Source organism: Haliotis asinina, chromosome 1 (genome assembly GCF_037392515.1).
Source record: "Haliotis asinina isolate JCU_RB_2024 chromosome 1, JCU_Hal_asi_v2, whole genome shotgun sequence".
NCBI classification, from domain to species: domain Eukaryota; kingdom Metazoa; phylum Mollusca; class Gastropoda; order Lepetellida; family Haliotidae; genus Haliotis; species Haliotis asinina.
In genome coordinates, this window is record NC_090280.1 from 92212092 (window position 1) to 92284180 (window position 72089).

Consider the following 72089-nt stretch of genomic DNA (forward strand, 5'->3'; position numbering starts at 1 on the left):
GAATCCTCCATTTGCATCCCTTGTGATGAAAGAAACACGGTCAAGCAAGTTCACCAACGTCACAAGGGATAACCGTTTCAGATCTATGAACTATGAAGGATCTATTTAATAATATAAGTTATCATTTAATAATTGGATTTTGAAAAGAATTAGGTTTGTTACATGAATAGACAACTGTACTATGTGTAGTTTAGGTTAGAACCCGAGATTGTTAGTGGTTGTACCCTCAAAGGGGGTGGAAGTATTGTAAACTTATTGTCCTTCTGAGGGGATACGTAAGTTCCGAAACATCTTAAAGTAAATTTAAACTTACCAGGATTTTTTTATGCTTGTGTCCTTGTAGGTAGCAAAAGTACTGTAAGTCTCGTATTATGTTCATCTACCTTCAGTTGTTGGCGAGCTATAGCCAGTTTTCATATTGTATTGTCCAAATAGTGATATTAGGTTTAACTATCCTCACAAGCTTTAGTTGTTTTACTCACCTTTGACGACAGTTTGTTTTAAATTTAAGACATGTGTCACTCCAATGTCAAATATGTTCTCGTCTCCATATGGCTGAAATATTGCCGATGCGACTTTAAATCTTAACTCACACACTCACTAAATTAAACCCAGAAACTTAATGATCTTTTCCGGATTCATTGTCCTGCCTTCAGACACTTCAAAATGTCAATCTAACATCCTCAATATTATACATCCTTTACAATGAAAAATTTGCTGTCCAATATGACATCATCCTTTAGCTTCAGCTAAACAGCCCTTTCCTAACAGTCAATCCCATATTGTCATTTCAAGTCCGCAATGAAACGTTCTACTCAGGACAATATGCAAAAACGTTGGGACACCCAGGCAGGAAGAAATAATTTCATGAACTTAAGCCAATAATCTGTTACACCTACTTCGGTTGTCAGTCAAGACATGATGAAGTATTATTAAGACAATGTTGTATTGACTATCTGCTCACAACGGCTGCACCTCCTAAATGTGTCTCTTGGTGCTCACCATCAACCATATTCTGCTTGGCTGCGCTGACTTTCCAAATGAAAAGAACGCACAGTATAAAGAAATAGATCTGAAAGATCTGTTTTACCGCAGGAACAGGCATATAATTGTAATTGAAGTCTCTATGTTAGATTGAAATGCGTATGACAGATTGCCTATTTAAGAGTTGGTGTTGCGAATTCTGTCTGTAAGTGATTACGTAATGACTAAGTATGCATTTTGAGAAACCCATTTGAACATTGTACTTTCAATCCAATCCAATCAATTATATTGTCTTTGTAGTGGATGCCATAGGTCCAAGATACATTTCAGGATGTCAGAGCGGTACAGATGCGCATAAGTAGGTCAAAAGACCATCAGGTAATTTACAAAATGTAGAAATGGAAATCAGATGTAAATGGCGTGGGGGTGAATCTCTAAGTTACACTACATAGTGTATATAAATAGCTAGCTGTTTTGTTCACAATATCTGTATTACCAATTGACATGAGTATATTAAACTAATGAATAGTGGGACTGAAAAGAATGTATATGGCAAATACAAACATCTCAGATTTTGATAACATTAACACACTAAAATATGAGTGAGTGAGTGAGTGCGTTAATATTTAACGTCACATCGGCAATATCTGAGCTATATCGTGACGAGAACACTTAAATGAACACTTAAATGAAATATATGCATATTGTAAAAACCTGTCAACGAAGGACAGTAAAACAACTAGAATATCACAATTTTAATTAAAACTAGCATGAAAAGTTAAAACTAATATCAGTATGTAGGCAATGCAATATAAAAACAGGCTATAGATCGCCAACAACAGAAGGTAGATCATCCTACTAGGGATCATGGGGACTCTAAAATAAAATGAAAATCGTTTTCAATGAAGTTATCCTTACATACAAAAGATAATCTATTCGATCTGTGTTGGTTTGTATAATTATCGACCGCTTTCAATTTGGGGATGTGGTGAAGAACATCTGAGTTTAGCAAAAGCCGATCGTATTTGGAAATTGATAAATCTCTTATGTTCAACATTAAATAAGATTTTTTAAACAATATTAAAGTGATAATTTAGGACTATTTACAAGCGACGAGTGCCGTTCTTGTTCATAACTTGCTCTTAGTCTAAAAGCAAATTCTGATATGAATTTATCAATATTACATACATTTTGCTGCTGTTCCCAAATATAGCCAAATACAAAAAGAGTAAAGAATATTCTGAATTTTTATGCACTCTTGATAATAAAAACTACACATAATTATAAATTTCATTTTAATGTCAAATATCTTCAAGTCACGATATTGCCGATGTGACGTTAAATATGAACCCACTCGTTTGACAGCACCATGCCATGGGGTTCATAAACAGCGATAAACGTCAAGGCGTGCAAGCTGATACATGCATAACTGAAATAAAATTACTGACATATGGGTGATCACGTGCTGATGGAAATATATATGTTTCGTGTACATAATTGTGCAGACAACAGAACGGCTTCTAAGGACAGTTTGAGAAGCCAATTGACATCTGGTATGTGACAATTTATTCTATAAACACGATAAATACTTTCCTACCATGGGAAATACAGCTACTGACACTCGGTTTAATATCACACATTCATAGCTCTGTCCATTGACGACAGGTCTTCAAATGGTCTTTATGTATTGATTATTAATGCATACATTGCTCTTCTCACGACATGGCTAACGCATTGCCTAGATGACGTGAAAGGAACTTAATGGCTCGACATTGGTCAGGCTTAACCTACTAGAGCAAATACGTTTACTAACAAATTGATTGAATCATAAATTGAAAGGGAAATGTCCCACCTGAAACATTACCCTTTTAGCAGGTGTTTATTCATGGCATGGACGCTTATTTGATAAAAGGGTATAAATGTGTTCGTACCAAATGTTTTGTTAAATGTTACATAGGCCCGTTAATAAAATATTTGTACCTAATGGTGTACAATTGTTCCTTCTCCGGAAGTAGTGTAACAACGAACGCATTGTTAGCCGATACTAACAGAGTCAGTCATTTGCTTCACGTCGTTTCGAGAACGGATGGCTTGTGTCCTCACTGTTTAAGCAACCTTAACAGAGCTCGACGTGCAAGCCATGATGTGGTTCCTATCAACGTTCACGCTGCTGATACTGCTTTCTCCACCAGTGATGCCTCACAAATATGGGATTGTTCGAGAGCTTCACGCGTCTCTTCTCCAACACTACAACCCATGGGTTCTACCACTCCAAAACCTCTCGGGCGCCACTTATGTAGATGTTACTTTCAAACTAATCAGTATAGAAAGACTCGATGTAGTGCAGGGAATTCTCACCAGCCATATTTGGTTGACATTCGAATGGGTTGATGAACTGATTCAGTGGAATCCAACGGAGTACTCGAATACTATACATCTGAGATTTCAGCGGAACAAGATCTGGACGCCGAATATTGTAATCCAGGACACACCTGTCCATGTTCCATATCTCGGCTCTGATGAACTACCTGTTATCGTAACTAACGATGGGACTGCGAGATTTGACATTGAACTAAAAGCAGTGACATTTTGCAAGATTATCATTACCGACTTCCCATTTGATCAGCATGAATGCAAACTTGTACTTGGCTCAGATAACTATTTGATAAATGAATTATATATATCACATTTCGTGGCAAATGAATCCTCCCTTGTTGAAAGTCCGGAATGGGAAGTGTTACAAATAAAGGGCCAACATGAAAGAGAGCTGACACGCCTGTATAATCTTCACTGGCACAGTGTCTCCATCAAGCTGAAGAGAGAGTCGCTTTATTATGTGGTGAACCTTGTACTGCCAATCTTGATCATCTCCACAATCAACCCGTTCGTGTTCCTCGTCAAGGCAGAAACAGGCGAGAAACTGTCCACCTCGATCACCCTTTTTTTGTCTTTTACAGTTTTTGTTACACTTATCAGTGGTATGCTTCCTCAAACATCCTCTAGCGCATCGCTTATCTCCCTTTACGTGTGTGCCCAGCTCTATCTGAGTGGCCTGTACGTCATCTGCTGCATATTCATCCAGCGCGTCAGCCATATGCAAGAACACAACAATGCGACTCGTTTTATGGCCAAAATTGGAAGAATGGTTCGTACCAAACGAATCCGACACATCACAGAAGAGGAATCGAAAGAACAAAACGACGAAACTGACAGCGATGAATGTGCGTATTTGAAATGTCTTAGCAACGACATGGACAGAATTTGTTTCTACATATCCTTGCTCATCTCTGTCATTTTGACAAGTAGTCTGATGGGCTTCATTATGGTTTAGGAAACTGAGTAGATGTCAGCAGGAATTTTGGTTGTATCCTGAAATGAAAACCTATTGAAAACGATTTTCTTCTCACAGTTTCTGACGGAGTGCTGCTATGTGGCGTGATGTGTTACTGCGTTTTGCATATGAAAATGGTGTGTCGTCACATGCTAGGCTTGTCTCCTGATCACATATTACTTGATTACTTGAACATCATGTTTTGCATAGTTATTAAATGGGATCATTGATAACGTTTTTGCTGAACATCAAGTTGTTTAAACTTGTTATTGCTGATCGTTTGTAGTCATTATTTAATGTTAAATCATGTTATGTGATTGACATGTGGTTTGGCATACCATTTTTTTTAAATTGTTCACCTTTTAGCATTTCGTATGATAAATGTGTTTTGTGGGTTCATATTTATTTAGGCTGCTATTTTAAGAAAAATTACCAACACTAATATCCCATTCAATATAGACTTGGAACGGTATAGTAAACATAGTAACAAAGAGTAAACAATATTTCGAAATCACATTAGTTTCATAATGCTGAGCTTTTCATTGCACCAACAGCTTACTTTTTTTCATATATGCCGTGTTGAATTTGCGAATTGTGGGGATTGCAAGTGTGCATAAACATGCTCAGCAGATGATTTGTCTTCTGAGCGTCAGTTTCTTGAATATCATAATTTTTTAAACAGGATCGATAATGTTTTCCAGCAACTTACCATTGCTTATTTGTTAAGGGATGAAGTTATTTAATTTTAAATACATGTATATATCAGTTATATCATTTCTTCAAATCGTTTCTATTCGCATTTCGTGTGATAAATCAAGGTATATAAACAATAGTGTTTTGCAATCGCTTCACGTGTATTTAGGATGATTATTTTTTCAACCAATATGGACTGTATGGAAACGAGGAGGAAATCCCATTCGAAATGACGTTTTTTTTCATAATGCTGAGCTTTCATTTTCCATTATCTTTTTCATATATCCTGTGTTAAATTCACAGCAACGAGAAAATAGCGTGGCATATACAAATGAACTTGAAACATCCGTTCTGAAGATCAATATGCTCTTGACGACCAGAGGTGCCATTGTTTAGGAAAACTACCCCCTTACATTCTTGAGTGGAAATGACAAGAACGGTAAAGCAATGTTACAAAGCCTTTTTCAAACATTATTTACAATAAATCATATTGGGTCGTCACCTCACATTTGATTTTGTACTAATATGAATGTCTTGAGATGACATTATGAAAGGATTGTCTGGACAACTCGGTAGGACTATGTCTGTGAAGTGTCGATTCTCACGCTGTTTCTTACAAACTTAGCTTGTAATGAGTCTAATCCTGCATTTAATTGTGTCTTTAATCCTCTTTATGAGGATTTGTATAACAAAACGTCTGTCCTTGTTCCGCCTCTAGGGCTCAGAATTCAGCCATTTCTTGCTGCCTCTAGCATTGAGCTGGAGAATACAGCTCCTTCCCGACCTGTTTCTTCTCCTCCTTGGCAACTGGTTCGGTCCCAATTGGACCTAACATTAACTACATTTATAAAATCAGAAACGAATTAATTAAAATATGAACAAGAATATAATCAATTAAACCTCAAATATATCAATTATAAATTCCTTATTTACAGATGGGTCCAAGGACGGTGGAGGAGTGACTTGTGCCACTGTCATTGGATCCAGAACAATATCTTCTAGATTACCAGATAACAGTTTTACTTTTACAGCTGAAGTTAACGCCATACTAACGGCTCTTAAATATCTTCAAAGACACTCTAAACATAATAATCTATTCCGACTCTATTTCTTGCCTTCAGGCTATTAAAACTATTTCTTGTAAACATCCACTTTTAACTGAAATTATTGAATTGTATAATAATCTTGCTACTGGCCAATACGACCTCGTCTTTTGTCGATTACACAGCCACGTTGGCATTTCCGGAAACACGATGACCGATCATGCTGCCAAGGCAGCACTCAACAAATCCGTGACACCACTTCTTATTCCTTACATTGACTATAAAGCTACCATAGGATCTTATATCCGTGATCTGATGCAGAAGAAGTGGGACACTCAAGTGGGCATAAATAAATTACATGCAACAAAAACGTATCTTTGTTATACCTACTTGGGTTCTCAGTCCAGATTTGAAGAGGTTATCATGCGGCGATGTCGTATTGGCCATACGAGATGTACTCATGAATACCTTTTAAAAGGTGAGGATCCTTTGTGATGAGAAAACCACGGTCAAGCATATCCTGCTTGACTGTGTTGAATTCTCCATCATAAGGGATAAATATTTCAATGTAAAAACACTTTCGGATATTTTTGACGCAGTTAATACTCATTTAATTCTTGGATTTTTAAAGGAAATTGGTTTCATAACTGAATTTTGATTATTATGTTATTATTACTGTAGATAGTTCCATTATAATTAATGGTAGTTCACATTAGTAACTTTAATTGTTGGTGGCTGTACCCTCAAAGGGGGTTGATGTGTTGTAAAATTATTGTCCTCCTGAGAGGGTACGTAAGTCCCAAAACATTTCATGTACGTTAAGACTTTCCACTGTTTTTAATCGTAGTGTATGTGTATTTCTAATTTGTGGCTAGATGTGACTAAATTGCTAACATCTGAAGGGATGGTGTAAATCCAACTAGGGTCCACGCAGGAAGCAAAGGTACTGTGAGTCCCCACGGTTCCTAGTATGGTGATCTTCCCTCAGTTGTTGGCAATCTATAGCTTGTTTTTATGGTGTATTGTCCGGATTGTGATGTTGCTTTTAACTTTCCACGCTAGTTTTAATCCCATTTGTGATATTCTAGTTGTTTTACTGTCCTTCGTTGACAGGTTTTTATAATGTACATATGATCTTTTTCGTTGTTGATTGTTCTCGTCACGATATGGCTGAGATATTGCCGATGTGACGTTAAATGTTAACTCACCCACTCACTAGATCTCATAGGACTTCTCCTGCAGACTTAAAATATATTAAAACACACCCTAACTATAAACAGCATATGATCTTTTTTGACTGTCTTTCACCCTCGAGCTATTAAAATGTTTCTTATAGATATCCACTTGTATCTGTGTTGAACTGTATCATGATCTTTCTGTTGGCCAACACGACATCGTTCTCTGTTGGTTACCCAGCCGCATTGGCATTTCTGGGAACACAATGTGGCTGCCAAGGCAGTACTCAACAAATCTCTGACACCACTTGTTTGATTTAAACATGTTTATTTCCAATGAAAGGAACCGGATTGGTAAAACGACATGAGCTTATATATACTCGTGATATAGTGGAAAGTGGAAAGTAAACATGCCATGATGAATGTATAGTGTGAATAATATACAATGTTGCGAGAAGTATTGTCAATCATTATTTAACAGTATACATGTATGTATGTCATACAGACAAGCTATTTTGGATTAAATATGTCTGTTAAATTTATAAACGAGAGCACTGAAATTAAAAGTTCTTTTTTCTATTGAGGAACAGTTTTAGTTTTCAAACAAAATTGAATTTAGGTCGACAGCTTTAGTACTAAAATACATAGTCTGACGTGTATCGTTCTATACAGTACATGAAAAGAAATAATGAGCAGCGTCTTCATAGTTATGGCCACAAGAGCAAGGTGAAGTTGGAGATATAAATGTTTCATATTTGTGCGGATTGAGGTCACTACATTCACGTCGGAGACGAGAATGTATAGTTTGACAGAATCTGCCTCCGAAATTTAAGTCACAATTACTGTAGACAGGTGAATCGTTCAAAACTTCATTTTTGAATGTCGATAGGCTGAGTGATTCGCTTTGGTCGGTTGGTATTGAATTCCACAATTTGACAGTAACCGGGAGAAAGAGCCTAGCGTAACTTGCAGATTTACAGTTTATACTCTGAAGATTTAAATCATCGCGAAGATTATAACCAACAACATCTGGTACTCTATGCGGAACAAGGTTGCTAAGATATCTTGGTGTTGTGTTGTTAACCATTTTGTAAAACATAGTCATTTTGCGGAAGTATCTTCTACGACATAACGGGTGACAGTTGGTTTCTTTGTCTCTCAAACCATTTTAATAAATTACCCTTTATGGCATATCTCTCTAATATAAATGATACCCTTGTGCCAAACTCTGTCGAATGCGTGATTACACGATGCCATTTAGAAAGTGGTCATATGCAACATATGTCATATTTGCGATTTCACTCAGTAAAGTACACATTCTAGTATTGTTTTCGTTGATTCCGAAACGGGATTCGAACCAGCACCCTCAGAGTCAGGCACCCAATCGCAAGCACACAAAGTCAGCCGCCTAGCCCGCTCAGGCACCTCGACTTCCACACTTGTGTCGAATGCTTTATTTACATCACAAAATTCTGCTGTAATTTCTTTTCCTTTATCCACAGCACCGGCAATGAAATCATATAAATACGTCAACTGATTAACAGTAGAATCTCCCGATTTGAACACGGATTGGAGATGAGAAACTATGTCATTATCTCGAAAATAAATAATTGAACACGTGTTTGAAAACACACTTTTCAAAGATTTTTTTTTTTTGCGAGACAGCTTGTGAGTTCAACGAGTCTATAAATGGAACAGTTATTAACACTACGTTTTCGTGAATAGGGACGAGGGAAGCTTCCTTCCAAACTTGGGGAAAGGTATATTCAGAAAGGGATTGGTTAAAGACATCTGACAGAGGCGCAGCTAGAAGTCGAGCGTTTATTTTTGGACGCTTATTGCTAATTCTGTTTGGGTCTAAAGCCTTTGTAGTATCTACTGAATAAAGAATATCATAGACTTCGTTTGGGTCCAGACAAACGTCACTGAAAGAATTATGAGTATACGAAACAACATCTTCAATATTCCTGTCTGGATAACTAACTTTTCTTTGATTTGTGAAATATTCATCCATTTGCAATTTCGGTGCTATCGTCCTGGAGTAGGCCATTATTATGTACTGGTGGAAAGGAACTTAATGAAGATTTGCCTTTTGTATAATCTTTAATCAGAGGCCACCAGACATTCGTTCCAAACTTGTCATTAATCAATCTATCAATTTTGTCTGTATGTATTTGTTTTGCCATTCTGACGGATGATATAACTTTATTTCTGTAAAATCTGAATTTTGTCCAATCGGAAGGCAAGTTGCGCCGTATAGCAATCTTGTGCAAGCGATTTCGTTTTCGGATCAAACGCCGGGTTTCATTGTTCATCCATGGCACGTCATTTGTTCTAATAGTGAGAATTTTGTTTGGCACGTGTTTGTGACATAAATAAGTAATGGTATTGTTTAGCTGACATGCTACGTGATTTACATCACTCGAAAAGGTAAAGTATTCCAATCAAAAGTGCTAAGTTATCAGTAAGGCCTTCGATGTCGGTTGACGTATAATCATAGATTCGTCTTTGATAAGTAACTGCTTTTTTCCTTCAAAGTAACATACACAGGACAGTGATCACCACATATAGGATCAAGTACACCGGATTCTAGTACAGCAGCAACATGTCAAACAAAGATTAGATCAATTGAAGTACGGGAGGTAGGGGTAATCCTTGTTCGATCAGTTATGACGTGAGATCATCCATTTGTGAATTGAATTTGATCAGTTATGTTCGAATTTGTGGTAAGAATATCTTCATTACAATCACCAGTCACAACAGTAGTCAAGTCATGTTGATAGGTGAAAGCAAAGTTTGTTAATAGGTTTCACAGTGAGTATAGTTGCAGTTGTAATATATATGAAATGTGAGGATGATTTTGATAGAGACAGAGCAAGAAACGAACATGTCCATATTAAATAGCACAAAGTGTAAATACCCATGTTGAGCCAACATAAAATCCGCTAATTTAAACATTAAAAACATAAAAATCCAATATCGCCATACACACTCATGTTAAATACACTCTGTATATGTCCAAATAGAATAAACAAAATATGTCCAAATGGAGTAAACAAAACTATAAACATGTCTAGGTTGAATTGACACAAAAACCCAAAAATCATCTGTCCCGTGGTGGCATGTTGTGGAGAGAGGAGAGCAGAGCAGAATAAACGCTGACAGGCAAACGTAAACTTTAATGGATTTATGGAGATACCATAGATTCAGTGTGTATGATTTGGTATAATTCGTTGTAGAGACAGATAATCAAGAAACGGAAATATATGTATGTCTGTTTGAACAGACACAAAGTGTATCCATGTTGGGTTAGCATAACGTGTGCTAATATAAACACTGAATACATGATACTTAGTGAGTGAGTGAGTGAGTTTAGTTTTGTGCCCAACTCAGTAATATTACAGCTATATGGCGGTGATCTGTAACCAATCGAGTCTGGACCAGACAATCCAGTGATCAACAACATCAGCATCGATCTGTGCAATTAGGAACCGATGACATGTGTCAACCAAGTCAGCGAGCCTGACCACTCGATCCCGTTAGTCGCCTTTTACGACAAGCATAGTCGCCTTTTGTGGCAAGCATGGGTTGCTGAAGACCTTTTCTACCCCGGGACCTTCACGGGTCACATGATACTTAGATATATTAATACACATGTCCATATTGAGTAAACACAAAATAGAGACACGTCCTTATTAAATAGACACAAACTGTAAAACATATCCACCCACAAAAGCTGCGTTTGTGATACATAGATATATTCATACACACCCCTTATTCCACACTCTGATTACGAAGCTGACATTAGAACTTACATCTGTGGTCTGATGCGGAAGAAGCGGGACACCTGGGTAGGTATAAGTGAATTACATGAAATAAAACCCTATGCTGGTTTCACCAACTAGGGTTATAAGTCCAGATTTGAAAAGTCATTATGCGACGATGTCGTGATGGCCATACAAGATATACTCATAAAAAGGTACTTGTTCAAAGGTCCTCCGTTTTGTATCCCTTGTGATGACAAAGTCACAGTCAAGAATTTCATGCTGGACTGTATTGAATTCTCCATCATAAGAATTCAAAAGTACTGTTAGTCCCCATGGACTCTAGTATGGTGATGTTCTTTCAGTTGTTGGAGATCTATAGCTTTTATATATTATGCCTAAATAATGATATTAGTATATCTTCACATGCTAGTTTTAAATTCGAACTGTGATAGTCTGGTTGATCTACTGCCCCCACAGTTTTTATGATACATACATATTGTTTATAAACGTCCAACGTTAAATGCTCACTCACTCAAAATATAAATTATACATTTCTTCATGCATGAAGATCTACATGTGCCAGTGCAAATCAGAATCTTCGCAGCAACACTTGCACGGTGTTTTCTGTTTTATTCCCATAAGGGGTTAAGGGGATAAGTCCACTGCCTACACAACTGTAGTCTGTTCAAGAAAGTGGAGTTCACTATCCACTCATCACCAAGCTCACTAACCGACCACACTGAGCACAATTCAAAGTTATCAGTTAACTCAGTCAGTAACAGTAATCATCTATGAGACGAGGGATGAGGTTCACAAAACAGCTAACTAGGAACGGGTACGTTTAGAGTCTGATATGGTATCATCTCAGCACTTGTTTACGGTCATGCTGTTTCTCATTTGGAGGGACCGTGAATGTTATTATGTCCTTGAAACAAATTATACAAGTGTATGTATTTATGTATAATGCACAGATCATAAAAACTTATATGTCTTGTGTGGCATTTAACGTTTATTTAGGAATATCATGATTTAATCATATTTGACAGATAATTCATATTCGTATACTTGTATCTGTGTATGCCTATGATATCAAATGCAATTTAGTAAAATAAAAAATGTCATCCACTTTTAAATGACGCATGCTCGTATATTTGCGGATGCTATATGACCAATAAAAAATGTGGTAAACATTACTCTTTACCTGCAGGTGCCAGCATACTTACTAGTACTTTCTACTACAGGCTGTAACTGTAATCCCCATTGTTGTAGGGATTTGTCCAGTAAATTGGATCCCAAAACAATACGTGCAGGAAAAAAGAAAACACCCCACTGGCACTGTGTTACAGTGACGCTCAAGTGATAATGACTGTGAACACATAATATGCTATTTGTGAATTCTTTGTTCGTATTAGCTCAATAATTACTCACGATATGGCTGCAATATTGCCGATGTGACGATAAATATTAATTACTCAATAATGACAAGTGAGTGTTTAATGAGCCTTGTGCTAGCACTCCCGTCAGCATCGACCATTAATCTGTATACAGTATTGAAAGGAATTTTAGTGAGATGAATCGCTGTGTCAACATCTTATCATCAGGAAATAGAACCGTTTCAGTTTGATTTGTTAAATACACAAAACGTGATGGGACTTTTAATGTCACTTTATCGGGAGGTTTCAGTTGTTAACGCAAGACGTGTTGAAAGGTTTCATACGAGCGAAGTGATTGATGCACACACAAACTGAAGCAATTAACATCGAATTGTTATCTTAAATGACGTTTCAATGGCAACCGAAATTTGTTGTGACGAAGACGACAAGAGAGTATATCTCAATAGCTAATGTTAATGTTGGTATTTTTCCTGTGCAATGATCTGAGAGATTCTCACAATAAAAAATGAACGACCATGTACCTATACGTAAACGTTTACCTAATGTGTGATAGAAATTCGACACAAAATCCTCATTGATTTCCAGCCATACTCTTTTCATCGACACTTTTCATTCTGTTTTTCCAGTGAAATGGAGCGACAAAATACTTTTATTTCTTTGTTTGACAGCACGATGCCCACGTTCGTGTTTTTACTGAAAAGGTTTAGACGTTTATGACCCGCATCAGTTTAACTGACCAATAAGTACATTATTTTACTCATACAACTCTATTATTATTGTTTCATAATGGCTGGTTGTGATTTTGATGTGATACTGTGTATACTTCTGTGAAACACCAGTGTCTAATTGCTTTTGATCGTCAAAACGTTTAGACTAACACCGTGTCCAATTATTACATATGTGTACGACTGAATTTTTGTAGAGCACACATAAGGAAACCTCACCAAATGTTTCTATATCTGTGCTAAATATACTACCGACAAGAAATAAAGGAACTAATGAAATAATAGCGAAATCAATTAAATCAATTTTAGGCGTCAAGTGCAATATGTTGGGCAACACATTCACGGCACCTTGATGGCATGCTGTTAATCAATTTCCGGATGGTTGCCCGTGGTATTGCCCGCCATTCCACTTGGAGAGCTGCACCAAGCTGGGCCAGGTTGGCGGGTCCTGGGTCCCTGGCGTACACCCTTCGACCAAGAACGTCCCAGAGATGTTCAATTGGGGACAGGTCTGGGGACTTAGAGGGCCAGTCCAATGTCTGGATACCTGCTTGTCGGAGATAAGCGGAGACAATTCGGGTCCGATGTGGTCTGGCATTATCATCTTGGAATACAAAATTTCGGCCGATACAGGACGCAATATTCGGTCAACGTATCGCTGACCAGTCATGGCTCCGTTAATGATGACCAAATCTGATTGTCTGTCATGTGTAATCCCACCCCACACCATGACAGTACCACCTTCATATCGATCATGGTCAAGAATTGCTGCTCTGGCATATCGCTCTCCGCTCCGACGCCAACAACGTTTTCTGCCATCTGTGAATCGTAGGCAAAACCTTGACTCATCAGAGAACATGGTGTAACGCCAGTGGCGCATAGCCCGTCCCTGATGCTGCCTAGCCCATGCCAATCTTTGGCGCTTATGGTGAGCTGAAAGGGTGACATCCTTAAAAGGCCGTCTTGCTTTCAGACGAGCTTGATAGAGTCGGTTTTGAAGGGTTGAGGTTGAAATGCGTCTTCCAGTGAGTGTGCGGAATTCTCTATTGATGGCAGGGGCCGATTTAAACCTATCGCGTAGAGCAATTAACGTAATGAGACGATCATGTCGTGGTGTCGTTGATTTTGGTCTACCACGCCCAGGTCTCGTTGCAACCCCACCCGTTTGAAGGTACTTATCCGACAGGCGTGAAATTACACTTTTTGATTTACCCATCTGCCGGGCAACTTCACATAATGATGTCCCCCCTCCCCCCTCTATCATCCCCACAATTCTCTATTTTGTTGCTTCACCGAGATACTGCCTCGGAGGCATTTCTGTCAGTAAGTGTCAATCTCTATTGCATTAGTGATTGCGACTTCTCCAGTACATTTACAGGAGTTAACTTCTGTATGCAAGTGTAGCACGTGCTGGGCATGCATTATGCGAAATTCCGTTGTCATTGGATGTCGCGTTTGGGAGATACGCCACGATAACGGACCCTGTCACAGTCAAAGTCATCTACATTCAATTTCTTGGTTCCCTTATTTTCTGTCGGTAGTATATACATACATACAAGTAGGATAGTGTGTTGATATCTTATCAATATTTGTAATCACTACACCTGTGCTCAATACACACATTGCTATCAATAATTACAGTTAGATAACTAGTTACCTCTTGGAATACATTTGTGATTTATTTCTAGTCTCTTTATTTAGGAAACATTTTCAACAAAAAGAGGAGATGAAGAAAGAAAACAGGACCAGCTTGCTGAATGTCATTGAAGATCTCTGATAAAATCTCTACTTATGCTTTGATAGGTATGCTGAGATAGGTATATTTGTGTGTAATATGTAGTTGTTACACGAAACAGCAAATTTTACCATGTCGCTCCTTTGTTTCAGGGGCGGTTGGGGTAGCCTAGTGGTTGAAGCGTTCGCGCTCAAGCCAAAGTCACATGCTCAAATCCCCTCTTGGATACAATTTTGCTGTCCCCCGCTCTAAACGTAGCTGGAATATTGCCAGAAACGCCATAAAACCTCACCTCATTTCGTAAGAAAGTGTAAATAAACTTTAAAAAAAAAACAACAAAAAAAAACAACCAAAAAAACCCCAAACCCCCAAAACAACAACAAAAACCCACAACCGGAGTCAATCTAGTCTAGTCTCTTACCATACGTGTAGATAGGGAATCAATGGAAATATTCCCTGTCACTCATTTCAGTGCTGTGCTTGAACATCAGGTTAATATAGGAGGAGGTTTAGTTTTACGCGGCTTTTAGCACAGCTCCCTCAATACCACCAGAAATGGGCTTCCCACGTTTTACCCACGTGGTGAATCGAAGTCGAGTCTTCGGGAGGATTCTTTAACCACCAAGCTACCCCTGTTATTAGAAAAAAATACACCCCTATTCTCCTAGTCTTAAATAAAGTCCACCTTACAGAAAGCCAAAAGTAAATCATGTAATGCGACTATTAGTCATAGATGTAAAAACATCCTAGAAGAATATATTGAGTCCCGCATCCCAAAGTCGTTGCCGCTAAAATGGTCACAATGAAGGGCCGAGGCAAGGTCACACATTCTTTTGGTGAGTTGTCGCCTCTCCTACAGGAGATTGCTTTAAGCCAGAATAAGATTGGTAGAAGTTGAAACGACTCCAGCAACCATTGCTGATAAGTCTACTACCATTAGTAGCCTTCATCAGCCTAATGAGTAATTATTGATATCAACTATCTTGACCAAACCACAAACATTTTCTTCTAAATCAGACAAAACCCGAATATTACACAATTTGCAAACAATTGTTTAAGTGTCTTACATAACCATCCCAAAATATGCAGAATGTTACTTTTCAAGAAATGCCAAAGATGTCCTCTTCCGTTTCCTATGCAAACACAATTTTATTAGGGTGGTGCAGTTATATTAGCGTGTTGCAGAACAACAGACCATTTTAGGACAATACAGGAAGCATGTGTCTTTGAATCAGTAGCAAATCGTAATGAAATCAGGACAGTGTGCGAAACAGACTCTGGCCCGCTAGCCCTAGGCTAGTAAAAGTCCAGTCGGGAAAGTAAAAATAACTGGCCCGACTGACAAGTGACCCTTCACGGGATGATGTTTAGCTATGTCACTCTCTCCGACTTGTTAAGTTATCATGCACTTTAAATAATACAAGATTATGACCTGATAAATTTCAAAGTTTTGCTCAGTTTCTACGCTCAAATTAGGGGCTACTGAATTACTTTATGGGCATGTAACTTTCAGGCAAAGCTGGTCCGACGACAAACTAGATTTGTGAACTATTTGAGACACTGAATCAGGCATTTGTGACAGGTGAGCTCATCTTGGTCCATCGGAAGCATTCATCACTCACACGTGCAAAAGCAGGTAAATGTGTGCTAAGAAACGCACCCCGAATCACTCCGAAATCACATCACAAATATGTATGCTTCAAATCTATTCAAGGACAGAGGTTCCAGAAAGTCCAGGAGTCAAGTTGCCAGGAGTCACCCGCCAAGGACTCTCCATGACCAACGGCACTTACCTTCAACTGGTCTGTGATCTTGGTTCTATACATACCTCATTACTGATATCATGTCTTCAGTAGGTGTCTTTCATCGTTTGGATTCAACAAAACGAAATGAGTCTACTCATATGTGCTCTGAGTGACACTGACAAATCTAGATGTGAGTTTTCGGAGCTTGATTTCTCCGGACACCGGGGTTATTAAAACGACAAATGGCTGTTGTATACCTGCAATGATCATATCATGGACGCCTTATTGGAATGTTTACGGTTTTCGTTGACCTGCAAGAGCCTTTGTAAGAACAGGTGTCATTTCCCACCTTGGCTACACCCCCTATAATGCGGTCAGTTGTGTATCTGATCTGGAGCGAAATGCTTCTGTACTTTTTACTTTTATCATGCGGTGTGTTCGCATGTGGAAGTTGTAAAACTTTACACATCTATGTCAGCCCAGCCGGGTCGGATTCCAATTCAGGGTTTGTACTGATGTGCCTGCGTGGTGGACTTGTGCATTTACCTTGGGTTATATTTGGCGTTTAATTCGTATGGTAGGAAGTACTGTCAGTCCTATCTGGACCTGAGTGTGGTTGGGAGACAGTTAAAGCGTTCGCTCGTGGCGTCGATACTCGGGTTCGATTCCACATATAGGCACATTGTGTGAAGCCGATTTATTGTTTTCCCCTACCCTGACAGTGCGGCAATCTTCCTTTGGTCATTGCTGATACCGGGTTACTTCTCTAATGCCTGATATCCATAGTGCGGTGATCTACCTTCACTTGTTGCAAATATATAGCCTGTTTTTACCTTGTGATACGTTAGTCCAAACGAATTTACAGAAAGGTTAAACTTGCCACTATTTTAATCGTAGAGTATGTGTGCTCTTAATTTGTCTTCTGTCACCAATGGTTGAAGGGATGGCGTAAATCCAGCCAGGGTCCATGCTAGTAGCCAAGGTACTCTAAGTCCCCACAGTCCTTTGTATGGTGATCTACCTTAAGTTGTTGTGGCCTATAGCCCGTGTTTTCTATTGTATTGTATGTATTGTGTGTTTTAGTATTATATGCTAGTTTTATGTTCGTATCTGTGATAGTGTAGTTTTTTTTAATGTCCTTCGATGACAGGTTTTAATTTCTCAATTTATTATTTTACTATGGATATATGTTAAATTTTTCTCGTCACGGTATAGCTGCAATAATGGCTGCAATGTTAACGCTTCTCTAAAAAATCCTTTCACTCGTTGTCGAAGGTGTCAAAAAGCGTTACAATATGCGACAACCCTATAATGTCCCTTCTAGGTTTTCATACTACTGACGTGACAATAGATTATTAGTCACTCATTTGCTGTTTTTGTCCACATATCTTCTTGACACTATAAGCTAGCATATTCTTGCTATCTCTACTGTAGGTTGCAGCTAAGACACCCTATTAAGACACTTGAAAAGGCAAAGGCAAAACTAGACGAGCCTGGGATAAGCGGAAACAGTAAGTAAGAACGCTAAGTGAATGAGTGAGTGAGTGAGTGAGTGAGTGAGTGAGTGAGTGAGTGAGTAAGTAAGTGATTGGGTTTAACGCCCCTTGACCAATATTTATCACGGGTCTGTGCAGATCCGCGTTAGATTCGGTCTTCAGCGACCCAAGCTTGTCGTAAGATGCGACTAAACGGATCGGGTGGTCAGGGCTTGCCGGCTTGGTCACCGCAAGTAAATGACATAATACACTGGCCCAAAAAAGAAACGCATAGGTGAAAATCCAATGTTATGGGAGATGATTTATTAACTTAAATTGCACCAAAAGTAATGGAACTTGAGCAATGATAATTCACACGGGTATTAACAAATGTGTGTCAAGACATATACAATCATTCACAGTGGTATTAAGCGTCTCTATTTTCCATGGCATAGTGAGAAAGTCAGTATCTGGTGTGACCACCACGGGCATCAATCACTGCTCTGCATCGCCTGGGCATTGACTGTATAAGACGTCGTATCCGCCTTTGTGGGATTCTTCTCCACTCATCTCGCAACGCATTCACCAACTGTAGACGTGTCTGTGGCTGCGGCTGTCGACGTCGTAACCGTTTACCCAATTGGTCCCATAAATGTTCAATTGGGTTCAAATCCGGCGATTTTGAGGGCCATGGAAGAACTGTAATGTTGTTGTTGGCAAGGAAATCCGTGGTAATGCGTGCTGTGTGCGGTCTTGCATTGTCGTGCTGGAAAATGTCCCTTCTAGCGTCAATTGTAGGAACAACATGACGGTTCAGAATTTCATCCCGGTAGCGTACAGCATTGAGATTCCCTTGCACATGCACCAACTGTGTCCTGCCGTTCATAGATATGGCTCCCCACATCATTACACCTCCACCACCGTGTCTGTTGACCTCACGAACGCACTGTCGAGCATATCTCTCATTTCGACGTCTGTAAACACGCATCCTTCCATCATGTCTGTACAGCAGAAAACGTGACTCATCGCTGAACCAGATCCTCCTCCAATTCAAGAGGTTCCATGCCCGAACGTTCCTGCACCACTGAAGACGTGCACGACGGTGATGGGGATGCAGAACAGGTCCTGCATGAGGTCGCATAGGTCGAATTCCATGCTCTCTTAGGCGATTCCTGATGGTTTGTGGAGAGACTCTACGCAGCCCAGGAACGTGATCAGCGGTATACGTAGCAGTGACGGCCCGATTACGCAGATGAAGCACCCGGATGTAGCGGTCTTGTGCTGGAGTTGTCACCCTTGGTCTCCCACTCCTTGGACGGTCTCTGGTCGAGTTGTGTTGCGTGTATCGTTGCCAGAGACGGGAAATCGTGCTCTGCCTCACATTCAGACGTCTGGCAACTGATGACTGACTTTCCCCAGCTTCCAGACGTCCAATGGCTCTATTTCTGTTTTCTTCATTTAACCTTGGCATTTTTCGCGTCGCATAGAAAGAAATTCGAAGAATGAATCGCAACAGGACCTGTCCCCTTTTATAGCCATCATAATCAAGATTGAGATCCTGCATTTGCACGTGCATAATGCTTTCAGATTTTCCCACGTGCAGATTATACAAAGCGTTTTCAAGGTGCTGTGGTGTGGCGAATAATCACCAGAGGTTGTGTTTGTTTGTCTGTTTTGGTTGTATTGACTATAAAAACACTTAATATTTACATTAATTGTCATTCCATTCCATATTTTCCGAAAAAATCTACTTTAAAAATGAGATTTCAGCTATGCGTTTCTTTTTTGGGTCAGTGTATCTTAATTAATTTTCAGCTATATACGTTGAACTGATGAAGGGATACTATGATCTGCCATCCAGTCTCCACTTCACACACAAATACACAGCACCGGTCACCTTCAGGGCCTACAAAGACCAGGAAGTGCATGTGGTGAGTCGGGGTTACGAGTCGTCCTTATTGGTATTTATATACCTTTGATACTGCTTATGTACTCTTTTGGAACATTCTGCGAGGTTACGTAAGCCCCAAATCAATGACAGTGCATTTCAAATCACCAGAATGTTTAAACGTAGCATTTGTGTGATTTCTAATTATAGCTTAACTTTCCTTCACTCTCCAGCGGATGAAAGGATGGTATAAATCCACCTAGGGTCCAGAAAGGATGGTATAAATCCACCTAGGGTCCAGAAAGGATGGTATAAATCCACCTAGGGTCCAGAAAGGATGGTATAAATCCACCTAGTGTCCAGAAAGGATGGTATACATCCACCTAGGGTCCAGAACGGATGGTATAAATCCACCTAGTGTCCAGAAAGGATGGTATAAATCCACCTAGTGTCCAGAAAGGATGGTAGAAAGCCACCTAGGGTCCAGAAAGGATGGTATAAATCCACCTAGGGTCCAGAAAGGATGGTATAAATCCACCTAGGGTCCAGAAAGGATGGTATAAATCCACCTAGGGTCCATGCAGGTAGCAATGGCACTGTAAGTGTCCATGGTCTCTAGTATCGCCCCTGCCTTTGTTGGTGGCGATCTGCAACTCTTTTTTCATGTTGTTTTGTCCTAATTTGAAATACTGTTTTAGAGATAGATAATAGTTTTATTTTGTAACTGTGATATTCTAGATAGTTTCCTGACTATTGTTGACATGTATTTAGGGATTTACATGTATTTATGATAACGTTATAAAATTGTTTAAGTCACGACATGGCTGAAATATTGCCGATGCAAATTTTAAATCTGCCACTCATTTGGAACATCATTGTAGATTTTAACTTAAAACATTTTAGATTAAAACATAAACTAAAGTGGCACCGTTTGCTATTTGTAGCTATTTATCATCTGAATGTTCATTATTTTCCGTGGAAACGATTTGGGCTTAGTGTCAAAAGTGAGGAGTGACCTTCGTTTCCGCGGCACAACTTGAAAAGTCCTTAATATCTTTCAGCAGATCTTGGTAGACACGTGAGACAGATTTTGAAGTGGTGCCTTTTGCTGTTGACAGATATATGGCATTTATATCTTTGCATGATTTCCACGGAAACTGTTCAAACTTCGTCTAAGAAAACATCATGTTACTGTCAGATGATATGTCCTTTCAAATATGTAAGTGCCAGAGAATACGTCATCTTCGGATGACTCTTGTTTGTGCAAAACTGTATATACAACATCTTCAGAAATCCGGGTTCGTGTACCTTCCTCTCCCCAACTACCTGCCATAATGGGTGACCAAAAGTGCCAGACAGTCAGTATCGCTGACTTACTGGATTCTGAAAATGCAACAATTGTACCTCAGGTATAGCGATCAGCCTGGTGATCACTAGACCAGTTTTACATTGTTCTGTTTTCTGTAGTGATATGCGGTTTTTTTATTTACAATCTAGTTTTACCTGTCTACTCTAGTAGTTTTACTGGGTATCGTCAACAGATTTTAATCTTCAAACTCTTTTCACCTTAAATTCATATATTGTTCTCGTCACGATATGGCTAACATATATATATAGCAAATGCAAAATCCTTCCAGATTGTACAGTGAGTGAGTGAGTAAGTGAGTGAGTGAGTGAGTTAATATTTCACGTCACATCGGCAATATCCCAGCCATTTCGTGACGAGAGCGATTAGTTACAAAACTACATATTCATTAATGGCACGTTCTAAAAATCTGTCAACGAAGGACAGTAAAACCAACTAGAATATCACAGAGAATATAAAACTAGTAATGATACTAAAACAGTTCAACTATAAAGGACAATACAGCATAAAAACAGACTATAGATCTCCAGCAGCTGAATTGTACTGTACAGAAATGAGTCGTTAATGCTTTCTAATAACAATTCTTTCATGTAGTTCATTGTTTTGTTCTGTTTTTTTGTAACCATAGTTACAATGATATCAATTATAATACATGAATAGCAATGATTTGAGTGTGCCCTTTGTATTTTATGCATGTTTTCCGTTGCCGTGTAGTCTCTACCCTAATCTTTCAGACAGGGGGCAAGCGGATCCCAGCGTCCATATTCCACAAGGTTACTGACAATGCCATGCTTCAGATGTTGCCACAGAATGCTCGAGGCAAGGTTCGGATAAATATTGATCTCATTTGTTGCCGGTGTATATGTTATGTACTGTCAAATACTGTTATTCGTTTTCATTTTATTCTCTAGCTTTATGCGATACAAATCGAAAAAAAAACAGTAGCAGAGGCCCTGTAAGTCCCCATGGTGCCTAGTATGGCGATGTACCTTCAGTTGTGGGCGATCTATAGCCTGTTTTTGTGTTGTAAATTTTGTAAGGTTCATTACTAGTATTATATTATCTGTATGTGTTACTGTCCTTCGTTAAGAGGTTTTATCATGTATTTTTAATTATTATGAATCTATAATTTGTTTTAGTCAGGAAATGGTTGATGTATTGACGATGTGACTTAAAACCTCAACTCGCTCACACACTACAAATAGAAAACGTACTATTAACAAATTCTTTAGCGGAAACTTATTTATGAGATAAGTCTCATATTCTGTAAAAAAGCAAAAACTATTTCCTGACAATGTGCATACATGCATATGTGTCATAATGGATTTTTACTGAATTAAATCTTGTCTTGTCACCAAGCGGACCACTGTCAGCATAAAATAGAGCCTATATAAGTATTATGAGCTGCTGCGGCCTGTACAGCGCTGATCCTTCCGCCGTGCGATATGCGAGACAGAACCCAGCTTACCTGCGGTACCAGATTTTGTGGCAAGCGTATTGAAGAACTAGTTTTGGTTCGAAATAACGCCACCGACAGATATGATTTTACTAGACCGGACAAAGTGTACAACCATGCTTTAGCTGTCACTCCTGTTGACAGTCGTAATAGTCGGCTAATTTGGGGATAGTTAGATCGGAAATTTGTAATCGGTTTCGTACTGTCAACTGACATCCATTAGGCCACCCTAAAAGGTTGTTTGTCACGGGAATTATTAAGGTCTCGCGAAGCCATCTCTAGACTGTAGACTTAAAGCTGCTATAATTATGTTAGTCCATGCTCCATATCGCCAGCCGCAGGTCATCCTCTGATTGAGCGCCCTGACTGAGGGCATTGGCACTCAACAATACACTATTAACATACACTGTGCGAAGAAGGCTTAGTATGTTGTGAAACTGACCCTCAGTTACAAATTGTTGGACTCACACCAGACTCAAACCTGTCTACCTGTTCTACACCACCCAACGTTAAAGAAAATGACCAAGACGATGTCATCCCCACCATGACTTATCAACTGTGTCCTTTCTGCTTCCTGGACAAATGACATTAAAACCAGAGCCGAATTAATATGAATTATCTCCAAGTGGTTCCTCCCGGATGTATTCTACACCACTACACTATTTCAGGTTCTTCAAGTTCATCTCCCGAATGCTGGGATATCTGACTATGGGAAAATCACACGTTTTGGTTTCTACACGACCAAGATTTCCTGGCTGGAGCTGTTTATCAACGGAAATCCTACACGCCTGGCAAGATACCCGAATGAGGTATTTCTACTTTCATACGTGGCCCAGGGGACAATGTTGTCTTATGGGAGCGTCTCCCGAGGTGATGGGATCAGATCTTAACAATGACGATTTGTGGTAATGCTAATGTTTGTCGATCTTATAGTGGATGACCGTACAGTTCCGAGCATAAGACAAAACCATTGAGCCTCCAATCCAGCTGATATTCCCTATCCTTTAGGTTTCGTTTTCTTGTAGCTGAGTAGTTGTTTATGTTTATCGCCGCCCTCAGGAATATTCCAGCTATATGGCTGATCCTGCAGCTACACAAATAGTTGATTTGCATGGTGGAATAATCTAGTGGTTAAAGCATTGGCGCGTCACTGCTATGATATGGGCACCGATCATAGCCTCTCGGATGCCCGGAATGGTACAATGTGTTAGCACAGCTATGTTCTTCGCGTGAAATGATTCGGAGTAAGTCCACTAACTTACGTGAACCATGTTGTTTCTGTCAAAGGTCTTCAGATCGCTCTCAACCACCGTAATTCGGCTTGACAAAGCATTGACAATGCATTTTCTTTCATACCGTATGTGTGACTCCTCAAGAGTGAGCGAATTACGATTTTAAGTAATACCGGCAGTATTCCAACGATTTTGTTACTTAAACAAGTTGTAGGCTCATTGTACATAACGTATTCACGAAAGAGAGTAAAATCAACTAGCACACCAAAGACTCCTCAAGAATACACACCGATTGTCCTCAAGAACGTGCAAGCTGTATACAGACTCTCCTCAACAACAGACAGGCACTTTAAAAACCACCCGACGTAGGATATAGACATTTTTTGAAGCGCCAGGCGAGCTTTGAGGTGCCGGATTCGAGCTCACTTTGACCTGGTGTGAAACACCTTGGCGTCAACCTTGTGTGCACACTTTCAGTGTTGTCACAACCCCTAGTGTGTAGTGCACAACCCCGTACACTTGAAAGAACCCACGAATCCGTTGATCGATGGCCAGATGGTGGTCACATGAATACGTGCAAACACCTAGTTGCGGTTACAGCGACGTGCAGTAAACACGGACACAGTACTGGGTAACACATAAGGAAGGGAAAGCCACATTAACTCGGTGGGCCTAGTAGACTGCAAGATGTGTATGATCCCAGGGAGCTGAGGTGGAAAATTCGATGTTCCGATGTAATGGACATCCAATGATTGGGAGAAAACAAAGCTCCTTTGAGCAGTTGAAGTAGCGAACTGGATATTGGCGCTACACAAATGTCTAGTATAAAGCATGATAATGAAAGACACTTCCCCACATTTGATACAGACACTATAGAGATTATTCTCCTGTACATTAACTTGTTGCTACTGTTCAGGGATACATCGATATCACAACTGTGGGATCGAAACACGGCACCACCTTTACATACAACTCCACTGAAGGTACTCACTGGACTCATGAGAAGGAACCCTGGGCCATCGGATACTGGTCAGTGTCAACTAGAGTAGTCAGATGCTGGATGTTGTGACATGTCGTTCAAAAGTTTACAGTGTGTGCAGTTACGAACAGGGTCAAGAGACTGATTGCTGTTTAACGCTGTTGTTTAGCGCTGCACCCGACAATATTTCAGCTGTATGACGGCGGTATGTGAATAACCGATTCTGCGCCAGACAATCCAGTGATCAACAGTATGAACGTCAATCTTCGCAACTGCAATACGATAACATTCCTCCCTGATCCCGTTAGTCGCTTCTTGTGAAAAACAATTCTAGCCCGAATCTATGTGGGTAGTCAAGAGAACAACCGAGTCTTGATTGTCAAAAAGATTCCATTGGGCGTAAAAGCCAAGATGGAAGTGAAAGCGATGTGAATGGGTCACTGAAAATCAGTGCTAAAACACAGCTGTATGGCACTCATGAGTAATATAATGTCTCGTCACAAGGAGCAGCTTATGAACGCCGGCCAACCAAGCACAAAGAAAAACAAAAAAAAAAAAAAAACGCACAGGGTAATGTTAATTGGATTAAAATATCATTACATAGTTGATTTTAATGTCATTTGGATTGAAATATCAATATATACTGTTTTTAATGACATTTTGATTAAAATATCATTCCAGGTTGGTTTTAATGCCATTTCGATTAAAATATCATAACAGGTTGGTTTTAGTATTATTTGGATTAGAATATCAAGGTCACAGGTTTTGTACATGTAAGCTTTTTCAGAAAAAAATATCTATGCAGGCACTCCACCCTCATATATATATACGTGTGTATTTCAAGACAGTGATTGTTACTGAGTATGTCTTCGCTGTCTGTTGTCAGGTATTTTAGCTGGGCTGACGATGCTGTCAAAATAGCTAACATAGACGTACAGAAACATCAGATCACCCTGGCAACGAAGACCCGATATGGACTGCGAGTTGGTGGGTCACTCATCAAATATTTAATGCACTGGAAATGACAAATGGCAAAGACCAAACTTAATGTTCTAATGACCAACCTGGGTACATCTTCAACGTATTCATTCGCAACGTACTGCTTCGTGGGAAGTAGAAACCAACTCACGTAGAACTTAATGCAAAGCAGGTTGACAGAGCGGATCACCAAAAAATACTCAACGTAACCTGTTCCAGGGCACTACAACGACACCAAACACGCCGGCATTTCCCAACAGGGCGGCTACTTCCGGGTGTTCAATGTACTTTCAGAGCTGGATCAGCCGGTGAGAATAGTACCTTACACATTTCCTCTGCCACAGATTCCATATTTCGCTCGAAATATAATACGAGGGCAGAATAAACAGTGCATTTATTTAGGGCTGACTATGAACATCAGTTAATATACTGTAATAGTGTTCAGGGTGACAACACTTAAGGTATGGCATTTATAGTGGTATTGGCAAGGCTTGATTAATTTATATGCCAACTTTCTCTGCAGTGTTTCACATAATGCACAGTCTTTCTAGTCATCCCAGTCCTACCTTTGAACTGGATGGGTAAATTACACTGCTAATAAATAAAAGTACTCAAAAGAAGTTAAGGGCTATCCGTCTCTTCCATATTATCGTAGATCATTTATGAAAAACTCTATATCTACTGCCATTTGATAGAATCGGAGAGTCCTTCAGAACTATGCAGTACAATGAACACGCGTATTGCAAAGTACGGTTATAGTGAACTATATTCGTTATAACCTCAGTTAATTGCACTTGTTCAAGGGTGAATACTACATCGACAGATCAACTGGCATACTGTATGTGTGGCCGAATACTCCCCACGGTACGCTCTCCAGCTCGGATATCATTTATGCCTCGATGGTGACAGACTGCATCAGGTAAGTTCATGCTGCCAGTCCTTTAGATTAATGATGTGTAGAACCAGGGCTATGTGAATTTTATGAAATGTTCATTGTCCTTTCATTTACTGTCTCTCTCTCTCTCTCTCTCTCTCTCTCTCTCTCCCTCTCTCTCTCTCTCTCTCTCTCTCTCCCTCGTGTAAAACGTGCATTACCATAAAACCATATTTGACTGTTCTGCATTAACTCCTGAACGCTTACTGGACATTTAATACAGATGCATGTATAACCATATTTGACTGTTCTGCATTAACTCCTGAACGCTTACAGGACATTTAATACAGATGCATGTATAACCATATTTGACTGTTCTGCATTAACTCCTGAACGCTTACTGGACATTTAATACAGATGCATGTATAACCATATTTGACTGTTCTGCATTAACTCCTGAACGCTTACTGGACATTTAATACAGATGCATGTATAACCATATTTGACTTGTTCTGCATTAACTCCTGAACACTTACTGGATATTTAATACAGATGCATGTATAACCATATTTGACTGTTCTGCATTAACTCCTGAACGCTTACTGGACATTTAATACAGATGCATGTATAACCATATTTGACTGTTCTGCATTAACTTCTGAACACTTACTGGATATTTAATACAGATGCATGTATAACCATATTTGACTGTTCTGCATTAACTTCTGAACGCTTACTGGACATTTAATAGGGATGTATGTATAACCATATTTGACTGTTCTGCATTAACTCCTGAACACTTACTGGACATTTAATACAAATGCATGTATAACCATATTTGACTGTTCTGCAGTAACTCCTGAACGCTTACTGGACATTTAATAGGGATGCATGTATAACCATATTTGACTGTTCTGCATTAACTCCTGAACACTTACTGGACATTTAATAGAGATGCATGTATAACCATATTTGACTGTTCTGCATTAACTCCTGAACATTTACTGGACATTTAATAGAGATGCATGTATAACCATACTTGACTGTACAGTACTGACTGCACTGCTAATCACTAGCTGTGTGTTGACAGTACAGAATCCCACGTCAGCTATCTCCACTTCGAAGGATTCTCGTTGGAAGCTTGTCGGCGCTATGGATTTGACCTCAAAGACGGATACAACATTGGGTTTAAAAATGTGGAGATTAAAAACACAGGTATTCACCTCACGAGTGCAGGATGCATAGGTTGTTGACCTCAATCTTCACAGAGAGCTTGTGTTACACAGTACAAGGAAAAGACAACGTCAAGTTATAGGCAGTTTTGCGGGTTATGTTCACTTGATCAGTTTTACTTATTGCCCTAGTTTGTTCGTGAAAGAAGAAAAGGATTGTAAATAAATCTTAATAAGTGTAATATTAACGATAGCGTCAAGTAACATTGATGGCCAGGCCGATTTAGGAAGTTACCATAGCGCTACGACTGTCATAAGTCTATGTTTAAGCAAGGGAGTTAAAATCACCATAGCGCTACGATCGCTTTGTGGGAGGAGTCTTGGGCCTAGATTTTCGAAGTTCTCTTAGCGCTATGATAGTCGTAAGTTAATGTAAATGAATGGCACTTGCGACAATCTTAGCGCTAAGAGAACTTCGAAAATATGGGCACAGACCTAGACTTTCGAAGCTGTCTTAGCGCTAAGATAGTAGAAAGTTAATGTTAATGTATGGTACTTACGACTATCTTAGAGCTAAGAGAGGTTCGAAAACCTAGGCCCAGGTCCTCGTTGTCCAAAGCTATCGTTGTTCTTCATCGGCATTAGCTCGTCGTAGCGGTATGTGCATGGTCTACGTCGCGTTCGTTGCTCTACTTTAAGGTGACCAAAACTCCCATGATTTAACATAGATTTGAGGAGTATCTGGATCCAAGACACATACTAACCATTGTGCTTAATTTTTCATATCTAATCGTCGTCCCAAAAGGTAATTCAAATACCAATTCAGATAATGAGTAATAGTACCATCGATTATCCGCTAAAACAGACAGAATCCATGGTTCTGGACTACAAAACGGCAGTGGAAAATGTATTACCAGATCTCTGAATATAAGTGCTGACATGGTGTTAGTGATAATACAGGTCCTAATGCATCGATACGTTATGGAATTTAGCAAGTGCCCCTCTGTTCTTGTTTTCTAACAACTATCTAGTAACTGCGACTGTTCGTGGTTGTACCCTCAAAGGGAGATGAAGTAGTGCACAATTATTGTCCTCCTGAAAGTGTACGTAAGTCCCGAAAACTTGCAAGGTCAATTTTGCTCGACCATACTGTTTTTATCAAGCGAGGGTCCATGCAGGTAGCAAAAATAATGTAAGTCCCCATGGTCCCTGGTACGGTTATCTGGCCTCAGTTACTGGCTATGTATAGCCCGTGTTTAATATTGTTTTGTCCTAATAGTGCTATTAGTTTAAACGTTCCACACTAGTTTTAAATATATTTGTGATTTTTCTAAGTGTTTCACTGTCCTTTGACGACGGGTGTTTATAACGTGCACATATTTCATTTCAATATCAAACATGTTCTCGTCACGATATGGCAGAAATGTTGTTTAGATATTAACTCACTCACTTTAACAACTCTCAGATATGGATGTATACGTTCAGTGATCATTCAGGTGGCTATGGAATTCATTGTACTGGTGACTGCCGTTATGTGACCGTGTCGTCGTGTGAGATACATCACACCTGTGGAGGAATCGCAATTACAGGTAACATATAACAGCAGGACTGCCTTTACAAATAATCATTTGACCAAATTCATAACACGTAAGACAACGTCCACTGATTCTGAAATATTATTGGGAAGATGAGAAGAAATATCTCCGGGGCAGGTGTAGGTTTTCGAAACGATCTTAATACACAGATAGGTAGAGCTGTGACGATATACCGTAGTATCGACAATCGTGATACTTTATCGAGCGATAAATATATCGATAATTTTTCCGTATCGTGATGCGTATCGTTGACCTGAAAATTGTTACTTGTCACCGGAAAATTAACGACTATGTCAATATTTAGAGTATAACTTGATATGAAAATATGTTTCTAAAGAAAATAACCGAAGATGCATATCGTGATGTGTATCGCATCGCATCGTATCGTGTCAAGAGATCGCGATACGTATAGTATCGAGAATTTTCTGTATCGTCAAATCTCTACAGATACGTTATCTTCGGTTTACCTTGAGAGACAGATTCAAGACGATCTTGCTTACGATTTATCCTACGAGTCATGGACTACAGATAAGGTTAGTTAAGTGTGCGTGAAACTGTATTCGTAAAACGATCTTAGCTAAGGTAATCCTACTAATTTTTGTTCAAAGAAAATATATCTGAAATATGTTTACAGTATTTACGAGAAGATACAAATAATCTTACCACGTTTAGTTTTAAGAAAAAAGTTTGATATAATCTACGGCTTCTTAACGATTTCCATAGAAAAATACTACATTGTATATCTTAAGTGACGGGGTATGTCTACCTTCAGTTGTTGGCAAGCTATAGTCCACTCTTATACTGAAGTTTGAAATCCAGTTTTAGATAAAGATGCTAGCTTTACTTCTAAAATAATGTTCGTTTTAGTGTCCTTCGCTGACAGAATTTTATACATTACACATGTTTTTTGTGTTTGAAGTATTCACTCATTACGCTCAAGGTCCGGGTTCGAGTTACCAGATGGATACTATTCGTGAAGCCTTTTCTGCTGTCACCCACCGTGACATTGTCGTAATACTGCTAAACATACTCATTTTCTCAATCGCTTACTCACTCAGAAGCATTGTAAATGTGGCATTTCATGTTAAAAACTAGGTCTTTTCCACCCTTACTTATGCAATGGCCACAAACAGGTGGCGACCGCAAGACTCTGACACCTTCCGGCAATCTGATAGAGGACAACCATATCTGGCAGTATGCACGTGTCGGGGGCGTCGGCTACAACGCCATCAGTCCCGGTGGGGTGGGGATATCCATGCGCTACAACCACATCCACGACGGCCAATATACAGGAATCAGATGGGGGGTAACACAAATACTGTTTCACTTATTTTTCAATGCGATTTCCGTTACAACAAATGCAGGAGAGCAACATTGTGCAATATAATACTCACGGGTTTTCTGATCAAATCAGTAATCTTATAATGATTAAATCATATACTGAAGTGTTCAAGTATTGTCAGTGCCACATTTACACCACGCCACATGCAGATCCGAGTTAGAAATGGTCTTCAGTAACTAGCAGGATTGGGCGGTCAGGCTCGCTGACTTCGTTGACCAATGTCTTCACATCCCAACTGTGGAGATATCTGCTCATGATGAAAAAAGGGAAGTGGGGTATCTTTGTGGGTAAAGCGTTTGCTCGTAACGGCGAAGGAACGGGTTCAATTCTCCACGTGGGTACAATGTGTGAAACACATTTCTGTCCCCCACTCGCTCTTGACGACCATGTCTGGCATATCTAATTAAGTATCGATTACTGACAGACCGCTGGCAACTACCTCGCAAACTATGTTGCATCAAAGAAACGGAATGGCAAAATATACAAATCTGGAATAATTCCGTCATGTGTGTACCCTTATCACGTGAACTGTAGGTTCACAATCAGGCAAGAGTTCCTTGGGTGGAGTGTATTTGGTCTCTACGATTATCTAACGGGTAGATTTGATGAACTATCCTCTTCTGAATGACTGGTTAGATCCTGGTTAGAACTGATCTTCAAATACCGCCAGTTACCCAAGCTTGTCGTAAGAGACCTGCTGGCTTGGCTGTCTCATATCAACGTATCCCAAATCGATGCACATGCTGTTGATCACTGGATTGTGTGGTCCAAACTCGATTACGTACAGAAATATTGCCAACTGCACTCACTCGCTTCTTCATTTCGTGTTTTTCCAGGGCAACGATCACGTGATGGAATATAACCACTTGCATCATCTTTGTGTCAACTCCAGTGACTGTGGAGCTCTTCACGCCGGGAGGGACTGGACTATGGTGTGTCTAATGACTCATACATTAGAGAATAAACACCACATACAAGAAATTACAACAAGCTGTGGCTGTACCCTCAAAGGGAGTTGAAGCATTGTAAAATTATTGTCCTCCTGAAAGAGTACGTAAGTCCCAAAACTCTTGATGTACCAGAGTTTTAATCGTAGTATTCATGTTATTTTAATTTTGGCAAACATTTCTTACACTCTCCTGCGGCTGAAGGGATGATGTAAATCCAACTAGTGTCCATGCAGGTAGCAAAGGTACTGTAACTTCCCATGGTCCCTAGTATGATGAGCTACCTTCGGTTGTTGGAGATCTATAGCCTGTTTTTTATATTGTTTTGTCCAGATAGTGATATTAATTTTAGCTTTCCACGCTAGTTTTAATGATAATTGTGATATTCTATTTCTTTTACTGTCCCTCGTCGACAGGTTTTTATAGTAGACATATACTTCTTTTCATTGTTAAATGTTCTCGTCAAGATATGGTTGAAACATTGCCGATGTGACGTTAAATATGAATTCACTCACTCAAGCCCGTACCAGACTGCCGGACTTTTCAAGCTGCCAAGCCTCGTTTTGAGACTTTCTACGATTTCTCCATTTCCGCTTGTCAGAGTACGCTGTAAACAGAGGATTAGAAGGAGTGCAGAGTTGCAATGAACATGAGTTTAGATATATTTAATATTACTTATTAATATCATAATATATCCAGCTAAATCCAGCAATCATCAAAGTTGCGCAATAGGTCGGAACCCAGTCAGCATGAAACGAAAGTGTTTAGTAGTAATCAATGTTTTAATTTGTAAGCGATGTACTGTAGAACATCCCTTACATTTCTCTCTTTTTGTAACAAAAACACATCATGAACAGCGAGGCAACGTCATCCGATACAACTATATCCACCATACACTGCGGAACGTCCCAGGAGCCCAGGTCCGAGGCATCATGCTGGACGATCAATACTCCAGTGTCACCATCGAGCACAACGTCTTCTACGACGTATGTTGATTACATTGAACATATTAATACATACAGTTTGTGGTGCTGGCGTTATTCATTTTTTTAGGCCCTTGACGGATTACATAAATTTATAGCAACGTTTGTTTCACATTCTGAAGTATTAGTTCCATTTCAATGTTATGTTCCCGTCACGATATGGCTGAAATATGTATGCCGATGTGACGTTAAATATTTACTCACTCACTCACTCACTGTAGTATTAGTACACAATTTGTTCCTTACTGCTCTGAGATTGTTTTGTACACATGTTCAGAACGAGGTTCATGCCAACATCGGCGGTGGTCGTGACAACATTATCCGCTACAACGTGCTCTACAACGCCACCGGAGACGGCATAGAGGTGGATGGCAGGGGCTTATATCATGCTCCTGGAGGCGACATAGTAAAACATCTGAAGGTAATCACCTACAGCTTGAAATGTAATTTAGTCCATTTTTGATAAGAGTGTGTGAGTTTAGTTTTACGCCGCACCCAGCAATATTCCAGCAATGGTCTGTACATAATCGAGTCAGAGTCAGACAAGTCCATGATCAAAAGTATGAGCATTGATCTACGTAACCGGGACACGTAGACAAAAACATACACATGCATATTATCATTCCTAAAAACCCGACTGCACAAAATTGTTTGACTGCAATAAAGATGATTTTAGTATATTGATACATTTTGCAGTAATTCCGTTTGTTCCTACTGGATTTGGTCGTTAACCGTTTGTATTTCAACCCTCACTCTAGGCAGTTCCGTACACCAACCCACTGTGGACGAGTAAATATCCCAAGCTTGCCAGTATGACAAACCCGAGCGAACCAGCAGGTAAGACGAAGATGTCAATTCTTTTCATCACGTGAGTTTGGTAAGATTGTTTCATCCCTACCCTGATTAGAACAACTTACAAATTCACGAAAAAGGGTTACATGTATGAAAAGTCTGTCGACGAATGACAGTAAACAATCTAGAATATCACAGAAAATATAATAAAATTAAGTTATATCTCTAAAATTTGTTTTCCATATGAACAATACAATATGAAACCGAGCTACAGATCACTAGCATCTGAAGGAAGATCACCATGGTGGGGTACGAAGACGTCTGAATGGTCAGCTATTTTGGACAGAAGTTTAAGATTCTGTCATTCACACAAACTCATTACCCAATTGAAGAAAAAAACCGTAACAAAGTGTGTTCAGATCTGATCCATAACATAGGGAGAGACTTTATAGACCTTGTGCACCTAACAATGCATAGGTGGCGTGTAGCTGTACACAAGTAACATAACTATGTAGTATAACATCCGGAACAGGTATGGGTATAGTGTCGGGCTAGACTCAGCTGTTTGGTGAACGGTGTGTACCTTCCAGAGCGTCAAGAAACCGTTGATCGTTGTTTAGATACTGAATAGTGAATACCACCGGTTATATGGCTTGGTTTGTCAAAACCATACTCATGTTTGCCAGTCTCACCGTAATAAGCTGTTCGTTCGTTCGTTCGTTCGTTCGTTCGTTCGTCATTCACTCACTCACTCACTCATTTATTTTATGTTTAACTGTGGAACCTATCTCGCCGGTTAATCGAGACTGTTTATTTTATGTTTTACTCTGTACTTACAAGCTGCAGGTCGTCTTGAAAGAGTACGTACGTCCAAAAACATTTGAAGTAAATTTAAACTTCCCAGGGTCTTTAGATGAAGTAATCCTGTTATTTTAATTTTGGCTAGCATTTCTTACACTCGCCAGCGGCTGAGGGGATGGTGTAAATCCAACTACGGTCCATGCAGGTAGTAATGGTACTGTAAGTGAGTGAGTTATAATTTAACGTTACATCGGGAATATTTCAGCCATATCGTGACGAGAACAATATGATTGTAAGGAATATGTATATATTGTAGAATCCGTCTTCAAAGTACGGTTAAACAACAAGAGATGTTTCGAATTCGAATTTAAAACTAGCACATGAAGTTAAAATTCGCAGCACAATTTGGACAAGACATGATATAAAAATGGGCTAAAGATCACCAAAAGCTGAAGGCAGATCACCATACTAGGGACCAAGGGGACTGACATTACTTTTGCTACCTGCATGGACCCCAATTGGATTTACACCATCCCCTCAGCTGCTGGTCATTGTAGGGAAATGTAGCCAAAATTAAAATGACAAAAATATTGCGTTAAAAAAATTGATAAGGTTACATTTGACCTTGAAGGTTTTGTGACTTACGTACCTTCTCAGGGGGACAATAAATTTCCGATACTTCAACCCCCTTTGAGGGTACAGCCACTAACAATCGCAGTTGCTAATTCATACTACCATCTTTAAAATACAAACTTTCTATTTACAGAACATATCATTCAAAATTTATGTAACAATTCTATTTCTTTTAAACATTCAATGATTAAATGATAATAAACATTAAAAAGATCCTTCATTGTTTTGACATTAAAATATTTATCCCTTGTGCTGGCAAAATCAATACAGCCAAGCAAGACGTGCTTGACCGTGATTCCTTCGTCACAAGTGATACAAAACGGAGGATCCTCAGCTTTAAGTAAATATTCATGAGTGTATCTAGTAGGACCAATGCGACATCGCCGCATAATGACCTCTTGAAATCTGGACTGACAATCCAAGTAGGTGTAACCAATATTGGGTGTTGTTGCATGTAATTTATTGATACCTACCTGGGTGTCCCACCTCTTCTGCATGGATATACATCCTAATGTGAGCTTTATAGTCTGAGTATAGAATAAGAAGTGGTGTCACAGATTTGTTGAGAGCTGCCTTGGCAGCAAGATCAGCCATCATGTTACCAGAAATGGCTACGTGGTTCGGTAACCAACAAAAGACGATGTCGTACTGGCCAGTAGCAAGATCATTACACAATTCAATGATTTCAATTAAAAAGTGGATGTTTACATGATAATTTTTTAATAGCCTGAAGGCAAGAAAGAGAGTCTGAATAGATTATATATTGTTTACGTTTAGGGTGTCTTTGAATATATTTAAGAGCTGTTAATATCGCGTTAGCTTCTACTGTAAACATAGAACTATTATCTGGTCCTTGGAGCCATCTGTAAATATGGATTTATGATTGCTATATTTATGTTTCAATTGATTATATTCTTGTTTATACTCTAATTTATTTGTTTCTGATTTTTTAAATGCAGTTAATGTTAGATCAACTTGTGCAGGACCCAAGTCTTAGACCTTGGTGATGGACAGAATCTAATAGTTTCAGGATGCTTTTGCAGGCTCTATCATATACGATGAAACCATAATCAAGGTTAGAGCGGACGAGTGATCTATATAGATGAAGGAGGGTAGTCTGATACCCTTCCTACTTTGAATTAGAAACAACCTTTAATAAATCGAGTGCCTTCAATCATTTGGCTTTCAGGGATTTAATATGGGGCAAAAAGGTCAAATGTGAATCAAAAATAAGGCCCAAGAACTTAGCCTCCTTGGCCACTTTGATAGGGGTGCCACTTAGAAATAGTTCTGGGTCTGTATGAGGTTTATATTTACGGCAGAAGTGTATACAATTGGTTTTTTATTTAGAGAATTCGAAGCCGTTTTCAAGACACCATTTATCTATTTTGTTTAAACACAGCTGCAGTTGCCTCTCAATAGTATACATATTTTTACCACGACGAGAAATATTAATATCATCCACAAATAACGATCCATCAATTGAATCGTTTAAAAATTTTGATGAACTGTTTATCTGTATACTAAAAAGTGTGACTGACAAAGTACTGCCTTGTGGAACACCCTGATCCTGATTGTAATGATCAGAAAAGGCAGAACCCACGCGGACTTGAAATTGTCTGTTATTTAAAAAGTTGGCTATTAATTCAGGCAAATGACCTCGCAAACCGAAAGCATGTGAATCTCATCAAAATGTCATATTTCCAGGTTGTGCCATATGCCTTCTCAAGAACAAAAAAGATAGACACAGCGTGTTGTTTTTTTCAGCGCGTTTTTCACAAATGATTTTACACGCACTGAGTGATCGACAGTACTACTGTTTTTACGGAAACCACATTGTATATCTGTTATAAGGTTATTTGTTTCCAAGTACCAAACAAGTCAATTATTTATCATGCGTTACATTTTCTTGCAAACACAGCTAGTTAATGAAAACGATAATTGGATGGATCCGTATGATCACGTCCAGGTTTAGGTATTGGTACCACTATGGCATCACTCCATGAAGTAGGAAATTTCCCGGAAGTCCAAATATCATCAAACATTGATAAGAGCGTCTCTAAACAAAAAGTTACCCAATGTCCAAATATCATCAAAAATATTGAGAAGAGTTTCTAGGCAGGATTCTGGTAAGTGCTTCAGGAGTTCATAATGTATGTTATCAGCTCCTGTAGCAGTGTCATGAGCTTGATCAAGAGCAGTATGGAGTTCCTGAATAGAAAACATTTCATTATGATCTTCCCCATTATCAGAATTGAAATTAATAGTTTTCGTTTCTTGTTGTTTTTGGTATTGCTGAAATTTAAGTATATAATTAGAAGAGGAAGAATGTTTAGCGAGAGTTTCGCCCAGTTTATTCGCAATATCTGATTTATCAGTAAGTAATTGATCTCCATGTTTCAGATGATGGACAGTAGATTTAGTACCTTTACCTTTCATTTTCTCAATCATGTTCCATACCTTGGACATGGGTGTCCGAGAATTTATTTTGGATGCATAATTTTGCCTAAATTGGCGTTTGTTCGACACACAAGTCCGCCGGGCTTTAGCATTCAAAATTTTGAATGTATTTAAATTATGCACCATAGGATGGCGACGGAAATAATGTTCTGCTTTTTTGCATTCATGGCTAAACCATGGTTTTCGAATATGTGGAACTGAAGAGGACTTCGGTAAACACTCACCACCTATAGAATTCAGTTCCTCAGAAAGAACATTTAATAGCATCAGGAGCGTCAATAAAACGTTCGGGTTTAAGTTTTTCAACACACAGTGTTTTATATAAAGCCCAGTGAGCCTTTTAAAAAATATTCCTTGATGATGAAGGAACATCAGATGGAGTTAATATAGTAGGAAAATGGTTCCTCCTAGACCAGCGGCTAGTCCCTCCAAACCCTCTACCGAGGTCCCCCTTCCCCGTACGGGAATCTTTCCATTCACCCCTGAGGGTGGTACTGATGTCTACCCCTTCGAACGAGGTGGATATATATATAACCCTCCGCTCATTCGCATCCTTCCGGAGGCTGAGGACGCTACCCCTCCACCGTCTCCTTTTGCCAGGGAAGCAGGCATGGAAGACGGCGCAGTGTCTCTATATGGTGCATTCGGATCTGTGGCTGGAGGCATAGCCCAAATCTGCTTGTCTGCCGAACGCATTTCGGCAGGCATCACTAATCTTCGACGTGAGGTATTCTTAGGAAGAACGAATCTCCCGGTGGCAATCAGAGATTCTCTCCGCCACGCCTCCCCCTCTGTGGGAACTCTCTTTGTGGGAGAGATTCCGGATGCCCTTCATTCGCGGCATGAGTATCAGCAACAGGAGTTGACTAACAGATTCCCCTCGACTGGAGGGAGAGGTCATTCGCAGCAACGGGAGTGGTCCAAGCGACCCCCATAAAAGACCCTACTAAAAAAATGGACAGGGTCCTTTTGGAAGGGGGTTGGGAAGGAAGCACGCAGGGTTCCACCCCTTCCTCCACATCCGGGAAGAAACTTGGTGGGGCCAAGAGCGGAGGCAAACCTCCCCGAATCCTGGAACACAACTGACTGGTGGGTCCCGCCAGTCATCCACCCTCCGATAGTAGATCCTTCCATAGGGAGTGTAGCAAAACTGGGTTCAGCTTGGACTGGACAAGTTCATATGTCAGATTCTGGAGTCGGGCTTCCACATTCCTGTCGCCTCCTCTCCACCTCTCACCTGCCATCCAGTCGAACGGCTTCCCGATCCGGACAGGTTCGAGTTGACATTGGAACAGGTAGAAACTCTCATTGCCAAGGAAGCAGTGTAGGAACTCCCGGCTATTGCTCTCCAGTATTTCTCAGGCCCCAAAAGAACTCGGGAAAATGGCGGCTGATTCACAATATGAAGGAGTTCAACTCCTCCTTCCTCATACAGCCGCCATATTTTTGACTCTTGACACTCGGATCAGTCATGCGCTCGCTGAAGCCCTCAGACTACATGATATCACTCGACCTCCAGGATGCGTACCTGCACATCTCGATCTATACACCCTCCGTCCCATGGCTGTTCACGTGAGTAACTCAACCCATTATCCACTTCCTTCACAATCCTGTTGGTGATGTATCTGGACGATGGGTTCGATCACGACCATTCTTCTGACGTCCGCACAAGACCTAACGATCAGGGGGCGACTCGTCCTGCGACCTCTTCAGGTCTTCCTGAACCATCAGGGAGGTGCACTGCACCCACCCCATCCGACTCCCCGAACATCTTCTCCACTTTCTGAAATGGTGGAACCCAAGACGAGAATGTGTTCGGAGGTGTCCCCCTCCGTCCTCCAACCCCGTCACTCCATCTCTTTGTGGACACCTCCACTCTAGGGTGGGGAACAAACGGAACAAACATCAGGGGTATGGAGTCCCTCCCTCCGGTTTCGACACATAAACCTCCCGGTATAGGATGCAGTAAGGCTAGCAATCCTCCACTGGAGGGAAGCTCTCAGGGTGCAAGTGGTACTGGTTCACACGGACAGCTCGGTGGCTGACTAGGCGATCGACCAGAGCGGATCCACTTCTCCAGTTGACACTACAACTGTTCGAGCTGTCAGATAGCTTGCAGTTGAACATTCGGGCGGTGCACATCCCAGGGACCCGAATCCTAAGTCAGACTTTTATGAGCGCCTAGAGGAAGACCCCATCCTCAGGCTGATGGTCAAGATGGCATTTCTGGTAGCTATGGCTTCAGCTGCTAGGATCAGCGAGATCCACGCACTTGAGGTTCGAACTGGCGGATGGTGGCTCAGCTATTCTAGGGCTCGGCCGCACTTTCCACATTCCCTCTTTGACTCCACTGGTGGACCGCAATGAGGATGGAGCACTTGCATTGTGTCTCTAGTCAGGGTGCTGTGGATATACACGTCCCGCACACACACTCTGAGAAGGGGCCGACACAGTCTTGTTTCTTCCTCATTCCCAAGTCTCAGCGGTGATAGAAGCCTACAAGGCTGCTGACCTCCCAGCACCCGCGAAAACCAACCCACATACAATCAGGGTGGCATCCGCTACCTTGGCATACCACAGCAATATTGCTGTGACAGACATCCTCGCCGGGTGTTTCTGGAGGTCAAGGTCAGTCTACTTGAAGGAACTATAGAATGAGGATTTGGCAGAGAACTTTGGGGTCACTGTTCGTCAGGAGACGAAACACACTAAGACCTATGTAGGTCTCCTAGGGGTACAGGACAATCTTCCGCGGTTTTCTGAGATACTTTGTTAATAAAACGTTCGAATCTTTCCTCATTCTCGGTTATCCTTCCGGTTGGTTTTTCAGTTCCCTCCTAAGTGGTTCTTCCCTATGCGGGCTCCTCACCACAGATGGGGTCACCTACAGGGGTGAAGGAAACGAGTCGTTCTTCCGTACCACCGTTCAGTCTCCCTCATCTGAACCCCTTACACTACTACAGGTTGAGAGACGATCTGGGTCTTAACCCCACTAGCCCTCCTCCTACTGTGGGATCCAGGGCTATTGTTTTACTATGATAAGTATGTAAAAGATTGGACATTTTTTATTAAATGTTACTTTTTATACTTACGTTGTTGAAGGCCAACAAGTCGTGATTTCCCTCCCTCCTCCCCTCCCATCGGAGTGACCTCTGTCGCCGCCAGGGAATGTCGTATCAAGGTGTCACGTGTCCTGTGGTGGTCGCTACCCAGCTAAGTACAGGGATGTCTCTCTTCCCTGTGGTATAAGTAGATAGATTCAGCGCATCAGAGAGCGCTGGGGGCAATTGTTGGCTTTCAACAAGGTAAGTATAGAAAATAACACTTAATCAAAAATGTCCAATATGCATTAAAATGACGAAGGTCAAATGTATCTGTTTTAAATATGTCTCTTGGAGACATATCGCTGAGGGTGTGAAATTTTGGACTAATAGCTGTAATTCATGTAAATTAGTCCTCAATCCTCTGCAGTTCCACTGTACAATATTATTGGAATAATAAAATATTGGGGGGATTTATTGGGGATCGACCCCGCACTCTTTTGGAGAGCGACAAGCTGTGTGCCCTAGAATGGACGTTTTCAGAAACGTCCATGTCCTCAAGAGACCCATATTTACTAAACAATTTAATTTCATTTTGCGACCATTTAGGAGCTCTGCCACTTTGTTGTTTTGAAGTTTCAGGCTCAGGCTTAGGTTTACTTTTACCAGGTTGTTGACTATCAGCTGTCGACTGAGACTTTGAGTGTGACTGAGATGATGGTGATTTGTGACCATAAGGAGATAAGATCAGATCTCTTTACCAGTTTTTTTGCCTCCGAAAATGAGATATTTTGAGTAAATTTCATTTTGTTTATCTCCATTTGCTCTTTCAAAATAGGACACTGTTTAGTAAATGAAGAATGGTCGCCTGAGCATTTGGTGCATGTTTTAAAATCATTGTCACAATCTTCTGTTCTCACCACAGTTAACTGTTCTCGTCACGATATAACTGTATATTGCCGAGGTAACTTTTAATATTATTTCACTCACTTTCTACAAGCTGCAGGATGGAACTTGCTAAAGGTGCGTTCTCACATGTAGAAGCGTTTTGTAGCATACGACTTGTAGTAACGAGAAGATGATAAGGACTTTGTCATTTGTGGACTTCTGAAGTCGCACATCTGAAGTCGGTATCATGGATTCGTCTCGTGAGGAAGAAACGCCATCATTATTGTCAGTCTACAATATCGCATGCGCCTCACATAGAAGAAGAGTACACGTTTTCCACGATCACTGGTTGCGCAGCTTATCCGTTCGGAATAGGCGATATGTTGTATTTTGATAACCATTCCTGTCACTAGTAAAAAACTTATAAATCGCCAGGTTTCTGCTCTTGTAAGGTCGAATTATTGTCAGTCGTGCCTCAGACCTGATGTTAGCATAAACATAAGGCCCGTCTAAACTATTTGATAATTCGAGAGCTTGCAACTTCTATTTGCAGCTTTTATTTAGACAAGTCCAATGCCTTGGCTGCGACTTGTTGGCAGTTTCAAATTGTAACGACTTGGTTGTTCTTACGTTGCAAATATGTTGCATACTACAAGCTGTTACAAGTCGCGCCTGTGAACGTGCCTTTACCATAAACTCTACTATCGAAACTCTGTTACCAGTCGATAGATATCTGTATGAAGACATATATTTTCTGCTATCAAACATCCATGTCTTTCCAGAACTCTGGAACATTCATCTCGTATCCATGAGGTTGAGTATTATGTAAACTGCTAGCTGACCGCACCGTATTTATTTCCAGGCAATCAGATCTACAACAACATATTTTATAGCCTTCCTGGCGTCCCCAGTATATACTACACCAGTGGCAGTATGGAGAGGCAGAAATACTTCAATGTATCAAACAATCACAAGGTAGCGAATTTGCTGATGCATGCATTGACACAAACAATGCGGCAATGTTTCACCAGTGGCTGCCTTGGACAAAACATATTATCTTTTCACACTTTGCAGATCAATGCCCAGTTATTCACCGACCGCCACCATATTGTTAGAATGTTGCGGAGTCCGGCGTAAAATTAACCCACTCTAAATGGCATTGTATGTGTGCTCGTAGCTTTTGAAGACTTGTCAACTTTCAGATATCAGATGGGAGCATAATATACGTGATGTGGACTACCAGGAGTCCGATTTCTGTGACATGGTGGCTAAGTGGGTTAGATCGCTGACTTTAGGTGCCTCACTCTAAGAGTGTCGATTAAAACTGAGGATGAGACTCAACCAACATACGTACTATAACTGTAAACAATAATCGCAAAACAACAACAAAGATAAATGTCACGCTAATTCCATATTTTTTTTCCATTTCCCTATGATTGGGACGATTCACTGATTATGTCTGTCAACACTCATTCCACAGTCTGTATCATCAACGGACTTCTGGTCACCCGAAAACGCTGACTTCCGGGTCAGATGTCAGGCGCAAGAGTGGGCCAACGCCATCAATTTCCCTCAACCAATCGATGTGAACCACGTAGGACCACGTCATCCTACTGGTCCTGTCTACATGCAGCAACGTGCGTCTAATTGTCTAATTAAGTTAATAATAGTAATAACTTTGGAAGTATATAGCGCTTATGATATCCAGTGATCAAATGCGCTTCTGTCTGGAGTCTATTCAAACACATCTTTCGTGAGCATATATATATATCTATATATCTATATATCTATCTCTCTCTCTCTCTCTCTCTCTCTCTCTCTCTCTATATATATATATATATATATATATATCTTGAGTCTATATATATCTTATATCTTGAGATGTTTCGGGAAAGGGACTTTAACCCAGATCTTCACGGGTTAAAGCAATAAAAACTGGCATGCACCAGAATATAAAGCTTTCAATACACATACCGTGCACGGATATGTTTGTGTACGTACAACGCTGGAGTACAGATTGAGCATCTTGTAACTGTAAATACTCCAACGCTCTGAAAGTCAGAACATGTATGGCATCAAGAAGATAATGATCTTTCCACAGCCATACACACTCGAAAGTCCCCACCTCAACCTGCTGCATGTGCCGGAACCGTTGCCCCAGCAACGAAGACACCACAAACACCATACTTCTCAGACGGCTCTGGGCCCAACACAATCTACCCAAACATCCCAAAACAAGGTACTTCTGAACACACTGCACCTTCCTGGATACAAATCTGCATCTCACTGATACTTGTCATTTATGATGTCAACATTATGAAACGATATTCGAACCAAATTTGATGCTTATGGTTATCTTAATCGTAATCCATTATTGACAAACCTTTAGGATATCAATGCTTTATTATGCGAGTGCGACGCTTCCATACAGATTCTTGTACAGCAGGCAAGCAGGAGGCAGGAACGTGACAACAAAAGCAACATGGTTAACATAATTGGCTAGGTAGTAAACTATAAAGCCAGTGAGCTGACAAAGGGAAGAAGTTAACTGTCCTTACTGTAGGAGGGCATCATAAGCGGGTAGAATACAACATCCCTGATCTCGGTAGAAGAAGGGCTTCTGAAACATTATCTGTTTCATCCCTGATGAAGGTTTCGGCTAATCATCACCGGATCTTCGCGGGTCTTTAGTTTCGGTTGGAGCCGATAGATAAAGATATCAAAAGAGCGTTGAATCTATTCAGGGTGCTGGCTGATCATCACCGGGTGTCCCCTCCACCCCATCAACGGCACACAGCGGGACGTGTGGGGGGAGCAACATGAACTGACTGGGGTAAAGGAGGAGAACTGTTTGAAGAGGGCAGCAAAAGAGTGGAGGTACTGTGGCTCACCTGCAAAGGAAACTGTGACGGCAGTCTTCGGTCCAACAGGTTTGCTTTACTGTTGAATATACTTTTGCTAGTTCGCAGAGCGCGAAGAGTCAGAGGAAGACGTGAGTGAATGGGTCTAGTTTTCGCTGATTTTAGCTCCCCAGACATGGGCTTCACACACTGTACTTATGTGGGGAATCTTCAGCGTGACGAGCGAGGGCTTTAACCTTTAGCTTGCTGAATAAATTTCAGCATAAGGCGTTCAAAAAAAAGTGGGTGATTTCAAACAGTTGGTGTGCCATTAAAAATGTGACAAGGGAACCAATACTTTGGACATTAATTATAGATAGAAAACTGAACATAACTATAAAAAAATTACAAATATTTTCAAACACACAGGGGTTACGGCCGACGCGAACTTAAAACTTGTAAATATTCGTAAAGTTCCCTGAATTACGTGATCGTAGGTGGAATACGTTTTGTATCAGGAATCTGTTTAAATCGTGAAATCAGCGCTTGTTGCTTCCATCCATCAATTCTCCAATATGTCAAATACAGCTGAGTTATAATTCATATTTTTTCATTGGATGGCACCGACACGAAGGCAAATTATGAACTGAAACAGGAATATATCGTACGAAAATTGTCAAAATACATTTGTATTTTCGAGGTCATCGTGCCATATGTTCAAATGACTATAATTAGTCTGATTTAACGTGTCATGACATAAAAACAAAGAACATAACAAACGACAATTAAGGACACTACAACTCAAGTTTCAGGGGGTTTGGTTCCATATATTCCATGTTCAAGCAGATTTACCCGTCTCGTACTGCAAGCAGACGTATCAAAATCGAACATGGCGCGCTTTGCTGTACACGACTTATAATGTTGTTATTTAATCCTCAGTAAAGCTGCTATTTCTATCGTTTATGTGTTATTGATCGAAAGCAGATGATCATCGATAGGTGTTAGATTTGATATAATCACTTTATTAGAACGATACATAAACGATCACAAACGATCATAAAAGATCACACATGTTCACGACACCGTTCAGGCAAAAGTTGCCGGATGTGATGTCACTCACGGGGAGACGTCAACCGATTCATTCCTTGATTACAGAAAATAAGTAAGTATGTTTGTATCACTGTAATTCGTTTGTATCTTTTAGAATACACAAAAAAATAAATCATAATGGATAACGATAAAATTCGCACATTTCTATACCAGTTTGACCTTCAATGCTTCCGTGACCCGGAAGCTGTAGTTCCGATTTGTATTTGTCAATACGAAAAGGAAGTTCGTCAGTATCATTTGTTTGAAGATGTATTAGACGAAATACCGCATATTAATGACTCTAAAGACGCCCATAGGAATATCATTGATTATAGATAATAGTGTTAAGGAGAAAATTGCACAATATTTTGAATTATATTCTGCCCCACACAAGTAACATTTTCATACCGAGCGGCATGACGACCCAAGGTGACCAGCTGTTGACAGGTGCGCGAAAGAAGCGAAATGTGTTTGAATGGATTTCTATACATGCTGGTGTAATATGATACAACATTTGAAAAAATAAATATTATGGACTGTTATGTTTCAAATAAATATATATGTATTATATACAACTGAATAATTACTAAAATAAATAATTACAGAATAAATACACCAACTGAGGGACTGTTCATAAGTTGTTGCTGTGGGGAGATAATGATTTACATGGAGGAGCATGAACAACGTGACTGCCCCGATCCTATGGTTTACATACCAAATAAGTGACACTCCTGCCCCAGTTCCCAATTTTTAAACATAACTTGAAGTACTAAATGTAAAAAGTTTGATTGCGTCTGTATCCCCAGTACATGTGCACAAAACTGATGACCTTTCTTCCTCCCCAGTACAAAACTAAACTGGTGACGCTCTCACGCATACACACGCGCACACACACGCACACACGCACACACACACGCATGTTATGAACAGTCCCTAAACATATGCACATTCTTTTTGCATGAAATTGTTTTTGGTATCTGCAACACAGCAACAACAACGACAAAAGTACTAACAGGTACTGGGCATTTTGACTGCTATTTTTAATCATGGAGACCTGGGAAGCACTGGATTTTATAATTTATTAAGGTATGGTACCTTTCAATGCTTGGTACATGGCACATGTGAACATGACAAATCTTGCAAATGAAAGTGGTCTGATGTCTTTTGGCACCTCTAAACGAACGAACCACACAGTCATTGCACGAGATCTTACCTTTAGGAGTTTTATCCTGGGTTTTACATATGAAATGTTAGTCTAGCAGGACGCTCCAGGTTGGTTGCAGGACGTCCAGATCGTGCTCTTCCCTGTCCCTCATAGCCCCCCAGGCACGTGGTTGCGATGACCTGTCTGAACTTTTCAGAACTTACTCTCTTACCTGGGTTTGTAGCTTTGAAGATTATCAGAGCATTACTAAATGAAACTTCCATCAGGTACAAAACACCTTCTTCCACCCCTTACAACACCTGTGGAGCACTATGCAGTATTGTAACTGCTTTTCTGCCTGGTCCACTCCTCCCAAGTGCTGACTGTATAGCTGAACTGCTTTGGGTTTTCTTACCTCTCTGAAGTTGTTTGGTGATGCCCTAGATCTTACTCTTTTCAAAAAACAAGAACCATTGTGAACGCTGGTCAGAAGGTTTACTTTTTTATATCAGTCCATGTAATATGTAAGAATTCATTATCCCTATATAAATCCGGATCATCACCAGCTTTTGGCCCTCAGTGTGCCACACGCACCAGTCTGGTTGTCACTTAAGTTCCTGGAATAGAGAAGGAGAAGTGAAAAAGTTGTCCATGTACACATGGTGACCCTTACCATACAGAGGCTGACACAATGACGTAACAACCTCTATGTCAAACCATGTGGTCTCCCTCCCTCCTGCCTCCCTGTGTATATTTGTCAGTTCCCCATGTACCTAGCCCTGCTGTCTGCCAGACGCCATGACGTGATACCCCACTTATGTGGTATATTTGGCACATACTGCAGCAAACCTGTTTGTCCCTTGAAAGAAATCATACTCTCGTCCACTGATACCTCCCTGCCTGGGTGGAAGTGCCTCTGGCATCCTGGAACAAGAATTTTCATGAGTGGTCTTTTGAAAAGTTTCTCATGTCTTGGGTCCTCTTTGGGGAAATCTTTGGCATTGTCATTTAACTGAAAAAACATAAGTATCTGAATAAATCTATCCCTTGCCATGATAGCTTTGAATCCTTTACATTCGCGTAGTGGGTACGATGGTTTCTTTGACAAACCCATCACTAAAAGTAGAGAAATGAAAGCCCTCCTTTCGGAGGTATCAACAGGTTTCCAATTCTTAGCACGTGAATGTACTTTCAACGTGTCCATGTTTTCAGCTATAAATCGTGCTGCATACCTGTTCGTTTCAGTGACAAGCAAGTCAAACACTTCATCACTGAAAAGAAGTAAGAAAGCATCATACTAACTCAAATGTATTTCATGACCCAGATCGATCGACAAAATCTTGTAGCCATGGCGTTTCACTCACTCCGACCGAGAGGTCCTCCAAAGATTTTTCCTCATCGTCCCCAAGGTCCAAATTTTCAACTTCTTCTAAATCCATGTCCTCGAACCCGAAAAAGTCTTCTTCACCTTCATTATCCGAGGGTCTGAAAAGTTCGCGGAAATCTTCGATCGCGGAAGCCATTATGCAAATCTAAGTTCTAGATCAATTGCGGGTCACAAAAATACAGAAAATATTAAGACTGAGGGAGATTTCTATGAACTGTGACTATCGAGGTCAATAAAACGTAAACAAGTGATGCTGTTTATAATTGCTAATTATAATTTCCTAATTATTTGGCTGGAAAATAATTTGGGAAATTTCTCGAAGGCATCCATATTTATCGAGAGGCGTGGTGGTCCGGCTTTTTGCAATATCGTTTAGTATATAAGTAAGACTTGGTCATTGCAACGACGCACGTCAACAGCTGGTCATTGTCGATGTTTTCACGAATTTTTGTCCAAAAACCAATTGTGAATATTAGGCTTTACCAAGAGGAAAACTGATAAATATGTGTATCTGAAATCAGAAAACGAAATTAAAATTCTAATATGGCGAAAAATGGATTTTCGAAACATGTTGTTGCGGTTGTTTACCACTGTTGCCATGACAGTTTCCTTGTCAGCCAGTCGATGATGTAACAACCGTTCTCCTTTTTGTGATTAATATCTTCACATAAAGTGGTTACTTTTCGAAAATAAGTTTTGTTTCTGACTTTGTATTAAAAAAAATAACAGATTTTGGTCAATTATAAAAATAATAACATTGCGATGAAAAAATCAGACTTTATGTAGCTGAACGTGAAGCACAATGGCCGTTGCGGGAGCCTTGTGCCGATAAAATTAGCCAATACATTTTTTAATTCGTGGGCGTTTCGTTTTGAGGTACAAAAACTTCTTAAACTTAATATATTTAGAAAGCTGAGTATTTATTCATTCCATACGTAATTCAAGCCACACGTAAATCGTGTTTGGTAAATAGTTGTTGCAAGTTATGTTTAGGGATATCATTAGGCTACTGTTCTGTCGAATGGGTTCGACGGCAGCATTGAGATGATTAAGCGCAAGGCAGTCCCACCGCCCTACAAGTAGAAGACAATATTTGAGGTCTTTCAGTAATAATAATATTCCATTAATTTCCCATGATCATAGCGCTGACATATTACCCCAGGTCAGTACAGAACACTCCCTGTGGGAAATACAACCGGTTACCTGTCAAATGCTGAAGTTTCAATACCAATCGTACCATACCAGGTACCCAAATTGCTGATGGGTCTAAGGTTAGACAGCATGTATAACATGTGCTCCTTTGTGGGGCACGACTAGTCCTAAAGACTATTTGGAGACAAGCTGCCAAACACGGTCACCCATCCAACGACTCTCAACTTCCAACGTTAGTTTATTTCAACTGATTGTGGCCTGTGTTCTACACAGAACAGTTAAATAAACAATCAGACTATCACAAAGAGAGTTGAAACTGGCTAGCATATACATGTATTTTTATAAGTGGAACACTATTTTCGACAATACAATGTACCACAGGCAAACTTTAGCGCAATTGGGGTTGCGCAAAGTAAAGAATATGACCAGTATTCATATACATGTATGCGAGCGAAGCGAGCAAAAGTTGGCAACGCACTTCCATCGCTTCGGTTCAATTTGTCATGTGAAAATAAAATATGGCCACCATCAAAGGTACACTCCCATTTCCTCACTAGGTTGTGATCTCAGATTTCCAACGCCATTTTTGATAATTACTCACGTGAACCATGTTTTATTCAACATTTTATGCGCAACTCATGGTACATCAGACCTTTCTTCGCCCCCATCAACCCTGTCAGCTTCCGGTTCAAAGCAGTGAAGCAACAAGTAATTATTCCGTATGGAATACATAAAGAGTTACCTCCCATGCTTCATACGCCCACTACGCCAGAAGTGTGTTTATTGTAGAATACATGTTACAAATGATCTAACAATAACGCCGACACTTAAGACAAATACAGTCCAACAGAATCATTATGAAATTAGGCAATATGGTATAAATTGTTGCTTATTCTTGTTCGCTCACTCCGTTGAGCCGGAAGCTGGCAGGGATAATGGAGGCAAAGAACGATCTGAATACCACGAGTGGTGTTCAAAATGTTGAATAAAACATATTTCACGTGAGTAATTATTAAACATGGAATAGGAAATGTGAGAGCACAACCGAGTGAGGAAATGGGAGTGTACCTTTTGACATTTTGACATGAAAATTACTTATGGCACCGAAGCCATGGAAGTGCGTTGAAAACCTTTGCTCGCTTCGCTCGCATATATGGAAACTTGTCATCTTCTCTACGCTGCGCAATCCCATTTGTACAAATGGGCAACTGTTCACCCAACGAGTGGAGGAAGATCAACTTTCTGGGGCCGCATTAACTGGAAACAAGTTAAACGCACAGTGGTACACATTTTCTACAATAGTTTGGCCTGTATTATATTTATGTTGGGCCATATGAAATCACTGCAGCTTTGATGCTATGAAAGATGTAATGACTCTTGCGCCTTGTTTGAAATCAGTGATTGAAATTTCGAGGCGAACAGTAAAGAATTGCTCCTTTCGTCGAAAACCCTCGCACACGATGTTGCCTGTGTTTGCAGAACCGGTTTCAATCAAGTAGGACATTCGTAAACCCCGTAGAATCAAAATTGTAAGGGGTTCACTTAACATAATGCCGGCCCGATAGAAGGCGCGCGAGTCGAATTAGTGCAACGTTGCATTAATTCATTCGAACCTTTTATTTTAATATTGTGATCGAAATTGTGTTTAGAGTAAATGTTATACTAGCTTCCGTTGCGACTGATAGTTGGAATTACTAAATTAGAATCCATTATATACCTGAAGTCAGGACTTTAAATCAGGAGACATAAACAGGAACGCTTACATTTGTGAGATTTCACTTTTTCGAAACTTATGTTTGGTTTGCTGTTCAATATACTTCTAGACAACTGTGGTGTCATATAGTGTTTTTAAGTTCTTCGCAGTATATAGTTCAAGCCTTTAAGACAATGATTTGGATTTCTTTTACATAGGTGCAATGACCATAGCTGGAAATCACTGTTACTTCGCCGACTATGGCTGTCCCAAACACGGCAAAGCCAGCGCCGGGAGACTGGAGATAGATCGCTATGGTGAGGCCCATGGGGCACTGACGGAGGAGGGAAGGTGTCTGGGCAGAGCGTCTGGGGAGTTTGACTACTGTGGATCCGACCCTGCACATCCAGTTACCAGCATATACGGTCCAACAGGTGACAACAGACTAGTTAGATCGCTCTTAATAACCTTTATCAGATCTTTATTAATGAGACTGGTAATAGTTTCAAATTATCAATATACATACGCACATGAATGATGTTACATGTCTGAAATAGTGATGGAACGTCCTTCGAGACTATAGACAATTGGTTATCCCGAAAAATAACTCATTTCTTAACGCTGTTCCAACTCTTAAATGGGTGGTTGGGTAACCGAGTGCCTAAAACGTTAGCTCTTCATACTCTAGACCCGAGCTCGATCCCACCCCACATGTACAATGCATGAACCCCATTTTGTTGTACCCCGCCGTGATAACGCTGTTAAACTCGACATGCCATATGATGCACATCAATTCGCAGGGGGTATACGACATGCTGGAGGCGGGTGCTGGATCAAGATCTCGACCTGTCCATCAAACAACAACCTGACTGGCTTCTTCTACGACGCCTGGGGTGCAACCAACCTTGACACAGGTGAGTGAGTAAGTCGCGTCCCCACACGTGTGAATCTGAGATCTCCCACTCTTCAACTGAAATGTTCTTCCTAATGAAGTTCTAACATTTGGTGTTGCTATTCTATTCTACTAGGAAACCTAGACACGTTACATCTCGACACGAAATATCAGTGACTGATATCATGAACAGCTAAATCTTTTAAAACGACAACACTTGGCTGCTGAGTGACACAATCTAACATTCGCAGGAAAGGGGATATATATCTGTAGTTCCAGTAAGGTTTTCTTAAGAAGTTATGGATCCGTTCTTAGAAAAAGAACATGTTTAACATTTACGTATTTACATATACATGCACGTATAACACATATATACATATAAAGAATCATCGTTAAAAGAATTATGAATCGCTAACTGTTCTTGAGTTACCCACAAACAGATTGTTCCATCAGTGATGTAACCATTTCAGATCATGAGCGCAATGAGTGCTTGTCCCGAGCTGACCACTTCTGGCAACAGTGTGGGTCCTATCGAGAATTCCCTGTCACAGCCTACTACAAACCGAGGGCAGTGTCTAAAACTGTACCCTAAATACATGTGTATAGTATGAAATTATAATGACATCGAACTCGTCCCAATTTGTGGACTGGTTGTTGCTGAAGATGATTGTCACACATACACACACACACATTCACAGGAATAGTGAGTGAATCAGTGAGTGAGTTAATATTTAACGTCACATCGGCAATATTGCAGCCATATCGTGACGAGAACATACGTTACATTAAAAACCAAATATATATGCATATTATGAAGAACCTGTCGACGAAGGACAGTACAGCCATTAGATTACCACATTTAGTATTTCAAATTAGCGCATAAACATAGAAAAAATAATAGTATCACTATTTAGGAACATGAAGTTAGAAACGGATTCGGGATTCGGGATTCGAATCCCGTATCTGAATATTTTGTTCACCTTCGGGATTTAAATCCTGAATTTGAATTTCTGTATGTATGTACGTATCTACGTATGTACGTACGTACGTACGTATGTATGTATGTATGCATGTATCTATGTATCTATGTATCTATGTATCTGTGTATCATGTATCTATGTATGTATGTATCATGTATGTATATATGTATCTATGTGTGCATATATGCATGTATCTATGTATCCATCTATGTATGTATCTCTGTATCTATCTGCGTATCTATGTATCTATGCATCTATCTATATATCTATTTATGTATCTATATATCTATCTATATATCTATGCATGCATCTCTGTATCCATCTATTTCTCTGTACATCTGTCTATGTATCTATGCATCTATGTGTATATCTATGTATGCATATATTTATGTATGTATCTATCTATGTATGTATCGATCTATCTATGTATGTACCTAGGTATCTAGGTATCCATGTATCTATTTATCTATGTTTCTGTATATCATGTATATATGTATGTATTCATCATGTATCATGTACGTATCAATGTGTTCATCTATGCATGTAGCTATGTATCTATCTATGTATCTATGTATGCATCTCTGTATCTATCTATTTATCTATATATCTGTCTATGTATCTTTGCATTTATGTATGTATATATGTATGTATATATTTATGCATGTATCTATGTATGTATCCATATATTTATGTATGTATCTTTGTACGTATTTATGTATGTATCTCTGTATCTATGTAGGTATATATGTATCCATGTATCTATGTATGTACCTGTCTATGTAAATATCTATCTATCTATGTATCTATGTATGCATCTCTGTATCTATCTATTTATCGATATATCTGTATATGTATCTTTGCATGTATGTATGTATATATGTATGTATATATTTATGTATGTATCTATGTATGTATATATCGATGTATCTATGTATGCATCTATGTGTCCATATGTTTATGTATGTATCTATGTATGCATTTATGTATCTATGTAGGTATATATGTATCCATGTATCTATGTATGTACCTATCTATGCACCTATGTATCTATCTATGTATGTATCTCTGTATCTATATATCTATGCATGTATTTGTGTATCTATCTATGTATCTATGCATCTATTTATCTATGTATCTGTCTATATATCTTTATACCTCTGTATGTATGTATGTATCTTTGTATGTATCTATGTTTGTATCTATGCATCTATCTGTGCATCCCTGTATCTGTGTATCTATGTATGTATCTATGTATCTATGTATCTATGAATATTTTATTTTGAGATTCCCGAATCTGAATATTTTGTTCAGATTCGGAGTTATGAACATCAGTGTCAGTATACATTATCTCACCCCTTCTAAGGTACTAGGGGCCGCTAGTAAACCTGGGTTTCGTGAAAACATGAACACCCAAACCTACATTTTTCCATATTTCAGCCTCAACTTTGACTTTTCTTCATATTCGGGTTTGAGCATTTGAATCCCGAATCTGAATATTTTGTTCGGATTCCGAGTTATGAACAACATTGTCAACATACATTATCTCACCAAATTATCTTTCACATAGATACATTGTTACAAGGACCCCAGTTGGATTTACAACATCCTTTCAGATGCTAGCAATTTAGTCACATCTGGCCACAAATTAAAAATACACAGACACTACGATTAAAAACCAGTAGAAAGTCTAATCGTACCCTCTCAGGAGGACAATAATTTCCGGTACTTCAACCCCCTTAGAGGGTACAGTCACCAACAATTCAAGTTACTAATCCAAACTTCCAATAATTAAAATATTCAAAATTCAACCACAAAATCAATTTCTTTTAAAGAAAGCAATAATTAAATGAGAAATAACGCTGGTAAAAATATACTTAATTGTTTTAAATATAAAATACTTATCCCTTGTGATGGAGAATTCAACACAGACAAGCAAAATATGCTTGACCGTGACTCTCTCATCACAAGGGAATCCTCATCTTTTAAAAGATATGCAAGAGTATACCTTGTATGGCCAACCACCGTCGTAATACAACCTCTTCAAATCTGGACAGACAACCCAAGTAGGTGTAACCAATATGCGGTTTTATTTCATGTAATTTATTTATGCCTGCTTGGGTGTCCCACTTCTTCTGCATCGGATCACGGATGTAAGTTCAAATGCTAGCTTTGTATTTAGAGTATGGAATAGGAAGTTGTGTCACAGATTTGTTGAGTGCTGCCTTAGCAGCAAGATCGGACATTGCGTTACCGGAAATGCCCACATGGCTCGGTAACCAACAGAAGACGATGTGTTGGCCAGAAGCAAGATTATTATACAATTCTGAGCCCAAGAGGCGGAACACTCTTTTTGTTATATATATATTTTGGTTTTTGTTATACAAATCCTCATAAAGAGGATTAGACTCATTTGAAGATAATTTTGTTATGTATTGTAAAGATAGGTTTATACAGCATTGGTTGAGAGAAGGCTCATCAACTTCGACGTAAAGACTGTCGATAGGAGAGGTTCTAAAAGAACCAAGACAAAGGCTTAGGCCTTAGTCGTGCACAGGATTAAGCAGTTTAAGATTGCTTTGACAAGCTCCACCATATACGATGGAGCCGTAATCAAGTTTAGATCGGACCAGTGATATATATAAGTGAAGAAGGTTAGTTTGATCCCCTCCCCATTTTGAATTTGAAACATCATTTAAAAAATCGAGTGCCATCAGGCATTTGGCTTTAAGGGATTTAAGATGCGGCAAAAAAAGCCAAATGTGAATCGAAAATAAGAACTTGGCCTCCTTCAACACTTTGATTGGGGTACCACTTAGAAATAGTTCTGGGTCTTTATGAGGTTTGTATTTACGACAGAAGTGTATACAATTGGATTTTGATTTAGAACATTTAAAGCCGTTTTCAAGACACCATATATCTATTTTGTTTAAACACAACTGTAGTTGCAGTTCAATAGTATGTATATTTTTCCCAAGACAAGAAATATGAAAATCATTTACAAATAACAATCCATCTATTAAATCGTTTAAAATTTTAGTTAAACTGTTGATCTTTATGCTAAAAACAGTGACAGACAAAATACTGCTTTGTGGAACACCCTGATCCTGATTGTAATGATCAGACAGGGTAGAACCCACGCAAACCTGGACTTGTCTGTCATTTAAAAAGTTGGGTACAAATTCAGGCAAACGACCTCGCAAACCAAAATCATGTAAATCTCGTAAAATGTCATATTTCCAGATTGTGTCATATGCTTTTTCGAGATCTAAAAAGATAGACACAGCGTGTTGTTTATTGATTAAAGCGTTTTTAACAAATGATTCCAAACGCACTAAGTGACGACAGTACTTCTATTTTTACGGAAACCACATTGTATATCTGTTACAAGGTTATTTGTTTCCAAGTACCAAACAAGTCGATTATTTATCATGCGTTCCATGGTTTTACAAACACAGCTAGTGCGTGAAATAGGTCGATAATTGGATGGATCCGTATGATCACGTGTAGGTTTAGGTATTGGTACTACTATGGCGTCACGCCATGAGGGAGGAATGTTACCCGATGTCCAAATATCATCAAAAATATTTAGAAGAGTTTCTAGGCAGTATTCTGGTAAATGCGACAGGAGTTGATAATGTAATCTGAGCTACTGTTAGGTCTTACATCCGTGATCTGATGCAGAAAAAGTGGGACACTCAAGTAGGTGTCAACAAATTACATGAAGTAAAACGCTACATTGGTTACACCTACTTGGGTTGTCAGTCCAGATTTGAAGAGGTCATCATGCGACGATGTCGTGTTGGCCACACACGATATACACTTGAACATTTGCTTATAGGTGAAGATCCTCCGTTTTGTATCCCTTGTGATGAAAGAATCACGGTCAAGCATGTTTTGCTTGACTGTGTTGAATATTCCACCAAAAGGGATAACTATTAAAGGTTTTAAGTCTGGATTTATGAAATATATTTTTAGCAATGTTAGGTATCATTTAGTCATTGCGTTTTTAAAAGAATTAGACCTGTGACATGACTTATAAATAGATAAATATTTTATGATTGGAAGTTGAATTAGCAACTAAGGTTGTTAGTGGCTGTATCCTCGAAGGGGGTTGTACCGTAAAATTATTGTCCTCCTGAGAGGGTATGTAAGTCCCAAAACAGTTGAAGTCAGATTTAATCTTCCACTTTTTTAGCCATAGAATGACTGTGGCTAATCTTGCATACAGTCGCCAGCAGACGGGGGAATGGTGTAAATCCAGCTAGGGACCATGCAGGTGGCACCCGTAAACGGCCACCTCCTTGTAGTGGGTGTTTGGTAACGCTGAGAGCCGTTCACCCCCGTTGTGGACCCGGGGGAGATATTTGGGCCAACAACCCGTTTGCCGTGGGTTGCGGCCCTGTGTCCGTGGAGGAGGGGATCCTGGGGGTTGATGGCATGGGAGCAGGACCAGTGTTCCTAATCCTCAACACACCACTTCGGCCCTGACTTCACCTAGATGGGTGGTTGTATGGGCCCGGTTCAACAAATCGGCTATTCATGCCAAGCTGTGTATGCATATTTTGATACACAATTTCGGACATTCCAGAAAATGTTTTGTGAGATGACCTGACTTAAAATATCTATTTGAATTTGAAATTATTTCACTTTTGTATTATGCCCAGAGTCCAATACCCAGAAGGCGGTGGTCCATGGGCCAATCTGGTAGAATTATTAATTTTAATTCTTCTACTGGAGTATATCATCCGGGTATCCTTGGTGCTGCAAGTTGGAGACCCACTTGCTTTTAGTATTGTCCTTGTGATACTCCGTGGTGGGTGGGGAGCTTCGATGATGAACCATATGACACCAAACATGGCTTATGAAATCCCCCCCGCAAAAAAAGAAAGAAACGTCCACTTGAAATTGATCCTGTTGATACTGATCACAGACCGTGTCTATCGATTGAGTATTGACCGGGTTTCCTTGTTATTGAGACTCATGCCAAGATACCATTAATGCTGAAACCTTTCGCAGTATCTAAGGGTATTGCTGGGGACGTTAAGAACATTAGACGCTTACGTTCAGGTGCGCTACTAGTTGAGTGCGGCAAAAAACAACAAGGAACTAATCTGATGAGCACTGAATCTTTTGTGGGCATTCTGGTCTCGGTCTCTCCTCACAAGACCTTGAACACAAGTAAAGGTATCGTCAGAGATCGTGATCGGTTGTTTGCTGACATATCCGAACTTGACATAGCATCAGAAATGAAAGATCAAGGTGTGCTTTATGTGAAGCGCTTTTCAACCCGAAAAAACAATGAAACATTCCACACGAATACGTATGTTTTCTTTTTTTCATCGAAAAAAGCTCCAAAATCAGTGAAGGCAGGTTACTGCAAAATACATTTTGAAACCTACATCCCCAACCCACTCAGATGTTTTAAATGCCATAAATACGGAGACAGTGCAACTACCTGCACTTTGTTTGTTGTGTGTGCTCATTGTGGTGAGAAGACACACACAACAGAGACAGTGACTTTAAAAAAATGCACCAACTGCTCAGGCGACCATTCATCTTCGTCTAAACAGTGACCAATATGGAAAGAACAAATGGCAATTAACAAAATAAGGTTTACCCAAAATATCTCTTTTTCTGAGGCAAAGAAACTGGTGAAGAGATCTGATCTTCCAGAAAGTTATGCAACAGTAGCAAAATCATCATCTGAATCCAGCTCTAAAATAACAAAATTATCCACAGGATGCCAAACTACCTTGACTTGGGTCAGTTTCGACTCCCGACAGGTTTTATACCGTGCTATATCATCCCAGACTGAGGAATCACTTCCCACTACATCAAAGTCTCCTGATCATAAGTCATTTTCACAGTCACCCTCCGAGTCTCATTCAACAGCTGATAGACAACACATTGTTAAAACTAAACCCAAACCTAAGTCTGATGCTTCAAAGCAACAAAGTGACAGAGCCCTAAAAGGGTCACAAAATAAAATTCAGTTATTCAACAGATATGGATCTCTTGAAGACATGGATGTATCTGAAAACGTCCATTCTAGGGCACACAGCTTCTCGCCCTCCAAAAGAGTGCTGGGTAGATCCCCAATAAATCCCCCCAAAAGATAGTTTATTTCAACAATATTCTACAGTGGAACTGTAGAGGACTGAGGACTAATTTACATGAAATACAGCTATTAGTCCAAGATTTCACACCTTCAGCGATATGTCTCCAAGAGACATATTTAAAACAAACAGATACATTTGACCTACGTCATTTTAATGCATATCATTGTTTTTCACCTTCGGGTGATAGGGCCACTGGCGGATCATCCATTCTAGTCACACAAAAAGTTAATAAAACCCCTGTTCCACTTATTACTAATATGTAGGCTGTTGCAGTGAGAATTACTTTACATGTCGCGTTTACGCTATGCTCTCTCTATATTTCGACGTTTGCCAAAACTGATCTTCAAGCTCTATATGACCAACTCCCGAAGCCCTGTATTATAATGGGAGATTTTTGCAGGAGACTTATTTAAAACAGACAGATACTTTGGACCTTCGTCATTACAAAGCATATCACTGTTAGTCACCTCCAGGTGATAAGGCCACGGGAGGATCTTCCATTCTGGTCAAAGAGAACAGTATCCACAGCCCTGTTTCACTTCCTACTAATCTGCAGGCCGTTGTAGTACGACTAACTTTGCACGTTGCGTTTACATTATGCTCTCTCTATATCTCTCCGTCTTTGACGTTTCACAAAAGCGATCTTCAATCTATATGACCAACTCCCGAAGCCCTGTATTATAATGGGAGATATGAATGGGCACAACCCACTCTGGGGAAGTGTAACTCCAAACGCTAAAGGTACATTACTGGAGGGCTTTTGTTCTGATAATGATTTATGTGTTTACAATGATGGTTCCAGCACATATTTACACCCTGGTACAGGAACCTATTCTGCTCTCAAATTCTCACTCACAAATTCAGAAATACTGAATAAATTTGAATGGTCCGTCCACGATGACCTTGTAGAAGTGACCATTTTCCTACTATACTAAAATCTGTAACTCCATCTGTAACTTCCACAGAGGTCATCGTCGACTGACCATTCGAATTCATTAAGTAGTTCTGAATTTGTGAGTGACAAGTCGAGAGCAGATTAGGTCCCTGCACCAGGGTATAAATATGTGTTAGAACCGTCATTATATAAGCATAAATACAGTGGCTGTAAAGCATACAGAGGACATAATGTAAGCGTAACATGTAAAGTGAGTCGGACGGCAACTGCTTGAAGATGCGTAGTGAGTGTAATTGGGCAATGGATAACATTCTGTTTGACTAGGATTGAAGATCCTCCAGTGGCTCTGTCACCCGGAGGTGAGAAACAATTATAAGCATTGAAATGACGTAGCTCAAAAAGATCTGTCTTCCTTAAATAAGTCTCCTGCAGACAGACTGCTGACGCCGCACAACTCTGGGCCAATAACTGTAACTCATTATAATTATGCCTTAGTCCTCTGCAATTCCACTGTTCGATAATGTGGGAGTAAGCTATCTTGGGGTGTGTGGATATTGGAGATCTACCCCGTACCTTTTTGGTGGGCGACAAGCTGTGTGCCCTAAAATGGACATTTTCGGACACGTCCATGTCCTCAAGTGATCTATATTTGTTGTAAAGTTTAATCTTATTTTCAGACCCTTTTGGGGCTCTGCCACTGTCTTTTTTGGGAAGAATCCGGCTTACGTTTACCTTTGCCTTTAGCAGTTTGTTGCACGTTACACAACAATTGCGACCTTGTGGTAGACTGAGATGACACATTATGATCACGATCTGGCTCTGGTTGACTTTGAGACGTGCCAGGAAGTGGCTCAGCAATTTGGGTAGATATTGCAGGTGCAAAAGTCCATGAGGAATCGGTGTTCACCCACGTCAAATCTGTTTGACAGCCTGAAGTTGATCTGGTTGCTTTATTCGTCGCGTCAGATGATGTCTCAGTTTTTGAAGCATATGTTTCTGTTAATTCAGATCTCTGGGCAAGCTGTTTTGCTTCAGAAAATCTAATATTTTGGGTAAATTTCAGTTTGTTAATCTCCATCTGCTGCTTCCATATTGGACACTCTTTTGAAACTGAACAGCTAGTACATTTCTTATAACTACTGTCACAATCTTCTGTTGTGTATGTCTCCTCAGCACAGTGAGCACACACACCATACAATGTGCAAGTATTGACGCCATGCCCATAGTTTCGACACTTGAAACATCTCAGTGGGTTCGGAATATATGTTTCCACTTTGATATGACAGTAACCAGCCTTTATCGATTGAGGAGCAGTCGGAGTAGAGAAAGAAAACAAACAGGTGCTCGTTTGTTGGATCTCATTGTGTTTACGGATAGTGAAACGTTTTACATACAACATACCTTGTTCCTTCATCTCTGAGGCAATATCAATTTTCAGCATATCAGCAAAAAGGCAGTCTCGGTCTCTCACTATGCCTTGGCTGGTGTTAAGCGTTCGGTGGGCAGAGACAGATACGGGAATGCCGACAAAAGATTTAGTTGACAGGCGGTTATTTGCCTGTTGTCTCTTACTACATTCAATAAGAAGTGAACCTGTGCTCAAACGTCTAACGTTTTTAACATCTCCTGCTATGCCTTGTGTGCCTTTTGAAACAACAAAAGGGTTCAGCATCAGAGGAGTCTTGTCAACAAGTACTATAAAACGTGGCCAATAGTCAATAGATGTGGACGTTCTTTGTTCATTAACATCAGGATCCGTGTCAAGAAGACGTTTTTTTTCTTGGTGATAGGGATTTCGTAAGCCATAGTTAGTGTTTTAAGGGTCATCATCCGAGCTCCCCACCCACCACGGAGTATCACAAGGACAATGCTTAAAACAAGTGGGTCTCCAACTTGCAGCACCAAGGATACTCGGATGATATACTCCAGCAGAAGAATTAAAATTAATACTTCTACCAGATTGGCCCATGGACCACCGCCTTCTGGGTATTGGACTCTGGGCATAATACAAAAGTGAAATAATTTCAAATTCAAATAGATATTTTAAGTCAAGTCATCTCACAAAACATTTTCTGGAATGTCCGAAATTGTGTATGAAAATATGCATACACAGCTTGGCATGACTAGCCGATTTGTTGAACCGGGCCCATACAACCAAGTGGGTTAAAACAAGTGGGTCTCCAACTTGCAGCACCAAGGATACTCGGATGATATACTCCAGCAGAAGAGTTATAAAATAGCTAATCCACGAGATTGCCAAGAGTTTTATGCCAGAAGGCGTTGGCTCAAAGAGCAAAACGTCATGTTGCAAATCATTGACATTTGATATGAACAAATGTACCAAGTCCAAAAGTAAACATCTTCAAATTAAATTTCTGCAGTGACGTACAAGTCCACACACAGGACTTGGCGTGACCAGACGACTGATAAAATCGGACCGATATTGCAGATTCTCTTCAAAGCCGGGCATGTAAACTTCAGTGATGAGTGGGGAGAGAGGGGGGCCCATGAATTTGTTGTTTTTCTGCCATGTGAAATAAGAGGTGTGGACACAATTGGATACCAGGTTGATAATACTGTCTATGCTAAGTTTTGTGTCCAAAGGGTCCGGGCAGTTGTTTAACCTGGCACGTAGGACGTCTAGAGCTTCGTGGAAAGGTATGTTGGTAAATACATCTACAACATCATAGTTGACCATCCTTCCTGACACGTTTGAATCTTGCAGTTTGCTAGAATCTGACAGACATAAATTTTTAAATTAGTACGTAAATCTAAAATATCTTAACAATAGATGACGAAACAACATATAATCAGGCTACGGACTGCCGACAGCTGATCAGACAGATCGCCATACAAAGGACCAAGGGGACGTAATACATTTGCTTCCTCCATGGCACTTAGATGGATTTACGTCATCCCGTCAGCTGTTAGCGATTATACTCCAGTTTAGAGATCATCCGATAAATTAAAGTAACATATGTTGTAAGGTTAAAGATAGTGTTATGTTCACATTTAGTAGAATGCTTTTGGACTTACATGCACACAACTTAGTCACGCAGTCAGGGCAAAAAGGGATTCGAAACCATGACCAGAAGTTTTTGTCACACCCAGGGGACGCTAGTCGGCACAGTGACTGTGTGCCCTCAGTTGAAATGGCATGTGGAAGGAACGTAAAACTTTAGAACTGCACGAGAGTCACAAGCCTCTTTCAAACATGTACCATAGCTCCAACATAGAACAAGGTAATATTCTTGCCACAGAGGCTATCGCACCAATCTTGAGACAGTTTTGAATTCTAGGCGGTGTGAAATTGAAGTTGTTTGCACTCCAGGTAATTTGAATCATTGCATGCACGGTCGTTGACAGCGTTTGAAACTCCTACAAAAAGACACGAAGCCCACAGGGCTGATAGCTGAAATATGTTGCCGGCCCAGTTAACATGTAACCAGTCCTGTATTAAATAAAGGAAACTGAGACATGGTGTTAAGAGAAAGTAATTAATTAATTTCTTCTAGTGAGGTAAACGTATGCATGTGCTAAAACCATGACTTGCTAGTCACTGTTCATTCATTCAGTGTCACTTGCGTCACAGAAAAGAACGACATTATTCATTGGCTGAAACCAGTCACATTTAGTGTTACATAAATGGGTAGGTTGATCTATGGAAGTTACAGTTTGATTGATCATGATCTATACAGACACCATCTAGTTACCACAATTGCAAATTATTTTCGAAATATTTCCCGTGGTCAATGACATGGTTAAAAATATACCCTGGGAAATTGGCGCACAGGGCCGACTATAAAATAAGTTGTAAGCCCGTCATGTGACTAGCAATCAGCGAGCCGCCGGGCAGTCGCTATTTCATACACTGTCTTTGACTAAATGGAACATCGATAGAAATTCAGGTACAATTTGAAGAAATCTTTAAACTAAAAAAAAACCAATAACATTTCAAATAAAGTTCTTTACAAGTAAATTCTTTACAAGCTACAAAAAACATTCAAGGTCGATTTAGGTAGCTGTCACATCAATCAATTGCAAAAAGCAAAATAAAATACATAAGTACATTAATAACAAAAATATAAATAAATAAAACAAACAATCAAACAAACACATAAATAATAACATGTTGATTATTTTACACATTTGGATGCCATTATCTGATATTATTGTTTCATCGAATAATAGGTTTCGTGTTTATCACACTTGTATATGGGACGAACATTTCCTGTCTTTCCAAGGAGAATAAAGTTAAAGAAAAATGATGGAAATCCTGCCGGGAAGGTCACATGCCACGCACGGCAGTGTCGTCCCATCCAAAGTCATCACGGCCAGTCCACTGTTAAAAAAGGAGAAAGATTAATAGCGATATGGATGGATGACGTTGTTGAATAAAAATAAAACACAGCATTTGGGGTATTCCCACTTTCGACCTGCGAAAAATGGGTGTTCGTGAAAGTTAAAGGCTTATCATAATCGAAACATCAGACCAACTTTGTGATTCTGTTGCAGAATATGTGTCCTAAAACTACAAAATTTGTATAACAAACTGGCATAAAATATTGACACAGTTCAATGTTTGTAATAAGGGAGGAGTGCAAAGACAGGAACACCCAGGTGTACGAGAAACGAAGGAGACGACAAACCTCAAGTTAATGTTAACGAATCTATGGACTTCAAGTCTCACCCCCTGCCCCTGGTGGTCATATCTTTAGGACGAATACCAGTTGTTTTTCTTTTTGTTTTTTTTCTGGATAATAGCATAGGTATCTGGGTGTACTAGGTATGCTATTGGTTTCGTGCTAGATCATCAATGGGTCATGCTCTCAACATTGGCCAAACATTTGTTAATACACATGACAGTAGGTTAGTGAGTTGGTATTTTATGCATATCGCAAGATTACAATTTCTGTTTATTCGTGGTATATTTTTCCAGCGGCCAGGCTCTATTGGTAAGTGATGGTTCGATGTCCGAAATGGCATAATTGACCGAGAAACGTATACATGTAATAGAAGTTTTTTTTCAGACGACGGCAGTTTAGAGTAATTACCGTTTGAACCTATATGAATATCTTATGATCTTTAAGAGTTGATTCAACCATTAAGGCTAGGCAACAACTAGGGTTATCAAATACATAAGCCACAACTTTTTAAAATACTTTTTGTGTGAGATATCCATACGTTACTATTACGGAAATTAAGATAGTTGTTTAATTTGAAGAGTTGAAATGCACGCGATAATAACCAATATGGCGAAATTTGCGGTTTCTAAATTATTTCAAAATGTGACTCAACTTGAATGGCTGAGTGAGTTAACATTTAACGTCACATCTGCAATATCTCAGCCATATCGTGACGAAAACATTCAACAATGAAAAAGATCATATGTACATTATAAAAACCTGTCAGCGAAGGACAGTAAAACCGCTAGAATATCACAAATGGGATTAAAACTAGCGTGGAAAGTCAAAACTAATAGCACTATTTAGACAATACAATATAAAAACAGACTATAGATCGCCAACAACAACAGGTAGATCACCACACAAGGATCCATGGGGACTTACAGTACCTTTGCTACCTACATGGACCCTAGTTGGATTTACACCATCCCTTCAGCTGCTGGCGATTGTACAAAATGCTAGCCAAAATTAAAATGACATGAATACTACGATTAAAATCCTGGTAGACTTAAATTAACTGTGAATGTTTTTGACCTTACGTACCCTCTCAGGAGGATAATAATTTTACAATACTTCACCCCCTTTGAGGGTACAGCCACCAACTATTCAAGTTACTAATTCAAACTACCAATCATTAAAATACATCTATTTACAGAACATACTATTCAAAATTCAACCAAAAAATCAATTTCTTTTAAATAACCAATAATTAAATGAGAATTAACGCTGGTAAAAAGTTCCTTAATTGTTTTAACTGTACAATACTTATCCCTTGTGATGGAGAATTCAACACAGTCAAGCAGAATGTGCCTGACTGTGACTCTCTCATCACAAGGCATACAAAATGGAGGATCCTCACATTTTAACAGGTACGCTTGAGTATATCTAATATGGCCAATACGACATCGTCGTAAATAACCTCTTCAAATCTGGACTGACAACCCAAGTGGGTATAACCAATGTAAGGTTTTTAGCTCATGTCATTTATTGATACCCACTTGGGTGTCCCACTTCTTTTGCATCAGATCACGGATATAAGATCTAATGGTGGCTTTGTAATCACTATAAGGAATAAGTGGTGTCACAGATTTGTTGAGTGCTGCTTTAGCAGCAAGGTCAGCCAATCTGTTACCAGAGATTCCTACATGGCTTGGTAACCAACAGAAGACAATGTCATATTGGCCAGTGGCAAGATCATGACACAATTCCATAATGTCAATTAAAAGCGGATGTTTACATGATAAATTTTTAATCGCTTGAAGAGAAGAAAAGATTATAAACTGCTTATGTTTAGGGTGTTTTTGAATATATTTGCGAGCTGTTAATATGGCGTTTGCTTCTGCTGTAAAAATAGAACTATTATCTGGTAATCTAGAAGATATTGTTCTGGATCCAATGACAGTGGCACAAGCCACTGCGCCACCGTCCTTGGACCCATCTGTAAATAAGGAATTATAATTGCTGTATTTATGTTTCAGTTGATTATATTCTTGTTTATACTGTAATTCATTCGTTTCTGATTTTTAAATGTAGTTAATGTTGTGACCTAACCAACTGCCAAGAAGGAGAAGAAAGAAGACGGAAAGGAGCTATATTTTCCAGCTCAATGTTAGCAGCAGCAAGAAATGGCTTAATTCTGAGCACAAGAGGCGTCATGGTTGAACCATGGTTTTCGAATATGTGGAACTGTGGAGGAATTTGGTATACACACATCAGCTTTGGAATTCCTCAGAAAAGCATTTAATAGCACCAGGAACGTCAATAAAACGTTCAGGTTTACGTTTTGCAGCACACAGTGTTTTATGTAAATCCCAGTTAGCCTTTTTAAAATCATTGTCAGAGCAAAAGTCCTCCAACAATTTACCTTTAGCGTTTGTAGTTACACTACCCCAGAGTGGGTTCTGCGCATTTAAATCTCCCATTATAATACAGGGCTTCGGGAGTTGGTCATATAGAGCTTGAAGATCAGTTTTGGCAAATGTCGAAGATGGCAAAATATGTAGAGAGAGCATAGCGTAAAAGCTACATGTAAAGTAATTCTCACTGCAACAGCCTACACATTAGTAATAAGTGGAACAGGGATTTTAATAACGTTTTGTGTGACTAGAATGGATGATCCGCCAGTGGCCCTATCACCTGGAGGTGAAAAACAATGATATGCATTAAAATGACGAAGGTCAAATGTATCTGTTTGTTTTAAATATGTCTCTTGGAGACAGATCGCTGAAGGTGTGAAATCTTGGACTAATAGCTGTAATTCATGTAAATTAGTCCTCAACCCTCTGCAGTTCCACTGTAGAATATTGTTGGAATAAACTATCTTTTGGGGGGATTTATTGGGGATCTACCCCGCACTCTTTTGGAGGGCGAATGGGCGACCTCAACGGACACAACCCGCTTTGGGGAAGTGCCCAAACTAATAATAAATGTAAAATCCTTGAGGAACTTGTTTCAGACAATAACCTATGTATATTTAACAATGATTCACCCACCTATTTGCATCCAGCAACGGGGACATATTCTTCCCTGGATCTGACAATCACCGATTCTACCTTATATAATGAATTTGAATGGATGGTCCATGAAGACCTCTGTGGGAGTGATCACTTCCCAACCATTCTTAAAACACTCCACCCAGATTGTATCACCTATTGCAGCACGGCTCCCTTGGGAGCTGCATTCGCCGCCTTACACGCGCATCCTGCACGTCATTGGATAGCGGGACCCTTGCGCGTCACGTAGAATTTTTCCGTTTCTTTTTTGGCAAATTTATAGCCCAGCAATTAAGGTTTCCGTGATTTTAGGCCTTCTGAATTTCTTCCACAGGAGTCTCGGTGGAAGACTTTTCTTCCACCCAGCCTCCGGTGGAAGTCGCTCGCGCCATTGTATTTTGGAAGCCTTTTACTTTGTGATATCTATGCATGTTATACATGGTTGGAAACCCGATCCAACGCTCTCTCCAAAAACGCAAACGTGATTCTAATGGTGCCCCTGGTAACCAGTCCAGATTGAATTTCCGACATGATGGTTTGTGTAATTTTGTTGAACTTCAGTTCTTCTATATCACAGTAGTCATCATGCCACCATAGTCCGGTCATGATGTAATGGCAACCACTCTTACGATTCACCTTAGAAAATGCATTTCTATACTGCGTTTGAAAGCCAGTTAAAGCGTGTGTCACACAGTGTATAAAACGCACACGTTGCGCATTTAGTGGTGGAGCTACATGGGTATTAATGTGCGACATGCAACAAATACCGCAGGTGATATAGATTGGCGGAATTTACATGAATCTGTTCACCGGCTATACCGGCGTCGTTAATATTTACAACTACAAAGCATTTGCAAGGGGATTCATGTGGGATTCTGGAAATGTGCAACATGCTGGTGTGCAACATTAGACATTCGTTCTACACAGGAATCAATATACGTGACAGAGCTAAAGTTGCAACGAACTGGAATAAAGCCATAAAAGCAACGCCTGTGGTCTTAACATATAAACTTTTACGGTGGTGGAAAGCCCTTGAAAGTGCGGTTCTGCCAAGGTGTAATGTGCATTCGAGTCAAGCAATGCGCGCCATTATGTAAATGCATTTGCGCCAATGGCGGGTAAAGTAGTCGGGGATCCGGCGCTCGTCTCCCGTGAGTGTTACGGCAGCTATAATTTCACGATCCACCATCCAAAATTTAATGTTTAACATGCATCTGAAAGCCCTTGAAAGTGCGGCTCTGCCAAATTATAACGGGCGTTCGAGGAACATGAGATAATCAGGCAATGCGCGTCATTACGTAACTGTTCTTGTGCGACTGGTAGGTGAAAACGGAGATCTGGCGCGTACCTTCCGCCAGCTATTATTTCATTATCCTTCATCCAAAATGAAAGATTTAAAATGCATCGGAAAGCCCTTGAAAGTGCGGTTGTGCCAAGGTGTGACGTGTATTTGTATCACCTCAGACAGTCAAGCCATGCGCGTCATTATGCAACTGCTGATGGCGGGTAAAGTCGGGGGTCTGGCGCAGTGTTACGGCACCTATAATTTCACGATCAATCATCCAACATTTAATGTTTCAAACGCACATGAAAGCCCTTGAAAGTGCGTCTATGCCAGGTTATAATATGCATTCAAGGAACGTCTTTTAATCAAGGAATGCACGGCATTATGTAACTGTACTTGTGCGTGTGGCTGGTAGAATTGGGGATCTGGCGCGCATCTTTCCTCAGCTGTTACTTCAGCATCAGAAACCAAAGGTGTAAAAGGGGTCGGTAATGCCTTGACAATGTGGATGTGCCAAGGTATACTGTCCATTCGAATAAACGTTCCATTATGTAACGACGCGCATCAAACAGACAAAATGGCGCCATGCTGTGACAACTGTAACCTATCACAAAGGCCGCCTCTGTCTGGCCACTTAGTTACTGAGTTGCGTTCGCAACTCCTTATCATCATTATTTTCATAACTTCTTTCAGATCTGTCCGCATGGACTGATTGTATATACTACGAGTACACGTTCTTCTCTACCTTCCTGTAAACTTAATTATTACCTGATTAACTGTATATCACTCGTCTGTGTTCACATCTTCGTACCCTGGAGATGCTATTTATCAGCAATTGTAATTTCGTCACCTGCCTTGCTCTCTTATGGTTATAATTACTCAGCTTGGGTCACTTCCTTTTGACATGCCGCTACTTTGTGATTTTAAACCTCGTCGCCCCACTGACTTCAACTTTGCGTATAAAATTCCTTTGGCATGGGCAATTCACACCTTTTGGCATGCTCAATGCCCCTCCAAATGGACATCACGCATGGAATGGAGATGGACAATTTCCAGTTTCCTCCCCCCCCCCCCCCCCCCCGTAGAAACATCCGGCTTGGCCACGTGAACTTCATCTAAACCATCCCATTGGTTGTCTGACCGCGACATGGTAATATAGGGGAATGTATTTCACTGCAATTTCATCATCACAGACCAAGTGTCTTAGTGGATCACTACCAGTCAGCGCTGGCAATCACCATTGGCAAGTGAACTTTACTTTTATTTCTTCTCGTTTGTTCTTAATTTCTGCATTTTTCAGTCATTTACGTTGCTCACTTTATCAAACTGATACTCAACATTACTAGGTTTATTCCCTAAATAGACATATCGTATAAGCAGTTTATTTCTTAATTTGTCCAAGACTGTGACATCCAGACCAATCATTCCCAGAAAGTAAGTGTCCCAGCAATATCATCAAGTATGCCTTCCACCAACATTTCGGTCGTTTGTCAAAAGTGTAAAACATATTACAAAGGCATCGCGCATTTAAAGCAATGTTATCCTGGTAGTTTTACTCCTGGTCTACACGACATACACGCCCAAAATCGCCGCCGTAGCGAGTCCTATACTGCTACACAGCTGGTGTCAATGTCGGCTCTATTGGCATTTTGTGGCACATACAGTGTCAACAAAAATCAAATCTCTGATTACATCAGGGTACTTAAACACTTTGGCCACACAATTCAAGGAGACGACGCATCTGCAGCCTCTCCTTCAACTAGTAATCCAATGCCGAGTACCAGTGCTGGTTTAACTGGGTCTACCAGAAGTGGTACTCGGTATAATTACAAACAAAACACAGTCAGGGCTAATCTTACAAACACTGGCTTATACGATAGGTTCCCTGAAAGTGAGCCGACACTTTCAGGGTTTTATCAATATTTAACCAATATTCTTAAAAAAGCAGGGCGTAATGCTGGTGACACGTGTCGCCGCGTTTCTTAGTTTTTCTATTATATCCAAAAAACATGTTTTCCCAAATAGTAATATGGCTTGTATCAACTTTGATATATTTGAGCACGTAGATGAAATTCATTATTTTAACACGGTCCTTTCACAAAATGGGGTATCTGCAGGTGGCATTAAAAATTACATGTCATCTGTCAAATCCTTTCTCAGCTACTGCCAAACGTATGTTCAAATGTCCCCAAGGGTTTTCGATAATTTGCGTAGGTTTCCAAGTGCTACGCATTGTTCATATACAGGTGTCTGTAGCCAGTATAAACGCGAAGAGGTCCGTAAATCTGTTACAGAATTCAGAGATGAAACCAAACAACCGCCGCCCATTTCCGTTGTTCACAAGGGGTACACCGATCCTGCAACCAGACAAGAGGTGAGGGACATCCTGGACCGGGCCAAGGCAGATCAACTTCCATCTGAGGACGATCAGCGCCTGGTGATGCGGTACTTGTCTTGTGGGATAATTCAACTTGGACATGCCTTCAGTGGCGTCGTGTATGAAGTTGGCAGATTTCAATAAGGCACGGTGTGTTGCCGGGAGGTACCAACTTTCTTTCATGGACCACAAGACGTCCATGAGCTTCCTGGTCACCCTAAGCTTCTCCAAAGAAGATTACGACATGGCCAAAAGACTGTCAGTAGGTACTACGCTAAGAAGACTCCCTTACAGGCTGCTAGTGAGTGTGCTTTTGTGCAAGATGTTATCCAACAAGCAGCGGGTACATCAAACGCTGAGGAATCTGCATCGGCGTCAGTTCCAACAGATTCCTCCAGCCAGCTCCAGCCCCAGCCCCAACACCTTGAAGGTAGGGGGAAGGGAAAAGCAAAGGAAAAGGCAAGCTCATAAAGCCCAAAAGGTGAGAAACAAGTAGATGAAAGTGAAATTAGACCGGAAAGTTGATAAAGCCAAAACCGTAGGATAGAAGTAGTAGGTTATAGCCTGTAATTCCAGAACCTTATGTCAGTTTCGACCCATTAGGTTTATACAGCAGTAGTAAAGGGGTTCGCTGTTCGAACTTGCTGTTGTGGGAATGGTGCAGGAAAAGCCACATGACACTAGACCAGAGAGTAGATCAAACCAAAACCGTAGGATAGAAGTAGTAGGTTAGTAGCCTGTAATTCCATAACCTAATGTCAGTTTCGACCCATTAGGTTTATACAGCAGTAGTAAACGGGTTCGCTGTTCGAACTTGCTGTTGTGGGAATGGTGCAGGAGAAGAAAAATGGCACTCTTAAATGAGCAACCTCCACGTGGTGAGTGCTGGTTAACACAAATAGCTCATAATGTATTTGGTTCAGTTATACAATTCTTTATGTATCTAATGTGTTATGTCTTTTTCAGCTATATTTTTCTATATCCGTTCTGCGCTATATAAGTCATTTCAAATGCAATGCATTTAAAACGATGTTTCGTTCATGTGGTTCCGCATGATATATTTG

The 72089-nt window shown here is 40.0% G+C and overlaps 1 protein-coding gene across 1 annotated transcript; it reads left to right on the forward strand.

Moving 5' to 3' along the window:
• Nucleotides 1-16993: 16993 nt before the first annotated feature.
• Nucleotides 16994-52283, forward strand: LOC137255354 (uncharacterized). Its single transcript, XM_067792800.1, has 23 exons — nucleotides 16994-17097; nucleotides 18027-18103; nucleotides 19883-19998; nucleotides 22056-22145; nucleotides 23446-23586; nucleotides 24926-25038; nucleotides 25875-25975; nucleotides 26186-26274; nucleotides 26770-26885; nucleotides 27931-28055; nucleotides 29509-29601; nucleotides 30741-30913; nucleotides 31786-31881; nucleotides 32754-32882; nucleotides 33157-33300; nucleotides 33638-33716; nucleotides 42357-42469; nucleotides 42975-43131; nucleotides 43596-43733; nucleotides 44239-44424; nucleotides 51018-51233; nucleotides 51600-51713; nucleotides 52162-52283. The coding sequence occupies exons 1-23, from the start codon at nucleotides 16994-16996 to the stop codon at nucleotides 52281-52283; spliced, it is 2832 nt and encodes a 943-aa protein (XP_067648901.1).
• Nucleotides 52284-72089: the final 19806 nt, after the last annotated feature.

What these genes read in the sequence shown, in the direction of transcription:
- LOC137255354 (XM_067792800.1), top strand. Translation starts at nt 16,994, where the DNA reads ATGCTTCTGTACTTTTTACTTTTATCATGCGGTGTGTTCGCATGTGGA. An exon ending in AGCACAACGTCTTCTACGAC is followed by an intron (nt 32,883 to 33,156) that starts GTATGTTGATTA and finishes ACACATGTTCAG; the next exon opens with AACGAGGTTCATGCCAACAT. An exon ending in GGCAGTCTTCGGTCCAACAG is followed by an intron (nt 44,425 to 51,017) that starts GTTTGCTTTACT and finishes TCTTTTACATAG; the next exon opens with GTGCAATGACCATAGCTGGA.